A 71702-nucleotide genomic window follows, 5' to 3' on the forward strand; every position below is an offset into this window, starting at 1 on the left:
CATGATTGCAGGTGTATTGCTAACTGGACTGTAATCTCATTTTGAGTGTGACTAGGTCCTACTGGTTTCCCGCTGGTGCTCTTGATTGGGTTGTCAGAATGCAGCCAGCTGCTAGGTGACATGCAGAACACAAACCTGATTGCACTGGAAACCAGCGCTGACAAAAGCCGATGGAACGGGTTGGGTGTTAGAGAGATGTGACAAATGTTAAAGCTTCATGACGTCAGAGTTCTGACCCTGGTTTGATTTGAGTTTCACATGTTTTTATGAAATAAAAATCAGAGACTTCTGAGAAGGGATATATTGAGAAACAATGTAACAAACAGACCAGTGAAACAGAATGTTGAAGTTTCAACACTTTTTGAGCGTGTTGTTTTAAAGTGCTCAACTTTGCAAGTCCTCGACAGCACTACGATCATAACCATACATGATGATACGCAGACCACTAAATAAAAAAAAAAATCAAAATTGCATAAAGGACTGCAGATATATTCATCCAGTTGCATACTCACTCACTGCTACTCACCCTGGATCGATAACTATGTGAGCCATCAGTGCAGCCAAATTACCAGCCAAGACAGCAAGAATATTACAAAATATTACACTTTAAAACATACCACTCCAGCATTGTTCACTTGATTTGTAAATACAAAAATCAAAAAGTTTGCTGAAACACTGACCCCAACTTTACTGTGATAACACATTAGGTTTTGTTAACTTTTTTTTTATTGTCCCAGGTGGTTAAAAACAAACAAACAAACAAAAACAAAAAAAAAAAGAATAACCTTTGCACATGAATGCACTCAATGGTAAACTTTAGGCCAATTGAATTTTGTTTGTAAAAACAAGCATCCAAATGACATTGAACATGCATAACTCTGTAAAACAATAGCTGTGTTTAATCACTATTTCATTTTGACATTCAGTTCCAATATTTATTGACTCGTATTTATCAACTGTTATGGTCCTGTGACATTGGTTTGGCACATAAACCAGGGTGAGGAAAAATAGCTAAAACAAGAGCAAATGTTTATTGAAAATCTTTGGCACAAACCCTGGTATCCTGCATCCAAGTCATGTTGCAACTCCATCTACCACCCTGAACTTCACTCCCTTGGATATTTCACAGTCGTAAATAAATGGCACACAACTTCACTTGAAAAAATAAAAACACTACTCTGGGCTATAAACTGATAGTCCAAGAAGAAATTATAATTTTCAATAGATCTCTGATGTTACACTATTTAAACTGACTGGTGTCAAGCTCAAGCTGAGTTCCCAACAGCAGACTTTTGACAGATTCTTGTAAATAGAGTCAGAAATAGAAACAACTATCTGTCTTATGCATTCCTCCCCATTAAGAAATTACCAAGTCATTTCATATGACAAATATTTTAGTGCGACACTCTGATACTAAAGCACCCCAACCTTTCCTGGCACTTCACACAGCCCACTCACAGTCTGCTCATCAAGTCCACTACATACAGATATAAACAGTCACACACATCCTGCATCTATGCACCTTGACTTTCTGGCACCTTGCTGCACAGCAGGACGCCATCGCCTGTCTGTCAGTGCCTCCCCCATTAACATACCCAGTGCAGCAGTAGTATGACTCTATCAGCAGCTGGGCTGAGTCTGGCGAGCTTTGATCTCTCCCCCACTGAGTCGATCCACTGGAGCGTGACTACACCAGGTGGGAGACAGCCATGAAGTGCCAGCTCTGAATGGAAGTGGTCTGACTCATTTGTAAGTCTACATTTATGGATTATTGTTCTAAAATATCCAAAGACTGTTACAAGTTGAACTGATTTTCATTTTGTCTTTCACTTGACAAGATAGTTTCTTCCTTTCCTTTAAGTATGAATCGGGCTTATTAAATATGAGTGGGTACTGTAATTGTACTGCACTGTAACATTGTGATTATCCAGAGTTACCTCTTATTTTGCATTTCGACAGGTGTAAATATCATTCTAGGTGTTTGTAGGTTTCTTCCAGAAATACCAACCACAGATACTTAACCACTGGGTTAATGTATAAATGTATGAGTCATGTATACTTTAAATATTTCCACCAGTATATTACAGTGTCTATAACACCCCACCTTTCCAGCCTCATTCATTGCACCTCTCATAGCTAATCATTTTTCAATTTGTGCTCTTTGGCTTTTAAAGTATTTTCACAGGTCATGGGAATCTTAAGAGCTTTTAAGAGCTCTTAAGCCAACAGGCTTCTTTAGGTTTGTGGAGACATTTCACCTCTGATCCAAGAAGCTTCTTCAATAGAAAACAAATGGTGGAGAGTCTGAGATATCTGATGCACTATTGATAAAGTGAGCCTTTATTATTGGAGGTGAGCTTCCCTCCCTCCAAGACATCTACAGGAAGCGGTGCCTGAGGAAAGCGGGGAGGATCATCAAGGACTCCAGTCACCCCAGCCATAAACTGTTCAGACTGCTTCCATCAGGAAGGAGGTTCTGCAGCATCCGGTCCCGTACCAGCAGACTGAGAGACAGCTTCTTCCACCAGGCCATCAGACTGCTGAACACGTCATAGACACCTCAGCTTCACTACTGGAGCTTCAACATTATGTACTCCATACTGTACAGTAATGCCACTGTTTTGCACATGTCTCAACTCAGTATATTTTTATATATTTTATTTATTGTTTACTCTATTTAATTTGTAAAATATGTGTACACACACACACACACACACACACACACACACACACACACACACACACACGTAGAAAAATATTTAGTATACACATCCAGAAATGCATATACTATTATATATTGTACATATATTTATTAGTTTCAGATGTAGCCATTCTTGTATTTTGCTTGTTTACATTATTGTATTTTTGCACACCTCTGTTGCTTGTGAAGCTCGCACACAAGAATTTCACTCACATGTGCTGTACCAATGTACCTGCACATGTGATGTGACAATAAAAGTGATTTGATTTGATTTGATTTGGATGAGAGGTGAAATGTCTCCACAAACCTAAAGAAGTTAATTTGCTTTTTTTTTTCAAGCTGTCAAGATTTCAGTTCTTTATTATAATAATAATTATTACTATTATTGAATGAGTAAAAGATTTTGGCTGTGGCATCTAGAGTCTAGAAACTAAAACATGCAGTGGTTGTATAGCATTTTATATTTTGCACTTTAAAAAAACCTCACATATCACAGTGGCCTTTCGGCAGTGAGATCCTGCAATGAGGAGAAACCTGTCCAGGCTCTTTTCCATCCAGTGTAAGCCAAATGCTTACCCTAAGTGACCCTAATTAGCAACAAGTGGGTAAAGCCAATTGATTACTTAATTCTCGGTCATGAAGTGAGATTAGGGTGTCCACCTCTCATGCGGAGGACCCGCGACGTTTTGCCACCAGCTTGCATATGCATATCTGGGTTTCCCCATCTGTCCGTCTGGGTCACCTCCATGCCCAGCTCTTCGTGTCTGGATAATTAGCTGCCCAGCCCTCGCTGCCAGACTGTGCGTCCCATGGATTTATGATGGTGATGGCTGGCCAGGTCTCACAGGGGATTGTGTGTGTTTGTGTGTGGGTATGTGCCAACGAGGCCAAAGGGAGACATGGCTGTCCTACTAATGAGAGGACACAAGGTTATTTACGGCAGGCTGAACCAGTGTCATGGATATGGAGATAAGGCAACACCTGGGTAATAAATCATTAAGAATACATGTGAGTTTGGAGGTTGTTTAGTATTTAGTCCAAAAGCTGAAGTCATCACAGATGAGTGTGCTTTTCAGTATCACCCTCCTTCCTATACTTCAGTTACAAGGGTGAGAGAGGCTTCATCTTTATGATTCACTCATGCCTCTCTGGTTATTAAACAGAAAACATCATCTGTCATAAACAAACATCACAGCCATTTCTCCACATTATGTTCTACACTTTGTGCTTGCTTTTCTTTGAACAAGACTAAAACGCTGCCTCCACTCCTTCGCTGAAGTGACTCATCTTTTCTCTATTTTAAGTGCAGTATAGTGCAATTCGAAGATTAAAAAACCTGTCCATTGGCTGCAGATGGGTGTGGTAATAAATACATCTTGCTTTTTCAAACAGTTGTTTCAGTAACATTTATGTAAACACTTTTACTGCTTACATCAGAGGATCTACTGGTGCCCTTCTTGGTTATTTTTGCTGCTTTTTTGCTACAAATGGGAAATGGATAAATTCCAAGGACATTAGTGCTGTCTGCATGCAAGGGAAGCGTGAATGGTTAAAAGTGTAAACCAGTAGAAAAGACCACTTTACTCTTATCTGTGGGTTATGAAATGTACTCTGAAGGTTTTAAACCGTGCCCCCATAGACAACAATTTAATCGACCATCTACAAAAAGCCTGCTGTCTTCCAAAGAGCACTTAACCCTCTCCAGGCAGGCGTTGCAGATTTGCAACAGTTAAACACTAACAACCTGATTACCCCACATACATATTTTATGAGTTTTTTTTACTCAGAAGTACCACTGCAGGACTTGGTTGTGCATTAGCAACAAAAAGTTTAATTTGAGCCTGAGAGGGTTAAACTGTAGAAATGAAAAGATCTCTGTTAGAGATCACTCCTCCTCGAGTGTCTCTGTCCAGACAAGTCTGACCCGTCTGACCCTTTCAAGACTTGTTAAAAAATTTCCATCTTATGTGACATTGGAAAATGTCTGCGTCTTGTGCTGTTGTGTGTGGTTTCTTTTTTTTTTTTTCATAATATAAAAAATCATTTTAAATGAAGCTCTGACAAATTTTGTTGCCAGTGATTTGACCTTTGGATGGGCGCCTTCTATTAAAGTGGAGCACATGTCTGGCTGTGGATTGGCTGCACTTTTGACTCTGCCTTCTGATGACCTTAGTAACCGAAGCGCAGACCTTCATCTCAACTTCAGCTGTTTTCCTGCTAAGCCATAATTGTCCTCCAGTTCAAAAACAGACCTTTGACTCTTTGTGCTCTTGTCTTTTTTTAAATCCAGATGTTATGCAGTGGCTTTTTGTTTCATCGTTTTGTTCTCAAAGTATATGAGTCTTGTACCAGCAATAAAAATCACCTTGTCAGAGCTAAATAAATAACCAATGTACCTTATTGGCCATCTCTTCCTTTGGCTTAATAGTCATAGTTAATAGTTAATAGCTATAAGAGAATTAACTAACACTGCTGAGAGGACTAGTCACTGGGTATGGCTAAAAAGGGTTGACATCACTTGGGCAGCTAAAGCAGTCAGCTAACCGTGAGGAAAAAATAAATACCCTGCTCATCTCCCCTTTTCTGGGAGGCAGTGGGGAGGCAGAGTGTACAGCCTGATCCGGCGGGGAGGTGTGGGAAGCCATATCCCCACTTCCGGCTCTCCACTCTGCTCTCTCCCATCTTGTCCCCTTTTGTCTTACTTCTCTCCATCACCTTTTCTATCCCTTTGAAGAAGTGAGGCTCCATAAATGCTAAAGAGGTAAGTATTATTTCTCAGTTGCAGTGAATAGATAGAAAATAAACTGTAGAAAACTAAATAGGAGAAAGAAGAAGAGAATTTTACATAAACCAGTGACACACTCCAGGGCCTGATCAACCCTGGCAGGGCCTCCTTGGATGAGGGTGTCTAGTGATAATGGCCGAAACACCCGATGAATCCAGGGTCCACTACTGACGACTTTAAAATGATAATCTAGATCAGATCTCTAATCCCTAAACCTAACCAAGGAAGAAAAAATGGCAGATTAGCCTGGGTAAAAGACCGAAAGTTGAGGCACACAACGATGTGTGCTGCTGGTAAAGCTTCTGGGCTGCCTTTCCTCATATCAGCCATCCCTCAAGAGTCTCTCCATCTAAAGCAGGGGTGCCCAATCCCGGTCCTCGAGAGCTACTATCCTGCAGCTTTTAGATGCATCCCTACTCCAACACAGCTGAATCAAATGGTTTGATCTCTTCAGCATGTCATCATGTTTGGCAAATGCCTGATAACAAGCCATTCATTTGATTCAGGTGTGTGGGAACAAGGATGCATCTAAAAGCTGCAGGACGGTAGCTCTCGAGGACCGGGATTGGGCACCCCTGATCTAAAGCAATGCATTATCAGGGACTCTAACATCTAGTCCTTTTTACTGAATCATACTGTCATACTGTCATTAAGTCTACTTTACAGCATTCTTGGAACTATATCACCCTAATGCTTATCAAATCCTAATTCTCCATTTTTTGTTTTGTAACCCCTATAGACATGGTTACTAGTATTTTCTTGTTTTTTACCTTGTATTATTATTTCCGACACCCCTTGAACACACTTTGATTTTCCGTAGTTCAGTGAATGCAACAAAAGCACGTTGCTGCATTAAGCTAGGCAAAAGAGAGCAATTAACAAGCTACACAGTGAGTCTTTCGGTATAAAATAAGTGTTATAAAGTATTTTCAACAGTCTCTAACTTAAAGTTATGTACTTTTCAGAGGCCTTTATGTGTTTTACTCTTGACCAAAACCAGGCAGAGCGTGTATTTGTTTCTTGGGAATTCCGGTGAGTTACTAGAGATGATAAGTTAGCAGGAAAACTTATGCTAATTTTACATGTGGTAAACACTGCAACAGTGCGAATTCTGTATTGTCTAAAAAAAAGCTAAAACCAGTCGGAGTACTTGAATTGTGTGTGAAATGGAATGTCGTATTTAATTTTATTGTCTATTTGATTGGGCATCTTCACAAATGCGCAAAACTAATGCAGGATGCACTTTTCTTTTAGCCATAAATGTTGTCCAGTGCCTTTTCTGCACTTTGTCATTTCAGTTATAGGTTAATTCGTGTAAATAAGTTATTTAAAACTACTTACGTTACAAACATTTCATGATGTGATTACATATGCCTTAAAAAGGGGTATATAAATACAATTGATTGTAATGCTGTAAAGCAATACAAATGGAATTCATAGAGACAGAACAATGTTAAAACAACAGTGTACTTGATTTTGAAAACTTTATGAGATCTCATTTTATTTAGAAAAACTGTTAAGAACTATTTTGTTTATTGCTCTGTACTGTATGTGCAGACTGGTTTTTTGTGATCCTGGATCTGAAGTGGTTCTGGATATGGATGGCAAGCCAGACCCTGTGAAAACTCTTGGCGAATCCAAAAGCAGTGTGGCCAGCTGTTCTGGATGCAGGAGTAGAGCTACAGTCTGAATTACTTCAAATCGCAGGATTTCAGATAAGCAAGAGCAAAAACTGCTTACTTCATATGGATTGTTTCTCTGGGAAACCATTGAACTCCCAATATCCTGCTCATCAGGAGTCAGGTCTAAAGAGACTACTTATTTTATTTTATTTTGTTGTTATTTTCAAAAGAGCGCTCTTCTCTGTTGATCTTCTGTTAATTTTCTATGCTGTTTACATTGGGTTATTGCACCACTGTAACATTGTAATAAATCTGCCGGCTGTTCAACACTCAATTCTCTCAAATTTATTTTACTCCTCTCGAATCTAGTCTATAAGTTTAACCCTACTATACTAAGCAGGTGTTACAGTTTATTTCTTTGTTTTTATTTGTTTAGATTGCAGAAGAAGTGCTGTATGTGTTTGCATTAACAAGCAACAATGGAGTGGACTGGATTGATTTTGAGCTGTTGTACCAATCCTGAAGGTCATCCAGACTCTTTCAATGAATTCTAGCTACGCCCATGAATTCAAATGAATACATTAGATAGATTTAAATTAGCTGCTATATCAGCCTTCCAAAGCATTGTGGGCAATTAAAAAAGGGGGCATGACTTTTTTCACTACAATAGCCTCTGTTTCACCTCTGCAAGTCAAACACTGCTTGTAATTGACTTGTTGCTCAGATGTTTTAACACATTTTCTGAAAAGCACAATGCCGACTTGCTTTATGCTTTTGATTTGCCTGTGGGCATGGACGTATAGTGTTTTTTATGTGAAAAAATGACATTGACCTTGATGACATTCAGCTTATTTAGAAAGTAGGATCCAGTAATTTTGTTCTTGGCCTATATTACGAATCAAAACTCCAACTATCTGAGATTCTGCTGCTTTTCAAACTATCTATCTTTGTACACACAGTGCTAAACTGGCAAAATGCCTGTATAAATGAAATGCTGTGTGTGGAAACACATGATCTTGCAGAACTTCGTTCAAGCATCAATCATTTTGTTATTTAGCCTTGTCTGTGCGTGGAGACATAAGCTTGGCATATCATTCCAATTTAGAACTATCTGGCCTTTCAATTCACCCTCGTGTTTCTCATGCGAATATAAAAACTCTATCAGAATGTTGATTACTGTCCTAAGAGTAAACAAGTAGGAACTGTGCAAGGTTGACAGTAAAATACATTTTGAATGAATAAATGAACAATAAACCAGACTGTTTAAATTCGGAATAATTATAATTATGGGGGCGACTGTGGCTCAAGAGTTGGCAGTTCGTCTTGTAATCAGAAGGTTGCTGGTTTGAGCCCCGGCTCCAACAGTCTCGGTCGTTGTGTCCTTGGGCAAGACACGTTGCCTACTGGTGGTGGCACCAGTGTCCGGCAGCCTCGCCTCTGTCAGTGCGCCCCAGGCCAGCTGTGGCTACAATGTAACTTGCCATCACCAGTTTGTGAATGTGTGTGTGAATGGGTGGATGACTGAATGTGTAAAGCGCTTTGGGGTCCTTAGGGACTGGTAAAGCACTATACAAATACAAGCCATTTGCCATTTATGACCCTCTCAGTGCTGTATGTCAACCCAGCCACAGTGGGTTACACAAGGTTAGGGACCTAAACAGGTTTCCCTGTTTAGTTCTTGTCTATTATGTTCGCCTTGTGTCCTTGTCCTCTGCGTCCCTCTCGGTTTTCATGTGTGTGTCCTTGTGTCTTGTTTCCCTCTCTGTTCCCATGTTCCTCTCCTTGTGTTTCATTCTATGTTCACACCGTCTATCATGTTTATCCATGTTCCCCAGCTAGGGCTGTGCGATATGACCAAAATCTCATATCCCGATATAAGAATTCTATCGTCCGATAACGATATAAATCACAAAAATGTAACATTTTCTGTAAATTCTGTGAATCTCGGGCAGCTCGTCTTGCGGGAAGTGTTTCCAGCTGCGCGTCATGTGGCTGGAGTCGAGTGTTTTAACCGATGCATGAAACGATACATTTTTAGACATTAGTTGTAAAGGCCGCCGTTTTCTTTGTGAGTATTTATTACACGGCGTGCTGCGGGGAAAAGCCTGTTCTTTTTTTTCTTTTCTTTTTTGGCCTGTCCCGTTTGGTTCTTTTGCCATCAGAATTATTGTCTAAAGGCGAGGAAAGATGCCCAACGGATTTACTTTACCAAACTGACCATCCCAGCCTTGCCGTAATGGTCTATTTGATTCACCTTTTATTGTTTATTTTATTTATTTATTTTTTTATTTTCACTTGCTAGATACGGGACTGGAAAAATCTGTTCTAATGTTTGAGTCTAAGGTTTATTTTTTAACACCTGGCGGCTCTTTTTTACTTCTCATCTGTAAATAATCTGCTCTTTCACGTGATTCAGTTTAGTTTGAAAAGTCTCAACAGGATCTTGAGCTTTATTGTGAAAGGTTTATGTGGAACATAAACAAGCGGACACACGATGCTGTTACCGTCGTTGTTGCTAACCACAACGCATAAAAACAGGCGCTTGTCCATCCCTAGTGTGGTTATATAAAATATAAAAGAAAGAGAGAACTTTAAGAAATTAATATAGCCACTACAGTGACCATCAAAACAATGGAAAAATATTGCCGTAAACAGTTTATTTTGCGACACCACGAAACAAACGATAGCGTAAAATGAAACGATAGACATTTTTATATCTCATCCGATATATATCGTTATATCGAACAGCCCTACCCCCAGCCCATCATGTCTCTCTTGTCCTCCCTCTCTCCCTCTCTCGTCTGCCTTTCCTCCACTCCTGTGTGAGGCTCGTGTGTCTGTCTTGTGTTCCATCGTTTCCTGTTTTATTGTGACAGTCTCACCTTCCATGTTCAGTGTGTTCAGTTTTGCTTCTTCTCTCTCATTGTGCCTAATTGGTCTCAGCTGTGTTCTCCATGTGTTTCCTGTTCCCTCGTCATTCTTGGTGTATTTAAGCCCTCTGTTTCCCTCTGTCCAGTGTTGTGATCTCCCTCATGGCTGTGTGTTTCTCTGTGTGTCTCTTTGTGTGTTTAGTTTCCTGTAATTCCCCAGTTTAGTTTTGTAGTACTTTCCGTTCAGCCTATGAGTTACAGTGGGGCTTCTATCCTGCTTGCTTTACACAGCTGTTTCATGACAGGGGGTGGATTACACCAGAGATCAACTAGAAGCACCTTCTTACTTGAAATAGTGAAGAACCGGTTAATAGATGATGTCAGGCATTAGTATGAATATGGTGTTCACAGATGAGTTTGTGATCTGTAGTGAGAGTGGGGTGGAGGTATGTTCTAGAGAGAAGAAGAATGATATTCAGTAAATGCAAGAAGTAACACGTGTGTGAATTAAAGAAGTAGAGGCTATGAAAGATGACGGGTTTAAATATCTGGGTTCAACCATCCAAAGCACAGGCAATGGACAAGAGTGGCTGGTTTGGCTTGTAAAGCGAAGGAATAGTGAATATATTGGATGGAGCTGCCAGAGAAGAGGAAAAGAAGACTACAAAGAAGATGGATATAGTGAAGGAGGACATGCAGAAGGTTGGTGGGCCAGAATAGTGACAGAATGGTGGGAAGCAAATGATCCATTGATGTGGCCTATAATGACACAATGGACGCTTTTAAAAGTCCTATTGATGTTACAATTAAAAGCACTAAGTAAACATCAATGTCAGCATGTTCAGTTAAAATTGTGACTTATCCCACTGAACTCCAAGTTCCTCTAACGTGGGTTTTGTAGTTCCTTAAAAGATAACTGTTATTTCTTGGTGTCCAGTAGTACCTACAGTGTGGCGGGGAACCAACGCCACAGCATGTTTGGCATATTTCTCTGTTCTGACAGAACAAAAGTTGTTGTTTTTTTTGTTCTGGGATAAAAATAGCAGTTCATGACATTAATCAAATAGTTTCATACAAAGAAAAACATCTAAAGCTTCTAATCAAAGCCACAAGTATTTGTGCTGTAGTATCACGTCTTTCAAAAGTGCCCTTTCAAGCACAAAATCATGTCAAACACTACACGAAGAAAAAGCTGCATACCATCACTGAAATAACATAAGAGCCTAACATGTAACCCCTTTAGGTTGCACGAGGTTATTCCCTCAACATGCTCTGTCACATTTTTTTCAAAGCTCTTCAAGTTAAAGTAGGTGAGAGCAAAAAATGGATGTGATGCAGTGTTGGCAGGAATCAAGACACACTGCCTGAGGTCTCAGTTGAAACAGCCGTAGCCCTGTTTTCTATTCTCTTTGATACAATGGAGACCTGTGTTTAAAGAGAAAAGGGGAGAAAAAGTTAAGCTGGAATACAAACATCAGTATGAATATGACAAAGAGCCTCATTTCTGTAGCGCTTAATAGTCCTGTCTGCCATTTGTTAGCTCAGTTTTATATAGATAGCTTTTGAATGGCTCAGTAGGAAAATGCACTGTCAATGAATTACATCACATTATCTTAGCCACCTAGCTTTGTCATTCAGTTGATGGGGCTGTCGCCTGTGTTTGCCTGAGTAGCCCTGGCTGGTTGCCATGATGTCTTGTTGATGTGGCCAACTTCATCCCTTTTGCCAGTGAGCTGTGACTAATATGAAAACACATCTGACATCTGGCTTACTCAATCTGCTGGTTTTAAATAGATGCTGGCGTCAGTAAAGGATTCATTCGCTCTTTTCTTTCAGTGTGACGACATCTTCTCTGATCGGTGTCTGGGAGCTACGGAGTGAACGCTTTGCAGAGGGTGAGATGCCTACTTAAAGTAAACACATATGATGCTGTTCTGAGTGTTACTATGCCAATAACATGTACAGATATCATTTTTGTGACATTTCCATATTACTTTTAAGCCCAGAGGTTTTCCAGTTGTGGCATATAAAAGCAGAGACAAATTAATATAGTCTATAGTTATTTAAAATTTTACACTGTGGTGAGAATTTTTATTCTTCTTATTTTCTAAAAATAAAGCACAGCAGCATCCTGTAAGGTCAAGCTCAGCTTCAATCCAGGCAGATCAGCTGATTTCCACTGCCAGCCCACATCAGGCTGTGGCTGAGCTGTTACCCTTTCACACATCCTACTTGCAAATCTCATATAGGTGGGCGTAGTATTTAAGTATCTTTAGCCTTCTGATACTTCCCATCTTCAAGCTGCTTTACAACCCAGCTTCTCCTTAGTTGCTGCCTTATTCTGCAATCTTGCTGCTGCTTGTCCTAACCTATGCTTCCCACATACACAGTAGAGTAGGAAAGATCCACATGATGCCAAATATGTCCTTCTGTTCAGCTGGGTCATGGCAATAGCTTTGATACAAGCTATGTCCACTATGTGCTGTAAACTATTCCTTGCTCTTAGTGTCTAATTACGGCTCCAGTTGTACATCTTCTCTCTGCCTCTTTCCTGCTCTGGTTTCTCTCCATGACCCCAGGAGAAACAATGAATCGACTGTTCTGTATCCTTTTGTTCCACTTGCCTTTTCCCTTTTTTTTTCTTCTTTTTTTGCATAATTCGTTAGAGCAAATTCATCAGATGCTTCACATTTAACCTCGTCCTCAGGCTTTGTGACATTAGGGAAACCTTTTGTTTTCATTCCCCTAGTTATTTACACCAAGTCTACACTCTGTCTAGAAGTGCTATTGCTCAAAATAATGTTTAAGGGACAAGCTGAGGGGGAAAATGTGTACTTCCTGCTGTGACTGGGAAAAGAACTGGATATTATTTCATATTAATAGTCTATGTCTGGGCACATTATGGTGTTAACATTAACATTTACAGACCCACCCTGCTTATACAATCGCTTGAGGTTAAACGCAGGCACCACTCATGCAAGTCTGGTGTCATGTCCCTATAATCCACACAGATGAATATTTAATTGACCATTACCTGAAGCAACTGATAATTAGAGCACAGTCGCTGTATATTCCTGGCCTCAGGTTACTGCTCTGAGGTCGTCCTGCAGCGCCAGCTAAGGACAAAGCACCGGTTGGTGAGTGGGACAAATTGTTCTGTGGCTTCATTTAACAAATTCATGCTTCAGTCTGGAGAGCCAGCTGTGGTGCATTTAAGGACCCTTTTTCTCTAGACTGTGTAAAAGCAAAATGTGATGTGAGTACATTTGGCTTTATAACTTATGCATTCCAAAAATTGCCTCATATTTTACTTCGTGCTAAAAGAATATACACTATAGAAACTTTAGGGAGGGAACTCATAATCAAGGCCTTTCAACTACAGAGAACCGGTTTGCTTTTCATTTATACAGTCATGTTCTTTCAATATATTCTTACAAAAAAGTTTTTCATTGGATAACTGTGTTCATTATAGCAAAAGAGAATGAATACACTAACAGGTACCATGCACTTCTGTTGATGCAGCAGGCCCAATTAAATTGCCACATTTGGTAACCAAGGTGGAAATGTTCTCTCACATAATATGAGATGGCAAGCACTGGGGCATCGCTCAGGTTCATCAAAGCACTCTGTTTTAAATAGCTTTAAAAGTACAGAGAGACCTCAGTCACAACACAAGAAGAGCTCTAATTTAAGTTTAGATTGTGTAATAAATATGTAATACCCAGAACATTTACGTATTTATTATTTACTTTGAAGAAACTGATGTTATATTAATTCCTTTTCATATTCAGATGCTGTTTTTCTTCTTCAGTTTCACTTTACTGTGCTTGCTTCTGCATGGCAGAATGCTTTTATTTTTCATCTATGCTTAAACTCACTGATCATTACTAGGACACAATGTTCTTCCTTTTACTATGCTTATGTTTAAGCGGAAGTGGCACATTCCTCTATTCAAGGCACAGACTGTATGGGCAGAACATACAGTATATTTTTCAGTCTCTGGTGTCATAGTACAATAACATCTTCAAATGTCTCCACAGCCCCTCCAATCTGTCTTCTTGCCTGGAGTTACTGCTTGTCATTGTCTCCAAAATCAGCAAAAAACTTTTTGGTATTTGTTTGTTGCAAAAAAAAAGTGCCATCTACTTCTACAGAAATAACTCAAACTTAGATCATAACTTCTTCCACTCTGGAGGATCTACCTTTTATAGAAACTCAGCCGGCATCATTTTTCAAAGCATCGCTCAGTGAATGAAAAGGCTGAGTAGTACTCTGATTAAAATGAATGTGGAATGCTGCTGCACCATAGTATATAGAGTTACAGTTCAGATGTTTTTTTAGAACAACTTCACTAATATCAGTATTTTCTGATATATTGTTACATCTGTTGCTGACTCCTCGGGTTAAATTGTAGTTGAGCAGGATGACATGCTTCTGATTCCTCTTTCTAAACAAAGAGGAAAGATCAATCCAAAGTCCCCAAACCCAAGAAACAAATGAAATAATGGCTTTATTTTACCTGTACAACTGGTGATGTACATCGGCTATTATAAACTGCAAGGTCAGCCCTAAAGAGCGAAAGGGAAAAAGGGTTCAAGACACATACATCTGAGAAATGGGAGGTTTTGCATGTAAAGCCATGTGCACATCGCTCACGAGCTGTCCCCCATATTATATTGGATGTGATAACAGACAGGTAGTTATGTCCTGAATGAAACCAGAGCTCTAATATAAGAAAACCTACATGGGTATGCTAATTTATTCTTGGTGTTGTCACAATTAGTTATTGCCAGCAGATTAGACATGTGACCCTCCCATCCCTGGAAAGCTGACAAGAGCTGGATGGAACAACAACAACATAATGCTATAAGCTAACATTATGACAGCAAATGTTAGACTCGAATGTCCTAAAACTGCTAATACTCTGCTGCTAACTGCTAATAGTCAGATAATAGTTTGATTAGATTTTAATATCATATGAGAGTTTGTTTACTAAGTACGAGTCTACCCATGTAAGATCTATTTCAACAAAACTTTCAGTAAGAGCAGCGAACAGAAGCTAACCGCAGCTGATGGAGACAAAAACAGCAACGCATTCTTACAGAAAATTACAGATATCCTCAACAACTCACCTCATTATCACTGTCATCAATCAGAAATGAGCTATGTTTACTCCTTGGATAAATCTCTTGGAGTGCTCAGGTGGAGTAGAAAAGTCAATTTACCATTTTATCATCATCAACAATGTCACTGATAATACGCAGAGACGAGTCAATGTCAAAATGTAATAATAAAAAATGTAATAAAAATTCGTAAACAGTAACCGTGGGTCACTTATTCCAGTTCTTGTTCTAGCTGCTAGAACAAGAACAAATAATTCAAAATCCTTCAGTGTGAAAAAAGATATGAAGTCAACAATACTCTTGGCAACTGTGTTGCTAGAATCTAGCAACACAGATTCATACACATAAAATGGTAATGATAATGTTATCGCTTAAAAATACAGCAGATCTCTGTCGTACGACCTTTACCACCACTAAGCATTAAGACTAAAACTAGGAGGGAACAGCTTGGCTGGTTATGTAGATAAGCATCTGAGTAATCAACACTGTATATCTTTGAAATCTGCACAACAAACATAATGAATTAAAAAAAAATACTAGACTGTATTTCTAAATGAATGACATTCACCAATGAAAAAATATGCTGTTTTTAAATCAAGATCTACAGTGTGTCTATTTGGTTCCTGTTTTCTCTCTATCAAACATACAAACACACATACAGACACACGCACACACATACAAACATGTGCAGACACATTTATACACCAGTTCATTTTGGGGTTTTAGTCTGGCTTCTCAGTCATGTAAGTCATATTCCACCATATTTTGCTAATATTCCTTATTTCTTTTTATTTTTGAATACCATGCAAACAAACGAGACTGGACTCTGAATATACTTTAATCTCCTCCTGGAGGAAAAATTGAATGCATGTGCTTGATTTTTTAAGGATTAAAAGATGAAAACAAAAGTGTTAGAATAACTTAATGCATGGTAAGATGTAACACCAAAACCAACAATGGGGACAAAACTAGTATTAGGCAGGATTGTTTGATTCATATATGTATTCACTCATACATGCATATAGCCCAAGCAATGGCTGCTATGTGCCTCAAATGAAAGAAAAGCTGAAGAAAGCACAAAAAGGAAGAGGGGGTGGTGGAGGAGTGAGAGAAGAATTGATGCGGATAGAAGAGAAAGAAGTCAGTGTAGGGATCTTTCATCATAATCCTGTTACTGTTGAATAATTTAAGTATCTCCTTGCAGACATTAATTTCCTATCATCTACTTTGCTTCTAATTCACTGGGAGAATTAATGAGGATTGACATGGCTGCTCTTTCTTGTGCAGTGAAAGCCAACATGGAGCAGTTGATAAGCGGGATGTGCTGCTGGAACAATGGGCAGCTGGTTATAGCCTAATCATTTATTTTACACTTCAACCGAGCTTTCATTAGCTTCCAAAAAAAGCAGGGCATGAAAATATAAGGAGTACTGTTAATTATGTACATTAGTATTGATTATCAAAATTCTGAAAGTAGTAAAATACAATGGTGTCCTATTTTTTTTTTTAAGTTAATTTACTTTAAGTTGAATCAAGCATATACCATCATCTTTAGTGTGAATTATCTTCTAAAGGTCACCTCTAAGCAGTGTAGACATGTCGAGGACAAAGCCATGCGACTGATAGGCCATCTGTTTCGAAGATTGATAGCTCTCTGCTGCTATCAATGATACGCCTATGTGCCTCTTAGCATTCTGTACATCTCCATTGTTTTTCGTCAAGGACATTGGGGGTATACAACACCATATAAAATGCCATTTCTGAATAATAGAAAGAGAGATGCAATAGAAGGAATGGAAGAAATAAAGGTAGGGCACTCTGAAGAAATACACCACTGTCAACAATGTTACCACAATGGGTTTTGAAATACAGCACAGCACAGATCTCATTGTTTTAGGCAGTAAGGAGAGGAACATCGCCGGTGAGAGTGGGGGGGTGCAGCTTCAAAGATCTGTCATGTTCCAGGCTGACTTTAATGGGTGAACAGGAGAACTGGGCTGCAGTGACATTCACAGAAACCTGGGGGATGTTTAAAGAAAAGATTAAAAAAAAAACTAGAGATGTCAGTTTCTACGTGTGGAACGGTGAAGAGAAATTACCTTAATTTTTAGGTGAATTTTGATTTTTGTGAACAAACACGCTCCCTGGCTGTTCCCTACCTTTGTTTGTTTCGACTGCTCTTTTCTACAAGTAGACATCTCATTATTGTCAAATGCAGTGAAACCTGAGACAGTTTCTGGCACGTCTATCCTTTCCTGCTTTAGCTGGGCACATTTCTTGCACTTTTTCAAATAATTCAAATCCTTCAGTGTGAAAAAAGATATGAAGTCAACAATACTCTTGGCAACTGTGATACCAATTTAATTGAAATGTCAGCTGAGAGACAGGGACTCCAAATCTGAAGAATCTCTCTGTTTTGTCTCTTTTGTGTCCTCATCCCTTCTCCTTCTCTTATTTCTCATCTATCTTTCTCTTCGTACCGCTCTGAGTTACAACATAATCTTTCTGCCATATCAGAGGACAGGAGGGTCAGCCATGCATCAGGTGATGTTCTCAATGCTGCACTCGTTTGACCCATCACCCCAACAATAGAGGCTGACCCTGAGCCGCTCTTCCAATTAATCACCTAACCTTGGCTTCACGCAAGTGGCTGCCCTTCCTTTGCCTTCCTCCCCCATCTTTCAGTCCCATCCTCCAATTCGAGTTGACCCAAGGCGGCAGAGAAAACCTCTGCTGCTTCTCCTGCCTACGAGGGTCGAAGACAGTCGTCCACCATTCCGCATGACTGCCAGTATAAATCTGACGGAAGTAATTACCCATCACCCTCTGGGGGCCATGAGCAGGCTTCCCACCCCCTCTTCATCTTCAACATAGTTCAACCTTATTATATTCAGCTGGGAGAAGAATTGTGGTGCACGAGCGGAGACAGTCGTATTTAGAGTTAATTGCCTCTGGCAGGTGAGGACATCAGTTCCACCATGTGCCCAGGCAGATGGCTCACTGGAGGCAGGTTCAATCAACTAATTGTAAAGTACTGATAGGGCTTTGGGGGGGATGTTGACCTAGAGCTGTGGTTGAGGGACACAAGAGATACTGAAAGACTAAAGGCCTGCACAGAGTCGAATTTGTTTCGTATAACTCCAAATTTTCTGTAAGCACCAAATCCTCCTTTTAGACATCTGAGGAACTCTAAACATCACCTATAATGTGTCTGAAAACTTTTTGGAATTCAAAACACAAGCACACAGATATGCATAGACACATACACGTACAAAGCAAGGCCCCATTCAAGCGCATGTCCTTGCAGCTGCTTTGAGCTGTGGCCTTTATTGCTGAGGGAATTGGAGGAGATGTAAATAAAGTTGTAGGCTGAGGTGAAATTACTTTGCTGGCAATAACAAAACAGAAGAAATCCAATACAGAGTGGGGCCAAAGAAAGAGAGGAGTCAGAAGTGTTGGTCAAAAGGCACCAATCATTGTCTACAACTTTTAGACGCCTGACTTACCCTTACTCTTTTCATATCTTTCTTTCTTCTTCTTTCAGCTGTCTCCTTTGGGAGTAATCACAGCAGATCGCCTGCCTTCATCTCACCCTTTCCCGAGCATCCTTTTCTGTCAACTTATTGTACTTTTCGTATATTAACTGAAACACTAATGTTTCTATCTTGTGATGTTTTATTTATTTGTCCTTATCCACCGTCTCTGTTTCAAATGGTGAAGCCGCTAGAAGTGATGATAGAAAATAGGTCACGGCCAGACATTTAGAAAAGATACAAAACAAGATGGAGTGCAGGAAGAGGAGTAGGAAGAGAGGGGTGAGGTGAGATGGATGGAGTGTGCAGAGAGCAGAAGAAGAGGGATGGCAGGTCAGGTATGCCCATGGGGCTTGTGTCAGTGAAAAATCGTCACATTAGCATTGATTCATTTAAATAATATGGATCACTTGGCAGATATAATGTTGCTACAGGAATATTAAATCCTCAGCTGCATTTAAATAAAGTTGCCTTTGCAAATAACATCACACTTGGGATAATGTTAAGAAGGCTTAATTAACTATGCGCTGTTGCATGCTTAACCTGCCATGCCAGCAGACCCAGTCAATATTTCATAACTAGTAAATTATTTAGGAGTTTATAAAATAATACTTTTTAGTCTTAAACCGTGCTTTACCTTTTATGTTCCGTGATGCATTAACATTTGACCTTGAAGTATGAATTTTGAATTACAGCTTATAATAGCAAATCATAGACTTCTGCATGCTAGGGCAGCAATTTTCACAAGGATTACAGTATTGTGCAGAGGTCTTCAGATACCACACATTTTTTTTAATATTTTGCCATGAAAATGGCAACTAAGAGCAGTACATAAGAAAACGTAAAGGCTTGGTGTATCAGAAATTGAAGAGCTTGTCTCCCAAGGTGGATAATAATTTTTGCAGGGAAATACTTTGGATTTAGCACAATTGATTTAACCAAGAAGAAATTATATGCACCGACTGCTGTAGAGTTGTGTCTGTGGTGCATAGCAACACAACTAACTTGTTCAGCCACCTGAAAACACAACACACACTGTGATATAATTAATGCATGAAGGCCAAGAAAAACAATGCAATGGTTGCTAACGTGAGTCATCCAACATCAGCTCAGATGCCCATAAAACCAAGGCTGTACAGCACATCAGTGTATCCATCCAGCTCACAAAGATGCACTGAAATCATCAACCAATCCAAATCCATCTGGCCAAAGACACATTTCCATTAAACACGTGTGTGTAACAAATGCTTCAGGAAAATACAAAGGAGCATACTGGACAAAAGATATGTTATTTTGTGAGTAAAAACCCTCCCCACGAAAATCTGCACTTATGCAAAACATTGGAAGGGAAAAGAGTATTTGTTCTATTCAGATCAATCATCATGTATGTTATGAAGTAGTATAAAAGATTTTATATTATTTGGCTACAAATATTAATCCACAAAGATTAACTACCATTATGTATGTATGAATGTAATTCTCTTTCTCTTCACACACACACACACACACACACACACATACATATATATATATATATATATACACACACTAATTAGATGAATCTAATAATTATTCACAGTAGCTTCTTACGTTTATTACATGGCACAGCTTAGTCAGGTGTCCAACCACATTTGACACATCCTTATTTACATAATGCAAACCTGATTCTGAAAAATAAGGTATCTGAGTAAAAATGAATGCAAAGTTTTGCCAGTGTCATAAACATATATATTTTACTAGAACATAGAAAAAATGCTTGATGTTTAAATACAATAAAATACAATACAACTTTATTTATATCACACATTTAAAAACCAGAGGTATGTCAAAGTGCTTCACAGAACCAATTAAGAGCAATAACAGATACAAATACAAATATACTGACAGGTGGGAGACATAACTAAGCAATAATACACCAGGCACAGTAGGCACAAGCCAAAAGGCTGAAGGTTAAATCATTATAAACATTAATCAGAGCAAAAAGATAAATTACAGTACACTTACAAATGCGTGCTCGAAGAAGCCGGGAAGGCTAGGCTAAATAAATAAGTTTTTAATCGAGATTTATAAGATTGGATTGAATCAGACACGCGAATAGCTTGAGGGAGATTATTGCTGAGGTAGGGTGCAACAGAGGCAAATGCTCTGGAGTAATAGACTCAAACCTACCAGTCCCAGTTAAAAGACGCGCAGCAGCATTTTGAACAAGCTGCAGTTTGTGAATAAGTGAGACAAAGTGAGACAATGTAGCATTTAAAGAAAAATATGAGCTTATCTTGACTTTGATGGCAGCAACAATCTTCAGGTTGGGAGACAGCGTAAACCTTTTGGAACTTCTTGGGTTTACACAAAGACATTAATGAAAAGACATTGTGTTTAAAGATAGGGTTGTACATGGGCACTCAATTACACGAGAAACTATTTTGTAAGATGTAACTCTTTTGGTGCCAGATAGTAATAAATAACTCATCATTGCTGTTCTACTAATTGGTTTGTTAAAACAAACGTCCAGCCAATAATAAACATAATCAGTCTTTAAGTGAAAAAGTCAGTATGGTTATCAGCCTATCCCTTACCTTTTTCCTCTTCTTGGCCGTCTGTTTTCGTCTGTCAGGGAACTCTTTTGTATAATTATCACATACTTATTATATTACACGGCATGAAAATCAATTTAACATTTGTTTTCTATCATGTCTCATTACTTTCAGCAACATGACTCACTTGTCAAACATCAACACAATTACAAATCCCTGCATCACTCCATAAAATTAGAAAAGCCGCATGGTCTTTTGAGCATGAAGCTGACCAGTATAGTTTAAGGCAGGTGGTCACGGATGGCATCATGCTTAAGTGGTAAAAGACACAATAAACTGCAGTGTTGTTTGAAATGCAATCCTTGGTTGCAACTTCCAATGTGAAGCGATACACTGACTTTGCTGATGGTTTGGTAACGTTTTGATAAATGTGTTGAAAGAAGGGGGTTTTTTCAGCGTCAGTGTTTTCAAATCAAAATATTTTCAAAGACGTTGCCAAAAAAAAGAAAAGATTTTTGACACATGATGGCAGCAACTTTTTCTTGGGGAATGTCCTTTTGTTTACAACGGGTAATGTTCAGGCATCAGTTTAGATGGAACATGTACTGTAATGCCTCTATGCTGCTTGCAGCCCTGCCTTCTCACTGACAGGATATCCATCATAAAATGTGATAGTCTTTCATTACTCCGCTCCCCAACACCACCACGCTTCTCACAGATTACACATTCGATCCACTTGGATCTCTCTATTTGTCATGTGTGAAGTGTTGTGCTGTGGATTGCCCCCCCTTTTTTTTTTTGTCATGATGCAGTTGATGAACGCCACAGGGGGGGCTGCTAAACCTTACCTTGGCAAAGACATAAGAGCTGAAAACAGGAAGACATGACTGAAACCTTGCCTTGACTTTGATGGGTCACTACAGGAGCAAAACAGCAATGAGTGGCTGTGGTTCAGCTACAGAAACAGCAAGTGAGAGTTTGAGGGATGAGCTTAGGTGGCATTATACTCATCTGCACAACGACAGCTCTAGTGGATTGGATTTGTCTCTTTTCCAGCCATAACTCATTCTGCCCATGCAGGCACCGAGTCACAGTAGATGGAGAAAACGAGTGTCGTTTCAGTGGGTTATTGAAATGTTTTTGTTCTCTTATTTTCGTGCAAATGAATTCAGTTTATATTTGAGTGCGATGCTTTTAGCTCAAGCTGCACGATGAATGTGTCAAATGAAGTGTGTTACACAAGCTCCTTGGCCTTGGGAGAACTGTGCCGCTTTCACTGAGCAATCTTTTGTGTGGGTGTGTTTGTGTTTGTGTGCATTCGTGAATGAGTATGGTCTCTGAGTGTTTCCACATCCAGTATATAATGTGCACAAGCATTAGTGGGCAAGGAATAGGGATTCAAACTGCTTCCACAGAGGTGAGAGTATTGAAAGTTGGGTTGCCACAACAACCGTGATTGCAACTATAAATCATGTTAATGGTGCCTCTCATTGTGTCTAAATCTTGATCAAATTCATGTACTGAAAAGATGATGGGGCGATGCCCAGAGTGCTGCCTAAACTGTCGGCAAAGAAGGAATGATGACAGAAGGTTCCAGTGCCAGCCGTATTTTCTTCACTGCTGTAATGGCTTTATCTTTAAAAGCTGCCCGTCACTGCTGAGGTGTTCAGAGGCAAGATGAAATGCAAATGAAATGGTTTATAGGTGCTTTCTTTGTTGCCAGTAACTGTAACAGAAGAAACAGAGTCTGTGCTTGAGATTCAAAGTGTCCTGAGACTAAGGAGAAGTGTGCAAACAAAGTGGATATAGATATGTACATACATGCTTTATATTTACAGAGAGCAAAAATACTGCAGTCTATTGTCACATGTGGACAATAGTATGTGTGAGGCGACTTTTGCAGGGTGAAAACACAAGCAAAGGCAATAATGAGTTTTGAAACACAAGCCAAGATCTTGATCTTAAAAAGTACATTTGAAATTTAAAAAAGACAAAAAAATTTCAACTGAATTAAAAGCTGTGAGCACCATGTGACATGGTTAATAGTCAATATCTACAAGGGGATTTAATATCTTGATGAAAAATTAAGTTGGTCTATTGGCAAAATATGTGGCTACACTTTATACATTCAGTCAACCAACTGATTTCTCATTCATGACAATCTCAAAGCACTAATGCAGCTTGCAGCTTTTGTACCGTTGCAAACATCTTCAAGGCATTCTTGCTATGTGCAAAAGGAGACTTCTATTAGTTTGTGTTATTTGTAGAGCCAGTTGCTGCTACCGGCAATATTGCAATATTAAAGGCATTTCAACATTTAATACAGAACGCAGAAGTGTCCTTTATGCAGACGATGTGTTATTATTCCTTCAGGATCTTTATTCTCCTCTGCCACAGTCATTTAGGGTTATTGATTCATTTTCCAAAGTTTCCAGCTACTCAATAAACTAGTTAAAGTCTACCATTTTACCACTTTGACTGAATGAGGGGGTTGTGGCTGACAGTGTTATCTTCGGATAGGAAACATTAAATATATACCCATTAACTGTTGAACTTTACTCCGCTGCTTAAATAAATACAAGATGATTTGAAACCATTCCTAATCCTTCCTAAAATCAATTATCTATTTTCAGTGATCCCTACTTTTCCTAACACTTCCTGGTTTAAATCCATTAATTCATCTTTGTCAAAAAATTTATTGGAAAAATACAGAAAACTGATGGTCGACCAAGCTGCTTTCACTGCTCTGAGTTCAGTTATCTTCACTTTGTGTAGAAGCAGAGATGAGCAGTGATTATTCCACAGTGCACGTGCGCAAACAGCCAGGAAAAGCTGTTGGCCTCTCAGCTTGACAAGCTCAAGCCATTATTAATGGAAAATAGACTCGCCCGTGTAAGTGAGACATGCTAAAAACGTCAGAAGAATTGGAGTTAAGTGGAGGCAAGTCTGCTTCCAGAGATAACAGCCAAGTATGACCACAAGATGGCAGCAATTTAAACCATGGATCCAAATATGCAAGAAGCCTCATTACAGATTGCTGTTGGAGAGAGGAATCACTTTCATTTCAGGTCCTTTTTAATGTCTATTTGTAGATTCCAGTGGCAGAACACCACTGACATAAATGTATACATTCAGAATCATATCTGCTTCAAAATCTGAAAAGCATAAGTGACACATGCTACATAAATGCAAGCTATTATATCTATAAACAGTTACCATAGCTGGGAGTTCAAAAGCTTTAAAAAGCAACATATCATATATATTGTTTTTTATGCAATACAACAGCATCCCTTAACCCTCACGCCACAAGGCTGCAGTACAAAGCATTCCACTAACAGAGACTCCCTTTGAGCTAATTAGAAATAATTAGAATTATTATGTCATCTTAAGATTCAGTGTATCCAATTGTTATTGTTTTCTGACAAACCATAAAGCAATTTCTTTTCTTTCTTTCTTTTTTTTTTTGCGCTTTTGCTGATCAGTAATTAAGCTTTGACAGGTCAGCCATGCTGTGTGTGTCCCTCTACTTGTTTGGCCCAAATAATGAAATATTAACTCAAGCACTGTTTTTGTGTTCAGTACGTTCATGTAGCCTTTATAAAAGCAATTATTCATCTATCAGAATGATGCATCATCAGTCTGTTACGGAGATAAAAAGTAATTATCTTTAAATTTCCATTTTAAAAAATTAACCCAATGTCATGGTCCTGGGTCGGTGACCCAGCGCTTTAAGTTTATTATTATCATTTTCCAATTTATTATCATGATGATTTTCGTTTGAGTTCTACGTGTTATATTCGGTCTGCCTCTGAGTCTGCATCTGTATCTCTGTCTGTCTATGGTGTCACCCCGTCTGTTTCTGAATCTGTCTGTTTAGTTCAATGTCTTGCCACAACTTCTGAAAAACCACATGCCATTTCTCCTCTTTAGTAGCTGGATTTGGAAGATAACTATGCATAGCCACATGAAAAGGACAGAAACAGAGACAGGTTGTATGCTGGGGGGGATTATTTTCTGATTTTGTGAATGAATACCTCAATAGCATCAGCCATTATGTGTCGTAGCTAAGACAATACTTGCAAGCACAGGAAGAACATGCAAACTCTACAAATGAACTTCTCTGGCAGCTGGCAGATTTACAGTTTTCTTGCTGGAGGTCCTGAAATACTTTAAAGTGCCTTTATAAACTATCATTGAGGACAGTGATCATTGAGAGAAGGGAAAAGTTTGAACATATCCTCGTAAAGGTTAGCCCCCTGATTTCAACACAATACATTCCACTTGTAGAGCAGATTGAAGCCAGAGACACTGCACAACCAACAAAGCCTAAGGGTGTTTGCAGTGAAGGTCTGGGACAGCAGACCACAGTAAGATACAAAGCATCTAGTATCTTCCTATTTGGGGGTCATCCACAGCATAATTTTTAACAAATTACTAAATAGGATAATTTTGTGTGACTGCATGCATCTCTGTAGCTATACACATAAGAAAGCTTTAAAATGAAATGTTAGCAGGAGTTTGTTGCACACAAGTCTCTTTGTATTCATGTGAAGCTAGCTAAAATAAAACTCCCACTTAGCAATTGAATGTAGTATCAGTTTTATTTCACACTGAATGTGATGAAGCTCAGAGCCTTAAAAATGTGAAACTGTTCAAATGCTCTGGCTCTGGACTACAAGTACTCCACTAAATGAGATTTTAGAAAAGAAAAGAATGGTGAGATAGATGGAAAGAAAAAGTACGTATTAGGTTTAAAGAGGTAAGTGCTCACATTCTGAAGTAACTTTTTCCACAAGCTAAGGACCACAGAGGAGAATACTTCAGGGCTAGTTGTCATTTATTTACTGAGCACAGTGAAGGAGGAGGCCCATAAATCAGAACGAGGCAGTTAACATGGGTTGGTGCTCCGATAGTGGCCGTCTAAAGGGCAACACTGATGATTTAAACTTGGATTCGCTCTTATTCCTGATGATATTTTTTCAAGTGTCTTCTTATTCCTATTGAATTTAAAATTTCTTTTAAATGTATGTCAGTTTGGATAAGTGCCCTACTTATATTATGTGATGTGATTTGTTGGAGCCCCCCAAGTAAGTCAAGGTCTCAAACAATCCATTTTAGCTCCTTTCCCAACCTCCGAGCCAACTTTTTCTGATTGTCTGCCCCTCACAAACAAAAGATTTGCACAGCATGTAAGTGGGGATTTTGGGTTCACAGAGCTCTGTGTCTGAGATGGCCATATTATAGATAACTGTTCTCGTTACATCATACAAAGCCAAGAGCATCAAGAGTAAAGCTATCTGAAATCAAGCATTTAGAGCAGTCGAAAGCCTGAGCTTTTCACTGACCTCGTTATGTGAAACTTTTGCCATGTTTGAAATGAGCATTCATCTTCATAACATTACGTGTCACAGATGAATAAGGAATCCTAAGATGATCCCTGTAACCACATCCAAAAATATTCAAATTGTTGACTGATTTTGAGTTCGCCTTGTCTTGCAGGCACTGACGAGATTTCTTTTTCTAATTTGTCATTTAAGCACTTCATACAGCTACAAGATAAGCTTTGCAGCCATATGCAAATGTGTTTTCAATAATTACATGGCTTTCTTGTATGGGATTTTCTCACAATGAATAGGTTCACATAAGGCTTCCATTTGGCTGCGTTTTATCACCATAGAAACTGTGTTTAGCTGCTAGGCCATGTAAGTCTTTTGTTTTTACAACATCAGCTAATTGTTTTCACAAGGATAACACCATAAGTGATATGATGTTTCCAATTTACTGTCTGCTTGTATGATAACATTATATGTCTGGAGCCTCAATCTGCTATCACACGTCTTCCTCTGCAATTATCCTAGAGGTGTGTTGTATCAAATGACTTTACTTCCATTTGGCCATTATGGATATTTTCAGACATGCAGCTCAACCAAAGCTCTTGGAAATCAAATACTGGAGCCTGAGGTGATAGGAAGGAGAAGTGAATCAAAACAGCTCAAATTCTAAATAATTTCTGCCCTCATTGAGAGCATATATTGATAGGCAATGATGTGTGTGTTAATTTGACCAGAGCTGTTTCCCCATGGCCAGACCAAGAGGCACCCGCAGTGAGAGTAGGGAAGAAGAAAGGGAGAGAGCTATGAACAAGGCGTGAAAAACAGTGGGTGGGGGTAGAGATAGCTCAGGATACAGAGAGAAATTCAGCAGCCGGGAAATGGATGAGAACGCAGATAAGGGGAAAATGAAACTGTGCAAGACATCAAGGGAGTGAGTGAAGGAACGGGTGGAAAAAGGTGTTTGAATAACAGAATGGGTGAAGTGTGGAGAGACGGGGTAGGAGTAGCTGGGATGAGATGAGATGAGTCTGTCTGGACTCGAGAGATGGATTAGTGTGTCTCCTGCTACCTGTGCGGGGGTCAGTGTTAAACTGCAAGGGCCAGATAAGGGCTTGGCAATAGCTTGAGTGTGGGCAAGAATTGACTGGTTACCTCATTGATTTAACTGGGAGAGACCACAGAGCGATGAGCAGAGTTCATACTAATACAGCTGTTTATCAATGTGTCAGGGCCTATGCGGAGCCCACCGAGGCCCGTGTGTGTGACCATATCAGCTGAGCTAATGGTGCTCGTTTCAACAGAAACTGACAAGTACTAGAGTCATCAGACACTACAGTGAGAGCTCAACTTTGTTTTCTATTTTTTATCCCGGATCTTGGAATGACATCTTTGAATGACATTCCAAAACCCAGATATTTATTTGTTTCTTGATAACATATTTTGAAGTGCGCAGATGTGTTATATAATAGTTATTCAAATACACATGTAGTCTGCACATAACATGCATGTTTTTTTGACATGTATTACAAATGCATCAGGGAAATTTGGTAAATATCCAAACATCTTAAAGACAGCAGTTATTCTGGTATAAAATTACTTTGAAGTTCAGATTTTTGATTTTTCTTTTCTTTTCTTTTTTGCCTGTCCTGTTTGGATCTTTAGCCATCAGAATTGTTGTCTGAAGGCCAAGAAAGATGCCAAGTGGATTTACTTTACCAAGTGGATCTTCATGGCCTTGCTATATTGGTCCATTTGATTGACCTTTATTATAATTATGTATTTATTTTATTTTCGTTTTTTAAAGACGGGACAGACATGACTGGGGAATAGGACAGGGAGAAAGAATGAAAGAAAGAGAGGGAGGGAAAGAAAGAAAGAAAGAAAGAAAGAAAGAAAAATAGAGGGGAGAAGAGATGGTGAGAAAGGGGGGAAAAAAAGAAAGAAAAACAAACAAAACACCTGGATCACCTGTATGGAGATAAAAAACCAGAAGAGAAAACAAACAACAAAGAGCAACATAATAAAAACAACACCATCACAATAAACTAGCTAACAATAGATAACAGTAGATACTTTTTTAATTTCACCTGTTGAGAATGAAAAAAGAAAACAAGCAGAAGAAAACGAGAGCAATAGAATAAACAACATCACAATGATATATGGGAATATAACTGTAAATACTAAATATTAAACATTATTGTGCAGCACGTAAGATCGACAGCACACAGTGTGCTTTGAGGTAGGAGCCAAAAAAGGGCGTCGTTTGTGTGTGTGAGCACCCGTGTGTACACCTGTGAGCATGAACGCGCTTGTTTTTTTTTTGTTTTTTTTAAAAGGTTCCTTCATGTAATAATCTGCTAGAGGGTGTGGGGGGGCCACAGCCCCGTCCTCCAGGGCATGAAGCAGGTATGGAGGAGATCAAAACTCCAGACATCCAGAGGCCCCCAGAACACAAGAGACCAATGAAGACCAACAGAGGGGCAGCGGCGCCACTGTCCCAGAAAGAGCTGACGAGAGTCCCAGATGAGGGCTCACTCAGCAGCCGCGGAGCAGAAGCCAGGGGGAGTTGCAGTGACGCGCCCGTGAGCTCCGCTGGCAGCCAGCTGTGCCTGAGTGACCGAGCCCCAGGCCAAGAGGCCGAGGGCACCCCACCCACGAAGTGGCCCGAGCGAGCCCCAGGCTCCAGGCCCCGATAAGCAGCCACCAAGGAGTGAGCCAGTGTGTACCTGGACGCCCATCCCCAGACACAAAGAACCACCAACGCACCGATGTCTGAGGGCGTCTGCCACTGGCAGAGGAAGTGGTGGTAGGGGGAGATAGGCCTCCATACCTTGGAGTACCTGAGATGTCCCCAGAGAGGTGGCGCCTGACACCCAACCTGACATATGGACACAGACAAACAGGCACACACAGATACAAACATCCATTCCCACCCTCATGCTCTCATATGCAATTACTCAACACTCACCTAACGTGGAGACAGACATAGAGAGACACTGTACACACGATCACACTCCCCAAGTGTACTCTAAGCCCCGGTTCTAGGTACCCTTGCCCCGGGAGGGGGAAACTGCACCCAGACCCAGGTGGTGTTACCCTTTTTCCTGGGATGGGGAGAAGCAGACCGCCCCGACTCCGCAGCAGCAGGGAGGCCCCACATTCCAGACCCCAGTCAGACGGCTAACTTCTCCTTCTAGCCCCCCCGCTCCAGCAGGCCGCAGAGAACGGGGGTGTGTGAAGACTCCAAACCTCCCTCCGCCCGCTCATATGTAGTGTTGATGCATGTGTGTTCTAAGGTGCCTTTAAAACCCAGGAGGGCATGGAGCTACCTGCCAGAGAGCAGCAGGTAAGCGCATAGCCCCTCCTGCTAGCCCTCAATGTCTACGTGTATTTAAAATTGAGAGTTGGGCAACGACGCCAGGGGTGAGGTGTACACCCTGATGGTAATTTGGATTCCGTGTAGCGTGCCCACCCCCAAGATCCTATATGTATGTGTTATGAGAGTGTGAGTAATGTGAATGTCTAAGTTGTGAGATAAAATTGAGGCACAGGAAGCCAGAAGGGGACAGGGGGGATGCCTCCCCTGCACCCCGGTGACACATCTTTACCCCAAGGCCCTGCATGTGTGGGTGATTGTGGTGGAGCTGGAAGAGGGAGGCAGCTGGAGATGGGGAGGGAAGGAAGGGAGGGGCAGACCCCAGATTTTTGATTGTAAATTATCCTGTGGAGCTACTCTGCAGAGGGGATGAAGCCTATCACATGGGTCATGGAGCAAGATGCAGGCTATGCCCTGGACAGGCGGCAGGGACAACAATTTGTTTTCCACCAACGACCAATTTAGAGTCACTAGTTCATCTAATAGGCATGTCTTTGAACTTTGGGAGGAAACTGGAGTAAACGGAAGGAACTCATGCAGCTATGGGGAGAACATGCAAACTCAACACCAAAGGCCCCAGCTGGCCAGTGGATTTAAACCCAGGAACCTCTTACTGTGAGATGGCAGGGCTAAGCACTACACCACGTGCTGACTCAAAATCAAAATAGTCAAAATATGTTGCATTCTGTAAGTCTGGAAAATATTCTGATGTCCGTGGTTTTATAAATATTTGGAATTAAACAGCTGTGTGCTGGAGTCTAGCTTGCATCCTGGCTTAATGTTTGCTATTCGTGTAGCATAAACAATGTAACTATACAGCAGTATCTCAATATATCAAACAAGCAAAAGAGCTGCATGACATATTGGCAACAGATTGGCTTCCAGTTGATGTAAAAACCTACTAGTAAGTTTTCTACTATTAGAAACATTCTTTAGTTAGCTAGTTGGATTACTTTTACTGCTCAACCGCACTGTTGCTTCACAGCAAGAAGGTCCAGGATTCAAATTCAGCACGTGGTCCTTTGCATGCTCTCTCTGTGTCTGCATGGGTTCTCTCTGGCCCACCGTCCAGACACCCAGTTACCAGAGATAGGTTAATTGGTGATTGTAAATTGCTTGTAGGTTTGAATGTGTGTGTGGATAGTTGTGTGTCTCTGTTAGCCTTGCTAAAGTCCAGGATTTACTGTTTGTCTTGTCCTATGGCAGCTGAAGTGGAAGAAGATGGATGGATGGATGGATGGATGGATGAAACTCTACGTCTATTTCGCTTTGTGGGAATACCTCCATTTGCTTGTCAAAATCGAGATAAGACACACTGCCTAACACTCTAATATCGGTACACTACATAAGAAGCTGTAGCCGAGATATGGTTAGGTTCTTTTACCATTAGAAAAAGGAAGGAGAGATAAATGTAAGCCTGGAAATGAACTGAATTCCATTTCCTACTTTATCGCCTTCTGTATATACAAACGTATAACAATCTGAATTATCTATAAAGTTAAAATCGAATCCAGAGGAAGAAGCCATAATGAAAAATGGCTCTAGGACATGTGTGCAAGACTTTGCATGCACAGACAGTAAACACACTAAAACAGAGGGCTATTCTCAGCAGGGCGAAGCCTTTTATTTCTTGTTCCAGGACTTGTCCCATTCTGACATTTGTTTTGAGGGCGGTGGTGTCGGTGCAGGGCAGGTGGTGGGTGGTTGATGCTTGGAGAGGAACAGCCCAGGGTAGGATGTCTATAATTACATATTGATTTCTTGGGGGCTGCTGTTCTGCTAGTGTTGTGAAAGTGCAGAATAAATCACTCGGCCTCTATGATAGCTGAGTATTTATTCTCTTTAATTCTGTTTATGGTGATCTTGATTCATGCCCTCCAACCCTAGACATGCCTCAGTGCGGCTGCCCACTTCATGTCAGAGACAGATGATGGTACATGGCTGTGAGTTTGTGTCTGTCCTTATGTGTTTTTATGTGCAAGTGTATGGAAGTCTTACAGACTAGTGGCTGGTTTATGCATTAACAAGTGAGCGTGCTGATGGCCTTAAAAAATGAAGACCCTTAGGGTTAAATGATGATGAAAGTCAGTGATCCTTATCTCAGCCTGAGAGAAACTTGGATGCTTACTCTTTTTAGTAAAACAGTGTCTGAATCATAATACTGTGTTTATCCCTCATCCTACATATTGGGGTGCATTTAGACCACAGCATTATATTTTTGTCATATCTCAGATTTTTTTCTATCATTCCAGTTCTGGCTTTTTGTTTGTTTGTATGACTTTGTCAGTCAATTTGTTCCTAATGGAACAAAACACCGTTGTTTTTTTTATTTCTGCTTTTATTGGTGCTTTTTAAAACTGCAAATGTTTTGGGTCCCAGTGGACTTCAGGGAAAAGCACCAAATTAAACCTATGCAGTTTAAATAAATGGAAGTGTTTATTCAGTTAATGTTTGCCGTGAGACATAATTAATGTCACGCAGTATCAAGAGGGATAGGGCTACTCTGTCAGTCATTTTAAAAATGAAACGTCTCCACCCTTCTGGAAGGGAAAATTCCCTTTCGGCTGACTCAGGATCTCATCTCTGCTTTTTGCAGATGATGTTCTTTTGCCCTCATCAGGTGATGACTTCCAATTTACACTGGCAAGGTTTGCAGCTGAGTGTGAAGCAGCTGGAACTAGAAAAATTTGCATTTCCTGCGAAAATGCAGTGTGGATGCTTAAAGCTGAAGCTGTATGCAAAAAGTAGCTGAAAAAGCTGAAAAGTTGCAGAAATTGTAAAAACTTTGCAGAAGCAAAAGAAGTTTGCTAAAATGGAATAACTTAGCAGAACTGCAATATCTTAGAGGAAACATAATACTTGGCAGAGATACAATAGCATAGCAGAATTTAGCAGAAATATTGTAACTTACCAGAAACATGATAACTTCTCAAAAATACAAGAATTTAGGAGAAATAGTATAAGATAACAGAAAGAATATATTTAGCCAAAAATACTTAAACATTACAGAAACACTATGATTTAGAAAAATAGTACAACAGAGCAGAAATATTGTGATTTACCAGAGACACTGTGATGAACTATGAATATTGTAATTTTAAATTAAGACTATGTTTTAGCACAAATATTATAATTTGGCAGAAATACTATAATTTAGCAGAAATACTATATTAAGCACAAATCCTATAAAAAGCAGAAATGGTATGATTAAGCATAAATACTACATTTAGTAGAAATACTTTGTTTTAGCACAAATCCCATAAAAAGCAGAAATACTGTACTATGATTTAGTAGAAAGACTATAATTAATCAGAAATACTAAATTTAGCAGAAATACTATATTAAGCACAAATCCTATGAAAAGCAGAAATAGTATGATTAAGCATAAATACTACATTTAGCAGAAATACTATATTAAGCACAAATCTTATAAAAAGCAGAAATACTATATTAAGCACAAATCCTATAAAAGCAGAAATAGTATATTAAGCACAAATCTTATAAAATAGCAGAAATAGTGTGATTTAGCACAATAGTAATAAGTTAAACAGAAAAATTGGAAAAGCAAAATGGACAGCTGAAAAAATGATGAACATGCTGAGGTTCCCTCAAATATACTTGTTAAATGACAAAAATCTGCAAAAAAATTTATGACTGCCACACAATTACAAATATGTACACATGAGGAAACACACATGCACAGAGAGACACACACACAAGATCCAATTCAGTCAACCAGTCTAAATATATTGAATTTGAATCTTACAATGGGATCATCCCATTAAAAGGCTTTCTCTCTCTCTATCTCTCTGTCACACACACACACACACACACACACACACACACACACACACACACACACACACACACACACACACAGGGAGAGAGAAGTAAGTTTCTAGGTCAGCCTGGGAGCTGGTGAATTTGAATCCACCAATCAGAGAGGCTGTGCACTTTTCCCCACCAAAACAGGTGCATCTGTTTACACACGCAGCAGCACAGAGAGACACAGGATTTTTGCAGTCTATTTCTCATAGTGACGACTCCCCTCAAATAAATGACCGTAATTTCCTAACTGTAGGGGCTAGAACGGTCATTCTTACACCGTTTTGTTCAGAAGAGATGGGGGAATCTTCAAGTGTTGACAATTTAATATTAAAATATGAATTTTTAGAGATATATGACATGGATGACTTGTTGACTTAGAAGCCACGAATTCCCCAATATGCAAATTTGAATGCCTGAGACCACATATGTGATTGGCTGGCTGGGAAGCCGTGCAGGCCCTGATTTGTGGATTTGAATTCCTCAGCCCTCAGATATGATTGGCTGGCTTAGAAGCCACGAAGGCCCCAATATGCAAATTTGAATGCCTCAGGACACTTATTTGATTGGCTGGGAAACTGTGCAGGCCCTGATTTGAAAATTTGAATGTCTCAGTCCTCACAGAGGATTGGCTACCTGCGGACCTGGCAGAAATATATAGAAATACTATTATTAAGCATAAATACTACATTTAGTAGAAATACTATGTTTTAGCACAAATACTATAAAAAGAAGAAAAACTATAATTTAGCAGAAATACTATATTAAGCACAAATCCTATAAAAAGCAGAAATACTATAATTTAGAACAAATAGTATAAAAAGCAGAAATACTATAATTTAGCAGAAATACTATGTTAGGCACAAATCCTATAAAAAGCAGAAATACTATAATTTAGCAGAAATACTATGTTAGGCACAAATCCTATAAAAAGCAGAAATACTATAATTTAGCAGAAATACTATATTAGGCATAAATCCTATGAAAAGCAGAAATAGTATGATTTAGCAGAAATACTGTATTTAGCACAAGTACCGAAAAGTACCAGAAATACTATGATTTAGCAGAATAGTAATAACTTATTGAAACACAAATGCACAGAGGGACACACAAACACAGGCTCTAATCCAGTCAACCAGTCTAACTATGTTCAATTTAAATCCTACAATGACATGCTGCCAAATAAGGGCAGGGTCCTCTCTCTCCCACTAAACACACACACACACACACACACACACACACACACACACAGGGAGAGAGGACTAAGTTTCTAGGTCAGCCTGGGAGCTGCTGAATTTGAATCCACCAATCAGAGAGGCTGTTTACATTTTCCCGCCAAAACAGGTGCATCTTTTTACACACGCAGCACAGAGACATAGACCTGCTTTTTTCAGTTTATTTCACATAGTGAGGATTCCCCTCAAACAAATGACCATAATTTCCTAACCATAGGGGCTAGAGCGTCATTCTTACACCGTTTTGTTCAGAAGAGATGGGGGAATCTTCAAGTGTTGACAATTTATCATTAAAATATGAATTTTTAGAGATATATGACATGGATGACTTGTTGACTTAGAAGCCACGAATTCCCCAATATGCAAATTTGAATACCTGGAGCCCACATACATGATTGGCTGGCTGGGAAGCTGTGCAGGCCCTGATTTGTGGATTTGAATTCCTCAGCCCTCAGATATGATTGGCTGGCTTAGAAGCCATGAAGGCCCCAATATGCAAATTTGAATGCCTCAGGACACATATATGATTGGCTGGGAAACCGTGCAGGCCCTGATTTGAAAATTTGAATGTCTAAGTCCTCACAGAGGATTGGCTGCCTGGGGACCTGGCAGAAATATATAGAAATACTATGATTAAGCATAAATACTACATTTAGTAGAAATACTATGTTTTAGCACAAATACTATAAAAAGCAGAAATACTATAATTTAGCAGAAATACTATATTAAGCACAAATCCTATAAAAAGCAGAAATAGGATGATTAAGCATAAACACTACATTTAGTAGAAATACTATGTTTGAGCAAAAATCCTATAAAAAGCAGAAATACTATATTAGGCACAAATCCCATAAAAAGCAGAAATAGTATGATTAAGCATAAATACTACATTTAGTAGAAATACTATGTTTTAGCACAAATAGTATAAAAAGCAGAAATACTGTAATTTAGCAGAAATACTATATTAGGCACAAATCTTATAAAATAGCAGAAATAGTATGATTTAGCACAATAGTAATCAGTTAAACAGAAAAATTGGAAAAGCAAAATGGACAGCTGAAAAAATGCTGAACATGCTGAGGGTCCCTCAAATATACTTGTTAAATGAAAAAATCAGCAAAAAAATGCACAGGGAGAGAGAAGTAAGTTTCTAGGTCAGCCTGGGAGCTGCTGAATTTGAATCCACCAATCAGAGAGCCTGTGTACTTTTTCCCGCCAAAACATGTGCCTCTTTTTACACACGCAGCACAGAGAGGCACAGGATTATTGCAGCCTATTTCTCATAGTGAGGACTCCCCTCAAACAAATGACCATAATTCCCAAACCGTAGGGGCTAGAGCGGTCATTCTTACACCGTTTTGTTCAGAAGAGATGGGGGAATCTTCCAGTGTTTACAATTTATCATTAAAATATGAATTATTAAAGATATTTGACTTCTAATGCACCATAACTGAGTAGAGCGAAGCAAAAACTGCCTTGACTTGCCCTCAAACAACGCTTTGTAACTCGAAATCTATTTGGAGTATCGATATCATTCTTTCACCGTAAGAGACAGCAGGCTTTGGTGAACAGTCATGGAAATTTTCAGGTCTCTGTGGAAATCCAAAAAAAAATTATGACGAGAGAAAAAAGTGGTTCATTTCCAGAGTTTTAAATCTGAAGAAATCTGAGCGAAGGACGAATTTCCTACCCTCAAACAAGTCCAACTCATTTCAGAACGGTAATAGGTGAGAAAGAAATTCTTGAATTGTGAGCGTCAGGGGTGTCTGAAGATATTCGGGGACAAGCCTCATGTCTTAAAGTCGCTTCGTTAAGGAGATATGACAATTCGAATATGCCTCTCATTACAGAAATCCAGCGATGATTTTGAACAAGCTCTCCATTGACTTTATATGGAGAGTTTTGAGACCTTGTGTTGGTCTGAGGAGATTTGCAAAAATTCTATAAATCCCACAACAATGATAGTGACATTTTCTGAAAGCCAGCAAAAATACCTACGTTTTGATGTATAATTTGTGGAAGTTGAGTGAAAATTGAGCAAGTAGCAAGAAGTTGTTCGGACATGAAGTGAAAATTGCAAAACCTTCAGTGGCACACTGGAAGCCAAGAGCATAGCAACCATAACAACGCATGTATTTTGTGAAAAATCACAATTTTGCAACTCAAAACTTTAAGAGGCATAAAAGTAAAACAGTAAAACATTTGAAAAAGCTGAATCATACCTGAATAGCCCAATAATTTGTGAACATTTTAAAGTTTGAATGGTTGTTCTAGGTGAAAATATGAGGAAGTAGTTAAGTTTCAAAAACAAGCAAATTTTAGCAGAATTGCAGAAGTTTCCCATTCATTTCAATGGGACAAATTAAAGGAAAAAAGCTTAATATTTTAAAAAGTATAATAGTTAAAAATAGCAAAAATCATAGCGTAAATTAGCAGAAATAGCAGAATAGTTTAAAATTTGAACGGTGAAAATCGGCTGAAAATTGTGGAAGTAGTTAAGTGCCAAAAAGTGTACGGAAGCAACTAGAATAATAATAATAACTAGAAAAATTTGCATTTCCTGCGAAAATGCAGTGTGGATGCTTAAAGCTGAAGCTGTATGCAAAAAGTAGCTGAAAAAGCTGAAAAGTTGCAGAAATTGTAAAAACTTTGCAGAAGCAAAAGAAGTTTGCTAAAATGGAATAACTTAGCAGAACTGCAATATCTTAGAGGAAACATAATACTTGGCAGAAATACAATAGCATAGCAGAATTTAGCAGAAATATTGTAACTTACCAGAAACATGATAACTTCTCAAAAATACAAGAATTTAGGAGAAATAGTATAAGATAACAGAAAGAATATATTTAGCCAAAAATACTTAAACATTACAGAAACACTATGATTTAGAAAAATAGTACAACAGAGCAGAAATATTGTGATTTACCAGAGACACTGTGATGAACTATGAATATTGTAATTTTAAATTGAGACTATGTTTTAGCACAAATATTATAATTTGGCAGAAATACTATAATTTAGCAGAAATACTATATTAAGCACAAATCCTATAAAAAGCAGAAATACTGTACTATGATTTAGTAGAAAAACTATAATTAATCAGAAATACTAAATTTAGCAGAAATACTATATTAAGCACAAATCCTATAAAAGCAGAAATAGCATATTAAGCACAAATCTTATAAAATAGCAGAAATAGTATGATTTAGCACAATAGTAATAAGTTAAACAGAAAAATTGGAAAAGCAAAATGGACAGCTGAAAAAATGCTGAACATGCTGAGGGTCCCTCAAATATACTTGTTAAATGACAAAAATCTGCAAAAAAATTTATTACAGCCACACAATCACAAATATGTACACATGAGGAAACACACATGCACAGAGAGACCCACACACAAGATCCAATTCAGTCAACCAGTCTAAATATATTGAATTTAAATCTTAGAATGAGATCATCCCATTAAAAGCCTTTCTCTCTCTCTCTCTCTCTCTCTCTCTCTCTCTCTCTCTCTCTCTGTCACACACACACACACACACACACACACACACACACACACACACACACACACACACAGGGAGAGAGAAGTAAGTTTCTAGGTCAGCCTGGGAGCTGCTGAATTTGAATCCACCAATCAGAGAGCCTGTGTACTTTTTCCCGCCAAAACAGGTGCATCTTTTTACACACGCAGCAGAGAGAGGCACAGGATTATTGCAGCCTATTTCTCATAGTGAGGACTCCCCTCAAACAAATGACCATAATTTCCAAACCGTAGGGGCTAGAACGGTCATTCTTACACCGTTTTGTTCAGAAGAGATGGGGGAATCTTCAAGTGTTGACAATTTAATATTAAAATATGAATTTTTAGAGATATATGACATGGATGACTTGTTGACTTAGAAGCCACGAATTCCCCAATATGCAAATTTGAATGCCTGAGACCACATATGTGATTGGCTGGCTGGGAAGCCGTGCAGGCCCTGATTTGTGGGTTTGAATTCCTCAGCCCTCAGATATGATTGGCTGGCTTAGAAGCCACGAAGGCCCCAATATGCAAATTTGAATGCCTCAGGACACTTATCTGATTGGCTGGGAAACTGTGCAGGCCCTGATTTGAAAATTTGAATGTCTCAGTCCTCACAGAGGATTGGCTGCCTGGGGACCTGGCAGAAATATATAGAAATACTATTATTAAGCATAAATACTACATTTAGTAGAAATACTATGTTTTAGCACAAATATTATAAAAAGAAGAAAAACTATAATTTAGCAGAAATACTATATTAAGCACAAATCCTATAAAAAGCAGAAATACTATAATTTAGAACAAATAGTATAAAAAGCAGAAATACTATAATTTAGCAGAAATACTATGTTAAGCACAAATCCTATAAAAAGCAGAAATACTATAATTTAGCAGAAATACTATGTTAGGCACAAATCCTATAAAAAGCAGAAATACTATAATTTAGCAGAAATACTATATTAGGCATAAATCCTATGAAAAGCAGAAATAGTATGATTTAGCAGAAATACTGTATTTAGCACAAGTACCGAAAAGTACCAGAAATACTATGATTTAGCAGAATAGTAATAACTTATTGAAACACAAATGCACAGAGGGACACACAAACACAGGCTCTAATCCAGTCAACCAGTCTAACTATGTTCAATTTAAATCCTACAATGACATGCTGTCAAATAAGGGCAGGGTCCTCTCTCTCCCACTAAACACACACACAAACACACACACACACACACACACAGGGAGAGAGGACTAAGTTTCTAGGTCAGCCTGGGAGCTGCTGAATTTGAATCCACCAATCAGAGAGGCTGTTTACGTTTTCCCGCCAAAAAAGGTGCATCTTTTTACACACGCAGCACAGAGACATAGACCTGCTTCTTTCAGTTTATTTCACATAGTGAGGATTCCCCTCAAACAAATGACCATAATTTCCTAACCATAGGGGCTAGAGCGGTCATTCTTACACCGTTTTGTTCAGAAGAGATGGGGGAATCTTCAAGTGTTGACAATTTATCATTAAAATATGAATTTTTAGAGATATATGACATGGATGACTTGTTCACTTAGAAGCCACGAATTCCCCAATATGCAAATTTAAATACCTGGAGCCCACATACATGATTGGCTGGCTGGGAAGCTGTGCAGGCCCTGATTTGTGGATTTGAATTCCTCAGCCCTCAGATATGATTGGCTGGCTTAGAAGCCATGAAGGCCCCAATATGCAAATTTGAATGCCTCAGGACACATATATGATTGGCTGGGAAGCCGTGCAGGCCCTGATTTGAAAATTTGAATTTCTCAGTCCTCACAGAGGATTGGCTGCCTGGGGACCTGGCAGATATATATAGAAATACTATGATTAAGCATAAATACTACATTTAGTAGAAATACTATGTTTTAGCACAAATACTATAAAAAGCAGAAATATTATAATTTAGCACAAATAGTATAAAAAGCAGAAATATTATAATTTAGCACAAATAGTATAAAAAGCAGAAATATTATAATTTAGCACAAATAGTATAAAAAGCAGAAATACTACATTTAGTAGAAATACTATGTTTTAGCACAAATAGTATAAAAAGCAGAAATATTATAATTTAGCACAAATAGTATAAAAAGCAGAAATATTATAATTTAGCACAAATAGTATAAAAAGCAGAAATATTATAATTTAGCACAAATAGTATAAAAAGCAGAAATACTACATTTAGTAGAAATACTATGTTTTAGCACAAATAGTATAAAAAGCAGAAATATTATAATTTAGCACAAATAGTATAAAAAGCAGAAATATTATAATTTAGCACAAATAGTATAAAAAGCAGAAATATTATAATTTAGCACAAATAGTATAAAAAGCAGAAATATTATAATTTAGCACAAATAGTATAAAAAGCAGAAATATTATAATTTAGCACAAATAGTATAAAAAGCAGAAATACTACATTTAGTAGAAATACTATGTTTTAGCACAAATAGTATAAAAAGCAGAAATATTATAATTTAGCACAAATAGTATAAAAAGCAGAAATATTATAATTTAGCACAAATAGTATAAAAAGCAGAAATACTACATTTAGTAGAAATACTATGTTTTAGCACAAATAGTATAATAAAGCAGAAATACTATAATTTAGCAGAAATACTGTATTTAGCACAAGTACCAAAAAGTACCAGAAATACTATGATTTAGCAGAATAGCAATAACTTACAAAATTACAAATATGGAGGCATATTGAAACAGAAATGCAGAGAGGGACACACAAACACAGGCTCTAATCCAGTCAATCAGTCTAACTATATTCAATTTAAATCCTACAATGACATGCTGCCAAATAAGGGCAGGGTCCTCTCTCTCCCACTAAACACACACACACACACACACACACACACACACACACACACACAGACAGACACAGAGGGAGAGAGCTGCCGAATTTAAATCCACCAATCAGAGTGGCTGTTTACGTTTTCCCGCCAAAACAGGTGCATCTTTTTACACACGCAGCAGCACAGAGAGGCACAGGATTATTGCAGCCTATTTCTCATAGTGAGGACTCCCCTCAAACAAATGACCATAATTTCCTAACCGTAGGGGCTAGAGCGGTCATTCTTACACTGTTTGGTTCAGAAGAGATGGGGGAATCTTCCAGTGTTAACAATTTATCATTAAAATGTGAATTTTTAGAGATATATGACATGGATGACTTGTTGACTTAGAAGCCACGAATTCCCCAATATGCAAATATGAATGCCTGAGACCACATATATGATTGGCTGGCTGGGAAGCTGTGCAGGCCCTGATTTGTGGATTTGAATTCCTCAGCCCTCAGATATGATTGGCTGGCTTAGAAGCCATGAAGGCCCCAATATGCAAATTTGAATGCCTCAGGACACATATATGATTGGCTGGGAAGCCGTGCAGGCCTTGATTTGAAAATTTGAATTTCTCAGTCCTCACAGAGGATTGGCTGCCTGGGGACCTGGCAGAAATATATAGAAATACTATGATTAAGCATAAATACTACATTTAGTAGAAATACTATGTTTTAGCACAAATACTATAAAAAGCAGAAATACTATAATTTAGCAGAAATACTATATTAAGCACAAATCCTATAAAAAGCAGAAATAGGATGATTAAGCATAAACACTACATTTAGTAGAAATACTATGTTTGAGCAAAAATCCTATAAAAAGCAGAAATACTATATTAGGCACAAATCCCATAAAAAGCAGAAATAGTATGATTAAGCATAAATACTACATTTAGTAGAAATACTATGTTTTAGCACAAATAGTATAAAAAGCAGAAATATTGTAATTTAGCAGAAATACTATATTAGGCACAAATCTTATAAAATAGCAGAAATAGTATTATTTAGCACAATAGTAATAAGTTAAACAGAAAAATTGGAAAAGCAAAATGGACAGCTGAAAAAATGCTGAACATGCTGAGGGTCCCTCAAATATACTTGTTAAATGAAAAAATCAGCAAAAAAATGCACAGGGAGAGAGAAGTAAGTTTCTAGGTCAGCCTGGGAGCTGCTGAATTTGAATCCACCAATCAGAGAGCCTGTGTACTTTTTCCCGCCAAAACATGTGCCTCTTTTTACACACGCAGCACAGAGAGGCACAGGATTATTGCAGCCTATTTCTCATAGTGAGGACTCCCCTCAAACAAATGACCATAATTTCCAAACCGTAGGGGCTAGAGCGGTCATTCTTACACCGTTTTGTTCAGAAGAGATGGGGGAATCTTCCAGTGTTTACAATTTATCATTAAAATATGAATTATTAAAGATATTTGACTTGTAATGCACCATAACTGAGTAGAGCGAAGCAAAAACTGCCTTGACTTGCCCTCAAACAACGCTTTCTAACTCGAAATCTATTTGGAGTATCGATATCATTCTTTCACCGTAAGAGACAGCAGGCTTTGGTGAACAATCATGGAAATTTTCAGGTCTCTGTGGAAATCCAACAAAAAGTTATGACGAGAGAAAAAAGTGGTTCATTTCCACAGTTTGAAATCTGAAGAAATCTGAGCGAAGGACGAATTTCCTACCCTCAAACAAGTCCAACTCATTTCAGAACGGTAATAGGTGAGAAAGAAATTCTTGAATTGTGAGCGTCAGGGGTGTCTGAAGATATTCGGGGACAAGCCTCATGTCTTAACTTTGCTTCGTTAAGGAGATATGACGATTCGAATATGCCTCTCATTACAGAAATCCAGCGGTGATTTTGAACAAGCTCTCCATTCACTTTATATGGAGAGTTTTCTGACCTTGTGTTAGTCTGAGGAGATTTGCAAAAATTCTATAAATCCCACAACAATGATGGTGACATTTTCTGAAAGCCAGCAAAAATACCTACGTTTTGATGTATAATTTGTGGAAGTTGAGTGAAAATTGAGCAAGTAGCAGGAAGTTGTTCGGACATGAAGTGAAAATTGCAAAACCTTCAGTGGCACACTGGAAGCCAAGAGCATAGCAACCATAACAACACATGTATTTTGTGAAAAATCACAATTTTGCAACTCAAAACTTTAAGAGGCATAAAAGTAAAACAGTAGAAGATTTGAAAAAGCTGAATCATACCTGAATAGCCAAATAATTTGTGAACATTTTAAAATTTGAATGGTTGTTCTAGGTGAAAATATGAGGAAGTAGTTAAGTTTCAAAAACAGGCAAAATTTAGCAGAATTGCAGAAGTTTCCCATTCATTTCAATGGGACAAATTAAAGGAAAAAAGCTTAATATTTTAAAAAGTATAATAGTTAAAAATAGCAAAAATCGTAGCGTAAATTAGCAGAAATAGCAGAATAGTTTAAAATTTGAACGGTGAAAATCGGCTGAAAATTGTGGAAGTAGTTAAGTGCCAAAAAGTGTACGGAAGCAACTAGAATAATAACTAGAAAAATTTGCATTTCCTGCGAAAATGCAGTGTGGATGCTTAAAGCTGAAGCTGTATGCAAAAAGTTGCAGAAATTGTAAAAACTTTGCAGAAGCAAAAGAAGTTTGCTAAAATGGAATAACTTAGCAGAACTGCAATATCTTAGAGGAAACATAATACTTGGCAGAAATACAATAGCATAGCAGAATTTAGCAGAAATATTGTAACTTACCAGAAACATAACTTCTCAAAAATACAAGAATTTAGGAGAAATAGTATAAGATAACAGAAAGAATATATTTAGCCAAAAATACTTAAACATTACAGAAACACTATGATTTAGAAAAATAGTACAACAGAGCAGAAATATTGTGATTTACCAGAGACACTGTGATGAACTATGAATATTGTAATTTTAAATTAAGACTATGTTTTAGCACAAATATTATAATTTGGCAGAAATACTATAATTTAGCAGAAATACTATATTAAGCACAAATCCCATAAAAAGCAGAAATACTGTACTATGATTTAGTAGAAAAACTATAATTATTCAGAAATACTACATTTAGCAGAAATACTATATTAAGCACAAATCCTATGAAAAGCAGAAATAGTATGATTAAGCATAAATACTACATTTAGCAGAAATAGTATATTAAGCACAAATCTTATAAAAAGCAGAAATACTATATTAAGCACAAATCCTATAAAAGCAGAAATAGTATATTAAGCACAAATCTTATAAAATAGCAGAAATAGTATGATTTAGCACAATAGTAATAAGTTAAACAGAAAAATTGGAAAAGCAAAATGGACAGCTGAAAAAATGCTGAACATGCTGAGGTTCCCTCAAATATACTAGTTAAATGACAAAAATCTGCAAAAAAATTTATGACAGCCACACAATTACAAATATGCACACATGAGGAAACACACATGCACAGAGAGACCCACACACAAGATCCAATTCAGTCAAACAGTCTAAATATATTGAATTTGAATCTTACAATGAGATCATCCCATTAAAAGCCTTTCTCTCTCTCTCTCTCTCTCTCTCTCTGTCACACACACACACAAACACACACACAAACACACACACGCACACACACACGCACACACAAACACACAGACAGACACAGAGGGAGAGAGCTGCCGAATTTAAATCCACCAATCCGAGTGGCTGTTTACGTTTTCCCGCCAAAAAAGGTGCATCTTTTTACACACGCAGCACAGAGAGGCACAGGATTATTGCAGTCTATTTCTCATAGTGACGACTCCCCTCAAACAAATGACCATAATTTCCTAACCGTAGGGGCTAGAGCGGTCATTCTTACACCGTTTTGTTCAGAAGAGATGGGGGAATCTTCCAGTGTTAACAATTTATCATTAAAATGTGAATTTTTAGAGATATACGACATGGATGACTTGTTGACTTAGAAGCCACGAATTCCCCCAATATGCAAATTTGAATGCCTGAGGCCACATATATGATTGGCTGCCTGGGAAGCCGTGCAGGCCCTGATTTGTGGATTTGAATTCCTCAGCCCTCAGATATGATTGGCTGGCTTAGAAGCCATGAAGGCCCCAATATGCAAATTTGAATGCCTCAGGACACATATATGATTGGCTGGGAAACCGTGCAGGCCCTGATTTGAAAATTTGAATGTCTAAGTCCTCACAGAGGATTGGCTGCCTGGGGACCTGGCAGAAATATATAGAAATACTATGATTAAGCATAAATACTACATTTAGTAGAAATACTATGTTTTAGCACAAATACTATAAAAAGCAGAAATACTATAATTTAGCAGAAATACTATATTAAGCACAAATCCTATAAAAAGCAGAAATAGCATGATTAAGCATAAACACTACATTTAGTAGAAATACTATGTTTGAGCAAAAATCCTATAAAAAGCAGAAATACTATATTAGGCACAAATCCCATAAAAAGCAGAAATAGTATGATTAAGCATAAATACTACATTTAGTAGAAATACTATGTTTTAGCACAAATAGTATAAAAAGCAGAAATACTGTAATTTAGCAGAAATACTATATTAGGCACAAATCTTATAAAATAGCAGAAATAGTATGATTTAGCACAATAGTAATAAGTTAAACAGAAAAATTGGAAAAGCAAAATGGACAGCTGAAAAAATGCTGAACATGCTGAGGGTCCCTCAAATATACTTGTTAAATGAAAAAATCAGCAAAAAAATGCACAGGGAGAGAGAAGTAAGTTTCTAGGTCAGCCTGGGAGCTGCTGAATTTGAATCCACCAATCAGAGAGCCTGTGTACTTTTTCCCGCCAAAACATGTGCCTCTTTTTACACACGCAGCACAGAGAGGCACAGGATTATTGCAGCCTATTTCTCATAGTGAGGACTCCCCTCAAACAAATGACCATAATTTCCAAACCGTAGGGGCTAGAGCGGTCATTCTTACACCGTTTTGTTCAGAAGAGATGGGGGAATCTTCCAGTGTTTACAATTTATCATTAAAATATGAATTATTAAAGATATTTGACTTCTAATGCACCATAACTGAGTAGAGCGAAGCAAAAACTGCCTTGACTTGCCCTCAAACAACGCTTTGTGACTTGAAATCTATTTGGAGTATCGATATCATTCTTTCACCGTAAGAGACAGCAGGCTTTGGTGAACAATCATGGAAATTTTCAGGTCTCTGTGGAAATCCAACAAAAAGTTATGACGAGAGAAAAAAGTGGTTCATTTCCACAGTTTGAAATCTGAAGAAATCTGAGCGAAGGATGAATTTCCTACCCTCAAACAAGTCCAACTCATTTCAGAACGGTAATAGGTGAGAAAGAAATTCTTGAATTGTGAGCGTCAGGGGTGTCTGAAGATATTCGGGGACAAGCCTCATGTCTTAACTTTGCTTCGTTAAGGAGATATGACGATTCGAATATGCCTCTCATTACAGAAATCCAGCGGTGATTTTGAACAAGCTCTCCATTCACTTTATATGGAGAGTTTTCTGACATTGTGTTGGTCTGAGGAGATTTGCGAAAATTCTATAAATCCCACAACAATGATAGTGACATTTCCTGAAAGCCAGCAAAAATACCTACGTTTTGATGTATAATTTGTGGAAGTTGAGTGAAAATTGAGCAAGTAGCAAACAGTTGTTCGGACATGAAGAGAAGACTGCAAAACCTTCAGTGACACACTGGAAGCCAAGAGCATAGCAACCATAACAACGCATGTATTTTGTGAAAAATCACAATTTTGCAACTCAAAACTTTAAGAGGCATAAAAGTAAAACAGTAGAAGATTTGAAAAAGCTGAATCATACCTGAATAGCCCAATAATTTGTGAACATTTTAAAATTTGAATGGTTGTTCTAGGTGAAAATATGAGGAAGTAGTTAAGTTTCAAAAACAAGCAAATTTTAGCAGAATTGCAGAAGTTTCCCATTCATTTCAATGGGACAAATTAAAGGAAAAAAGCTTAATATTTTAAAAAGTATAATAGCAAAAAATACCAAAAGTCATAGCGCACATTAGCAGAAATAGCAGAATAGTTTAAAATTTGAACGGTGAAAATCGGCTGAAAATTGTGGAAGTAGTTAAGTGCCAAAAAGTGTACGGAAGCAACTAGAATAATAACTAGAAAAATTTGCATTTCCTGCGAAAATGCAGTGTGGATGCTTAAAGCTGAAGCTGTATGCAAAAAGTAGCTGAAAAAGCTGAAAAGTTGCAGAAATTGTAAAAACTTTGCAGAAGCAAAAGAAGTTTGCTAAAATGGAATAACTTAGCAGAACTGCAATATCTTAGAGGAAACATAATACTTGGCAGAAATACAATAGCATAGCAGAATTTAGCAGAAATATTGTAACTTACCAGAAACATGATAACTTCTCAAAAATACAAGAATTTAGGAGAAATAGTATAAGATAACAGAAAGAATATATTTAGCCAAAAATACTTAAACATTACAGAAACACTATGATTTAGAAAAATAGTACAACAGAGCAGAAATATTGTGATTTACCAGAGACACTGTGATGAACTATGAATATTGTAATTTTAAATTAAGACTATGTTTTAGCACAAATATTATAATTTGGCAGAAATACTATAATTTAGCAGAAATACTATATTAAGCACAAATCCTATAAAAAGCAGAAATGGTATGATTAAGCATAAATACTACATTTAGTAGAAATACTTTGTTTTAGCACAAATCCCATAAAAAGCAGAAATACTGTACTATGATTTAGTAGAAAGACTATAATTAATCAGAAATACTACATTTAGCAGAAATACTATATTAGGTACAAATCCTATAAAAAGCAGAAATACTATATTAGGCACAAATCCTATAAAAAGGAGAAATACTATATTAGGCACAAATAGTATAAAAAGCAGAAATACTATAATTTAGCAGAAATACTATGTTAGGCACAAATCCTATAAAAAGAATAAATACTATAATTTAGCAGAAATACTATATTAGGCACAAATCTTATGAAAAGCAGAAATAGTATGATTAAGCAGAAATACTGTATTTAGCACAAGTACCGAAAAGTACCAGAAATACTATGATTTAGCAGAATAGTAATAACTTACAAAATTACAAATATGGAGGCATATTGAAACAGAAATGCACAGAGGGACACACAAACACAGGCTCTAATCCAGTCAACCAGTCTAACTATATTCAATTTAAATCCTACAATGACATGCTGCCAAATAAGGGCAGGGTCCTCCCTCTCCCACTAAACACACACACACACACACACACACACACACACACACACACACACACACACACACACACACACACACACACACACACACACACACACAGACAGACACAGAGGGAGAGAGCTGCCGAATTTAAATCCACCAATCAGAGTGGCTGTTTACGTTTTCCCGCCAAAACAGGTGCATCTTTTTACACACGCAGCACAGAGAGGCACAGGATTATTGCAGCCTATTTCTCATAGTGAGGACTCCCCACAAACAAATGACCATAATTTCCTAACCGTAGGGGCTAGAACGGTCATTCTTAAACCGTTTTGTTCAGAAGAGATGGGGGAATCTTCCAGTGTTAACAATTTATCATTAAAATGTGAATTTTTAGAGATATATGACATGGATGACTTGTTGACTTAGAAGCCACGAATTCCCCAATATGCAAATTTGAATGCCTGAGGCCACATATATGATTGGCTGCCTGGGAAGCCGTGCAGGCCCTGATTTGTGGATTTGAATTCCTCAGCCCTCAGATATGATTGGCTGGCTTAGAAGCCATGAAAGCCCCAATATGCAAATTTGAATGCCTCAGGACACATATATGATTGGCTGGGAAACCGTGCAGGCCCTGATTTGAAAATTTGAATGTCTAAGTCCTCACAGAGGATTGGCTGCCTGGGCACCTGGCAGAAATATATAGAAATACTATGATTAAGCATAAATACTACATTTAGTAGAAATACTATGTTTTAGCACAAATACTATAAAAAGCAGAAATACTATAATTTAGCAGAAATACTATATTAAGCACAAATCCTATAAAAAGCAGAAATAGGATGATTAAGCATAAACACTACATTTAGTAGAAATACTATGTTTGAGCAAAAATCCTATAAAAAGCAGAAATACTATATTAGGCACAAATCCCATAAAAAGCAGAAATAGTATGATTAAGCATAAATACTACATTTAGTAGAAATACTATGTTTTAGCACAAATAGTATAAAAAGCAGAAATACTGTAATTTAGCAGAAATACTATATTAGGCACAAATCTTATAAAATAGCAGAAATAGTATGATTTAGCACAATAGTAATAAGTTAAACAGAAAAATTGGAAAAGCAAAATGGACAGCTGAAAAAATGCTGAACATGCTGAGGGTCCCTCAAATATACTTGTTAAATGAAAAAATCAGCATAAAAATGCACAGGGAGAGAGAAGTAAGTTTCTAGGTCAGCCTGGGAGCTGCTGAATTTGAATCCACCAATCAGAGAGCCTGTGTACTTTTTCCCGCCAAAACAGGTGCATCTTTTTACACACGCAGCAGAGAGAGGCACAGGATTATTGCAGCCTATTTCTCATAGTGAGGACTCCCCTCAAACAAATGACCATAATTTCCTAACCGTAGGGGCTAGAGCGGTCATTCTTACACCGTTTTGTTCAGAAGAGATGGGGGAATCTTCCAGTGTTAACAATTTATCATTAAAATTTGAATTTTTAGAGATATACGACATGGATGACTTGTTGACTTAGAAGCCACGAATTCCCCCAATATGCAAATTTGAATGCCTGAGGCCACATATATGATTGGCTGCCTGGGAAGCCGTGCAGGCCCTGATTTGTGGATTTGAATTCCTCAGCCCTCAGATATGATTGGCTGGCTTAGAAGCCATGAAGGCCCCAATATGCAAATTTGAATGCCTCAGGACACATATATGATTGGCTGGGAAACCGTGCAGGCCCTGATTTGAAAATTTGAATGTCTAAGTCCTCACAGAGGATTGGCTGCCTGGGGACCTGGCAGAAATATATAGAAATACTATGATTAAGCATAAATACTACATTTAGTAGAAATACTATGTTTTAGCACAAATACTATAAAAAGCAGAAATACTATAATTTAGCAGAAATACTATATTAAGCACAAATCCTATAAAAAGCAGAAATACTATATTAAGCACAAATTCTATAAAAAGCAGAAATACTATATTAAGCACAAATTCTATAAAAAGCAGAAATACTATATTAAGCACAAATCCTATTAAAAGCAGAAATACTATATTAAGCACAAATCTTATGAAATAGCAGAAACAGTATGATTTAGCACAATAGTAATAAGTTAAACAGAAAAATTGGAAAAGCAAAATGGACAGCTGAAAAAATGCTGAACATGCTGAGGGTCCCTCAAATATACTTGTTAAATGAAAAAATCAGCAAAAAAATGCACAGGGAGAGAGAAGTAAGTTTCTAGGTCAGCCTGGGAGCTGCTGAATTTGAATCCACCAATCAGAGAGCCTGTGTACTTTTTCCCGCCAAAACAGGTGCATCTTTTTACACACGCAGCAGAGAGAGGCACAGGATTATTGCAGTCTATTTCTCATAGTGAGGACTCCCCTCAAACAAATGACCATAATTTCCAAACCGTAGGGGCTAGAGCGGTCATTCTTACACCGTTTTGTTCAGAAGAGATGGGGGAATCTTCCAGTGTTAACAATTTATCATTAAAATGTGAATTTTTAGAGATATACGACATGGATGACTTGTTGACTTAGAAGCCACGAATTCCCCCAATATGCAAATTTGAATGCCTGAGGCCACATATATGATTGGCTGCCTGGGAAGCCGTGCAGGCCCTGATTTGTGGATTTGAATTCCTCAGCCCTCAGATATGATTGGCTGGCTTAGAAGCCATGAAGGCCCCAATATGCAAATTTGAATGCCTCAGGACACATATATGATTGGCTGGGAAACCGTGCAGGCCCTGATTTGAAAATTTGAATGTCTCAGTCCTCACAGAGGATTGGCTGCCTGGGGACCTGGCAGAAATATATAGAAATACTATGATTAAGCATAAATACTACATTTAGTAGAAATACTATGTTTTAGCACAAATACTATAAAAAGCAGAAATACTATAATTTAGCAGAAATACTATATTAGGCACAAATCCTATAAAAAGCAGAAATAGTATGATTAAGCATAAATACTACATTTAGTAGAAATACTATGTTTTAGCACAAATAGTATAAAAAGCAGAAATATTATAATTTAGCACAAATAGTATAAAAAGCAGAAATATTATAATTTAGCACAAATAGTATAAAAAGCAGAAATACTATAATTTAGTAGAAATACTATATTAAGCACAAATCCTATAAAAAGCAGAAATACTATATTAGGCACAAATCCTATAAAAAGCAGAAATACTATATTAGGCACAAATCCTATAAAAAGCAGAAATACTATGTTAGGCACAAATCCTATCAAAAGCAGAAATACTATATTTAGCAGAAATACTATATTATGCACAAATCCTATGAAAAGCAGAAATAGTATGATTTAGCAGAATAGTAATAACTTACAAAATTACAAATATGGAGGCATATTGGAACACAAATGCACAGAGGGACACACAAACACAGGCTCTAATCCAGTCAACCAGTCTAACTATATTCAATTTAAATCCTACAATGACATGCTGCCAAATAAGGGCAGGGTCCTCTCTCTCCCACTAAACACACACACACACACACACACACACACACAGAGGGAGAGAGCTGCCGAATTTAAATCCACCAATCAGAGTGGCTGTTTACGTTTTCCCGCCAAAACAGGTGCATCTTTTTACACACGCAGGACAGAGAGGCACAGGATTATTGCAGCCTATTTCTCATAGTGAGGACTCCCCTCAAACAAATGACCATAATTTCCTAACCGTAGGGGCTAGAGCGGTCATTCTTACACCGTTTTGTTCAGAAGAGATGGGGGAATCTTCCAGTGTTAACAATTTATCATTAAAATATGAATTATTAAAGATATTTGACTTCTAATGCACCATAACTGAGCAGAGCGAAGCAAAAACTGCCTTGACTTGCCCTCAAACAACGCTTTCTAACTCTAAATCTATTTGGAGTATCGATATCATTCTTTCACCGTAAGAGACAGCAGGCTTTGGTGAACAGTCATAGAAATTTTCAGGTCTCTGTGGAAATCCAACAAAAAGTTATGACGAGAGAAAAAAGTGGTTCATTTCCACAGTTTGAAATCTGAAGAAATCTGAGCGACGGACAAATTTCCTACCCTCAAACAAGTCCAACTCATTTCAGAACGGTAATAGGTGAGAAAGAAATTCTTGAATTGTGAGCGTCAGGGGTGTCTGAAGATATTCGGGGACAAGCCTCATGTCTTAAAGTCGCTTCGTTAAGGAGATATGACGATTCGAATATGCCTCTCATTACAGAAATCCAGCGATGATTTTGAACAAGCTCTCCATTGACTTTATATGGAGAGTTTTGAGACCTTGTGTTGGTCTGAGGAGATTTGCCAAAATTCTATAAATCCCACAACAATGATAGTGACATTTTCTGAAAGCCAGCAAAAATACCTACGTTTTGATGTATAATTTGTGGAAGTTGAGTGAAAATTCAGCAAGTAGCAAGAAGTTGTTCGGACATGAAGTGAAAATTGCAAAACCTTCAGTGACACACTGGAAGCCAAGAGCATAGCAACCATAACAACGCATGTATTTTGTGAAAAATCACAATTTTGCAACTGAAAACTTTAAGAGGCATAAAAGTAAAACGGTAAAAGATTTGAAAAAGCTGAATCATACATGAATAGCCCAATAATTTGTGAACATTTTAAAGTTTGAATGGTTTTTCTAGGCGAAAGTATGAGGAAGTAGTTAAGTTTCAAAAACAAGCAAAATTTAGCAGAATTTTGGAAGTTTTCCATTCATTTCAATGGGACAAATTAAAGGAAAAAAGTGGAATATTTTAAAAAGTATAATAGCAAAAAATAGCAAAAATCATAGCGATCATTAGCAGAAATAGCAGAATAGTTTAAAATTTGAACGGTGAAAATCGGCTGAAAATTGTGGAAGTAGTTAAGTGCCAAAAAGTGTACGGAAGCAACTGGAATAATAAAGTTTAAAGAATAAAGAGAAACAGGAACTCAATAGTGTGGATGCTTAAAGCATCCACACAACTAGAAAAATTTGCATTTCCTGCGAAAATGCAGTGTGGATGCTTAAAGCTGAAGCTGTATGCAAAAAGTAGTTGAAAAAGCTGAAAAGTTGCAGAAATTGTAAAAACTTTGCAGAAGCAAAGGAACATTGCTAAGATGTAATAATTTAGCAGAACTGCAATATCTTAGAGGAAACATAATACTTGGCAGAAATACAATAGCATAGCAGAACTTAGCAGAAATATTGTAACTTACCAGAAACATAACTTCTCAAAAATACAAGAATTTAGGAGAAATAGTATAAGATAACAGAAAGAATATATTTAGCCAAAAATACTTAAACATTACAGAAACACTATGATTTAGAAAAATAATACAACATAGCAGAAATACTGTGATATACAGGAGACACTGTGATGAACTATGAATATTGTAATTTTAAATTAATACTATGTTTTAGCACAAATACTATAATTTGACAGAAATACTATCATTTGGCAGAAATACTATGTTTCAGCACAAATACTCTGGTTTAGCACAAATATTATAACATAGCAGAAATATAATTATATAGCAGAAATGCTATATTTAGAAAGAAAAATATAATATAGTAGAAATAGTATGATTTAGCAGAAATACAGTATTTAGCACATGTACCAAAAAGTAGCAGTAATACTATCATTTAGCAGAAATACTATGATTGAGCAGAAGTACTAAGATGTAGTAAAAGTACTTTGATTTAACAGAATTACAATTATGGAGGAGTAATACTTTAAAATGGGAGAAATAGCCTAAAGGGAAGAGTATTTGTGCCATGGAGTGTTAACAAGAATGTGAGGTCCATATTAGAAAAGCTGGTAAAATCATAAAAGTTTGCAGAATTGTAATAAATGATGAATATGAATTACTGGTCTGTGACAGTGTATTAATTTGTAGGGAAAAAAACATGTTGACCAAGGTGGAATCGAACCCACGATCTTTGGCTTGCAGACCCGTGTCATTACCAACTGCGCCACTGGGAAAGAGAGCAGCCGCTTTGGAAAAACAGGGTGATGAGTAGTCAGAATTAGATCGCGGTGAGAGGCGACAAACGCCGTTTTTTGGAGTTACAAAACGTTGTGTAACTCAAAAACTAGGTGGACTAGAAGCATAATTCTTGTACTGGGTGAATCAGCGGACTTTGGTGTACTTTGACTGCGATTTTCATTGCTCTATGTACATCCGTCGCTGAGATATGACGAGAGAGGAAACGGAAAACCTCAGATATGATTGGCTGGCTGAAAGGCCGTGCAGGCCCTGATATGTGATATGTGTCTGAGTCCTAACAGAGGATTGGCTGCCTGGCAGAAATATATAGAAATAGTATGATTAAGCATAAATACTACATTTAGCAGAAATACTATATTAAGCACAAATCCTATAAAAAGCAGAACTAGTATATTAAGCACAAATCCTATTAAAAGCAGAAATAGTATGATTTAGCACAATAGTAATAAGTTAAACAGAAAAATTGGAAAAGCAAAATGGACAGCTGAAAAAATGCTGAACATGCTGAGGGTCCCTCAAATATACTTGTTAAATGAAAAAAAATCAGCAAAAAAATCTATAACAGCCACACAATCACAAATATGTACACATAAGGAAACACACATGCACAGAGAGACACACACACAAGATCCAATTCAGTCACCCAGTCTAAATATATTGAATTTGAATCTTAGAATGAGATCATCCCATTAAAAGGCTTTCTCTCTCTCTCTCTTTCTCTCTCTCTCTGTCACACACACACACACACACACACACACACACACACACACACACACACACACACACACACACACGGAGAGAGAAGTAAGTTTCTAGGTCAGCCTGGGAGCAGCTGAATTTGAATCCACCAATCAGAGAGCCTGTGCACTCTTTCCCGCCAAAACAGGTGCATCTGTTTACACACGCAGCACAGAGAGAGGCACAGGATTTTTGCAGCCTATTTCTCATAGTGAGGACTCCCCTCAAACAAATGACCATAATTTCCTAACCGTAGGGGCTAGAAGGGTCATTCTTACACCGTTTTGTTCAGAAGAGATGGGGGAATCTTCAAGTGTTGACAATTTATCATTAAAATATGAATTTTTAGAGATATATGACATGGATGACTTGTTGACTTAGAAGCCACGAATTCCCCAATATGCAAATTTGAATACCTGGAGCCCACATACATGATTGGCTGGCTGGGAAGCTGTGCAGGCCCTGATTTGTGGATTTGAATTCCTCAGCCCTCAGATATGATTGGCTGGCTTAGAAGCCATGAAGGCCCCAATATGCAAATTTGAATGCCTCAGGACACATATATGATTGGCTGGGAAACCGTGCAGGCCCTGATTTGAAAATTTGAATGTCTCAGTCCTCACAGAGGATTGGCTGCCTGGGGACCTGGCAGAAATATATAGAAATACTATGATTAAGCATAAATACTACATTTAGTAGAAATACTATGTTTTAACACAAATACTATAAAAAGCAGAAATACTATATTAGGTACAAATCCTATAAAAAGCAGAAATACTATATTAGGCACAAATCCTATAAAAAGCAGAAATACTATATTAGGCACAAATAGTATAAAAAGCAGAAATACTATAATTTAGCAGAAATACTATGTTAGGCACAAATCCTATAAAAAGAATAAATACTATAATTTAGCAGAAATACTATATTAGGCACAAATCTTATGAAAAGCAGAAATAGTATGATTTAGCAGAAATACTGTATTTAGCACAAGTACCGAAAAGTACCAGAAATACTATGATTTAGCAGAATAGTAATAACTTACAAAATTACAAATATGGAGGCATATTGAAACAGAAATGCACAGAGGGACACACAAACACAGGCTCTAATCCAGTCAACCAGTCTAACTATATTCAATTTAAATCCTACAATGACATGCGGCCAAATAAGGGCAGGGTCCTCTCTCTCCCACTAAACACACACACACACACACACACACACACACACACACACACACAGAGGGAGAGAGCTGCCGAATTTAAATCCACCAATCAGAGTGGCCGTTTACATTTTCCCGCCAAAACAGGTGCATCTTTTTACACACGCAGCACAGAGAGGCACAGGATTATTGCAGCCTATTTCTCATAGTGAGGACTCCCCTCAAACAAATGACCATAATTTCCTAACCGTAGGGGCTAGAGCGGTCATTCTTACACCGTTTTGTTCAGAAGAGATGGGGGAATCTTCAAGTGTTAACAATTTATCATTAAAATATGAATTATTAAAGATATTTGACTTGTAATTCACCATAACTGAGTAGAGCGAAGCAAAAACTGCCTTGACTTGCCCTCAAACAACGCTTTGTAACTCGAAATCTATTTGGAGTATCGATATCATTCTTTCACCGTAAGAGACAGCAGGCTTTGGTGAACAATCATGGAAATTTTCAGGTCTCTGTGGAAATCCAACAAAAAGTTATGACGAGAGAAAAAAGTGGTTCATTTCCAGAGTTTGAAATCTGAAGAAATCTGAGCGAGGGACAAATTTCCTACCCTCAAACAAACATAATTCATGGCCAAATGGTAATAGGTGAGAAAACAATTCTTGAATTGTGAGCGTCAGGAGTGTCTGAAGATATACCAGGACAAGCCTCATGTCTTAACTTTGCTTCGTTAAGGAGATATGACGATTCGAATATGCCTCTCATTACAGAAATCCAGCGATGATTTTGAACAAACTCTCCATTGACTTTGTATGGAGAGTTTTCTGACCTTGTGTTGGTCTGAGGAGATTTGCCAAAATTCTATAAATCCCACAACAATGATAGTGACATTTTCTGAAAGCCAGCAAAAATACCTACGTTTTGATGTATAATTTGTGGAAGTTGAGTGAAAATTGAGCAAGTAGCAAGAAGTTGTTCGGACATGAAGTGAAAATTGCAAAAGCTTCAGTGACACACTGGAAGCCAAGAGCATAGCAACCATAACAACGCATGTATTTTGTGAAAAATCACAATTGTGCAACTGAAAACTTTAAGAGGCATAAAAGTAAAATGGTAAAAGATTTGAAAAAGCTGAATCATACCTGAATAGCCCAATAATTTGTGAACATTTTAAAGTTTGAATGGTTGTTCTAGGTGAAAGTATGAGGAAGTAGTTAAGTTTCAAAAACAAGCAAAATTTAGCAGAATTTTGGAAGTTTCCCATTCATTTCAATGGGACAAATTAAAGGAAAAAAGTGGAATATTTTAAAAAGTATAATAGCAAAAAATAGCAAAAATCATAGCGATCATTAGCAGAAATAGCAGAATAGTTTAAAATTTGAACGGTGAAAATCGGCTGAAAATTGTGGAAGTAGTTAAGTGCCAAAAAGTGTACGGAAGCAACTGGAATAATAAAGTATAAAGAATAAAGAGAAACAGGAACTCAATAGTGTGGATGCTTAAAGCATCCACACAATAATAAAGAACTAGAAAGCGAAAATTTCTGAAGAAATTTTAAGTGTGCCTATGCCGCCGCTAATCAGTATAGTTTGCCATTCAAACGGCTACAGAGAGCAAAACTCACCGGAGCAGCCATTCTCCACCATGAACTATGGTAAAACCAAACACCGCTCGCGCCTCACAGATGACAGCTTACAGTTTTGTGTAAAGATGAGGTGACTTTGTACAGCCCCAATTTGTAGACGCTGTGCGCAGAGGTTCATAAGCAGACCCGACAATGTTTGCATGAACACACTTTGAAGCATTACGTTATGGACCACTTTTCACACATAGTTGCTGTACCCACACAGCCGGCTGTAGCTTTTCATCTCATAGCCCGACACATACAAAAAAAAAAAAAAAAAAAACACAAAAGCAGAGAGAGCACAGACTTTACACCTGAGAGGCGTGATTGCAGATGCCGCTGAGGTGGGTCCACCTCCCCTGCAGCGGCACTGCAGACCACGCCCTGCCACACACATCAAACACGTAAAATAAATATTTATGCACTTTTCATTCACTTTTTGTTTTTTGTTATTTTTACACAGTGTTCTGAATGATTAACAATGGTCTACAGCCAATCTTGTGTATTATTATACAAACTTTGGTTGTAAGATTCAGATAACTATTTAATAAAAGCTAAATATTTTATATGAGAGTAAGAAAGAAAAGTATATCTTTGTCTCATACTCTCATCAGACAATACATGAACCTCTCAATAAACAAAATATTTGCTCGGCTTAAATGACAAACCGCTATTTTACACAGTGGAACACTTATTTTTAAACAAAACCAATGCAGTTCGCCACTGACAGTGCTTACCTTTGCACATCACAGTAAACACTGAACCAAGATGGCGCCCACGCGAACGAGAAATCTGAACTACGGTGTCCTGCAGAGGACAAATGGTCAAAATTGCTAAAATTTACAACATATATGCAGCTCAACAGCGACACCTTGTGACTTATTCCAGTCACTACCTTACATATACATAACGTCTTACCTGACATTCAGTTCACCGGACACTCATACTGAATCACCAGCCCATATAAATGAAAAATAACACGACAGCGTGAGCGGGCCTGGGTGTCAGCCAGCCCAGCCTGGGTGTCAGCCAGCCCGACCTGGGTGTCAGCCAAGCCGCGCTAGCCAGCTAGCCGGCTAGCTGCCATGCGGCGGTGAAACGTGAGCGTGAGCCGGCCTGGGTATCAGTCAGCCCGGCCTAGGTGTCAGCCAAGCCGCCCTAGCCAGCTAGCTGCCATGCGGCGCTAGCAGTAACATCGTGAGAGATATGGGACTTCTTGATAAAATATGGGACTTCTTGATAAAACGAGCAGATATTTGAAGTTTACACCCCTACATTCTCGCCTGAAAATAGGGGAGGCTGTCATAAAGTTCAACATCAGTAACTTAGCGCGCACAGCTGTATAGAAACTCCGTGGTGCTAGCTAGCACGCAGTACAGTTATTGTAACTGTCAGCACAACGAAAATAAACTACACCTAAACTCGGTTTATATCTGACCCAAATAGAGTGCAGTTAATAACGTCTTACCTGAAATTCAGTTCACCAGCCGCCTGCTTCTCCTGCATTGGGTTTCCCTTATCCACGATTGAGCTCCGCGTTAGCCACCACCGGTCGATCGGTGTTTCTTTCCCCGCATACGAGGGGAAGAGACATATACCGGTGGCTAACGCGGAGCTAGCTAGCCACCGGTATATGAACAACTCAGTTATTTTTTTTCCACATCGACCAGCATCATCGGCCCATATAAACGAAAAATAAGTCCAGCTAAGACAAAGACTGTTTGCGGAGCGATCGGGGGTGAAAGGAGTTAGAGACGCCTCACTGAAAGCCAAGCCTGGGTGCTTTTGAGCGAAGCGGCGCTAGCTAGCCGAGCTAGCTAGCCGGCTAGCAGCAACATCGTGAGAAATCTGTTGCTAATATGGGATGTTTTGACAAAACGAGCAGATATTTGACGTTTACACACCTACATTCTCACCTGAAAATATCTTAAAAGTTTACTTTGTGACCTAGAAACACAAATAAGAGGAATATATTAAACCAAGTGGCAGCCGCCATTGTTTGACTGGTAGAGGCGTGCTTTGAATTGTGGGATATGCAGTTTTCCACCAAGCGTACACCATTGCCGTTACCGTAACTATTCAATGCTTCGTGCAACCTTAAGAATTCCAATGGTTCCTGAAAGCACCAACGCTGTGCGCGCCGTTCGTATTGTTGTCATTATGGTAATCCAAATACGGGGACATACCACTAGAGTGAGCCAACACACCACAAATTAAGTGAGTGAGCAAACACACCACAAAGTAAGTAAAGTTTCACTTTCGTTCGTTCCCATTCATTTGAATGGGCAAAAACTTGCATTAAAATATTCATATTTAAAAAACTATAGAAGTAATAAACACCAAAAGTCATAGCAACTCATTCCAGCTCCAGCCGCACACAATGATATATCATATGTGAACCTTGTCTCAAAACTGTGGGGCGAGTTAAGGTCCAAAATTTCAGGCGGAAAAAGAATAATAATAATAACTAGAAAAATTTGCATTTCCTGCGAAAATGCAGTGTGGATGCTTAAAGCTGAAGCTGTATGCAAAAAGTAGCTGAAAAAGCTGAAAAGTTGCAGAAATTGTAAAAACTTTGCAGAAGCAAAAGAAGTTTGCTAAAATGGAATAACTTAGCAGAACTGCAATATCTTAGAGGAAACATAATACTTGGCAGAAATACAATAGCATAGCAGAATTTAGCAGAAATATTGTAACTTACCAGAAATATGATAACTTCTCAAAAATACAAGAATTTAGGAGAAATAGTATAAGATAACAGAAAGAATATATTTAGCCAAAAATACTTAAACATTACAGAAACACTATGATTTAGAAAAATAGTACAACAGAGCAGAAATATTGTGATTTACCAGAGACACTGTGATGAACTATGAATATTGTAATTTTAAATTAAGACTGTTTTAGCACAAATATAATTTGGCAGAAATACTATAATTTAGCAGAAATACTATATTAAGCACAAATCCTATAAAAAGCAGAAATGGTATGATTAAGCATAAATACTACATTTAGTAGAAATACTTTGTTTTAGCACAAATCCCATAAAAAGCAGAAATACTGTACTATGATTTAGTAGAAAAACTATAATTAATCAGAAATACTAAATTTAGCAGAAATACTATATTAAGCACAAATCTTATAAAAAGCAGAAATACTATATTAAGCACAAATCCTATAAAAGCAGAAATACTATATTAAGCACAAATCTTATAAAATAGCAGAAATAGTGTGATTTAGCACAATAGTAATAAGTTAAACAGAAAAATTGGAAAAGCAAAATGGACAGCTGAAAAAATGCTGAACATGCTGAGGTTCCCTCAAATATACTTGTTAAATGACAAAAATCTGCAAAAAAATTTATGACAGCCACACAATTACAAATATGTACACATGAGGAAACACACATGCACAGAGAGACACACACACAAGATCCAATTCAGTCAACCAGTCTAAATATATTGAATTTGAATCTTACAATGGGATCATCCCATTAAAAGGCTTTCTCTCTCTCTCTCTCTCTCTCTCTCTGTCACACACACACACAAACACACACACACACACACACACACACACACACACACACACACACACACACACACACACACACACACACACAGGGAGAGAGAAGTAAGTTTCTAGGTCAGCCTGGGAGCTGCTGAATTTGAATCCACCAATCAGAGTGGCTGTTTATGTTTTCCCGCCAAAACAGGTGCATCTTTTTACACACGCGGCACAGAGAGGCACAGGATTATTGCAGTCTATTTCTCATAGTGAGGACTCCCCTCAAACAAATGACCATAATTTCCTAACTGTAGGGGCTAGAACGGTCATTCTTACACCGTTTTGATCAGAAGAGATGGGGGAATCTTCAAGTGTTGACAATTTATCATGAAAATGTGAATTTTTAGAGATATATGACATGGATGACTTGTTGACTTAGAAGCCATGAAGGCCCCAATATGCAAATTTGAATGACTCAGGACCAATATATGATTGGCTGGGAAGCCGTGCAGGCCCTGATTTGAAAATTTGAATGTCTGAGTCCTCACAGAGGATTGGCTGCCTGGGGACCTGGCAGAAATATATAGAAATAGTATGATTAAGCATAAATCCTATAAAAAGCAGAAATAGTATATTAAGCACAAATCCTATAAAAAGCAGAAATAGTATATTAAGCACAAATCCTATTAAAAGCAGAAATACTATATTAAGCAGAAATCTTATGAAATAGCAGAAATAGTATGATTTAGCACAATAGTAATAAGTTAAACAGAAAAATTGGAAAAGCAAAATGGACAGCTGAAAAAATGCTGAACATGCTGAAGGTCCCTCAACTATACTTGTTAAATGAAAAAAATCAGCAAAAAAATCTAAAACAGCCACACAATCACAAATATGTACACATAAGGAAACACACATGCACAGAGAGACACACACACAAGATCAAATTCAGTCACCCAGTCTAAATATATTGAATTTGAATCTTACAATGAGATCATCCCATTAAAAGGCTTTCTCTCTCTCTCTCTCTCTCTCTCTCTCTCTCTCTCTCTCTCTCTCCCTGTCACACACAGACACACACACACACACACACACACACACACACACACACACACACACACACACAGGGAGAGAGAAGTAAGTTTCTAGGTCAGCCTGGGAGCTGGTGAATTTGAATCCACCAATCAGAGAGCCTGTGTACTTTTTCCCGCCAAAACAGGTGCATCCTTTTTACACACGCAGCACAGAGAGAGGCACAGGATTATTGCAGCCTATTTCTCATAGTGAGGACTCCCCTCAAACAAATGACCATAATTTCCTAACCGTAGGGGCTAGAGCGGTCATTTTTACACCGTTTTGTTCAGAAGAGATGGGGGAATCTTCCAGTGTTAACAATTTATCATTAAAATGTGAATTTTTAGAGATATACGACATGGATGACTTGTTGACTTAGAAGCCACGAATTCCCCCAATATGCAAATTTGAATGCCTGAGGCCACATATATGATTGGCTGGCTGGGAAGCCGTGCAGGCCCTGATTTGTGGATTTGAATTCCTCAGCCCTCAGATATGATTGGCTGGCTTAGAAGCCATGAAGGCCCCAATATGCAAATTTGAATGCCTCAGGACACATATATGATTGGCTGGGAAACTGTGCAGGCCCTGATTTGAAAATTTGAATGTCTAAGTCCTCACAGAGGATTGGCTGCCTGGGGACCTGGCAGAAATATATAGAAATACTATGATTAAGCATAAATACTACATTTAGTAGAAATACTATGTTTTAGCACAAATACTATAAAAAGCAGAAATACTATAATTTAGCAGAAATACTATATTAAGCACAAATCCTATAAAAAGCAGAAATACTATATTAAGCACAAATTCTATAAAAAGCAGAAATACTATATTAAGCACAAATTCTATAAAAAGCAGAAATACTATATTAAGCACAAATCCTATTAAAAGCAGAAATACTATATTAAGCACAATTCTTATAAAATAGCAGAAACAGTATGATTTAGCACAATAGTAATAAGTTAAACAGAAAAATTGGAAAAGCAAAATGGACAGCTGAAAAAATGCTGAACATGCTGAGGGTCCCTCAAATATACTTGTTAAATGAAAAAATCAGCAAAAAAATGCACAGGGAGAGAGAAGTAAGTTTCTAGGTCAGCCTGGGAGCTGCTGAATTTGAATCCACCAATCAGAGAGCCTGTGTACTTTTTCCCGCCAAAACATGTGCCTCTTTTTACACACGCAGCACAGAGAGGCACAGGATTATTGCAGCCTATTTCTCATAGTGAGGACTCCCCTCAAACAAATGACCATAATTTCCAAACCGTAGGGGCTAGAGCGGTCATTCTTACACCGTTTTGTTCAGAAGAGATGGGGGAATCTTCCAGTGTTTACAATTTATCATTAAAATATGAATTATTAAAGATATTTGACTTCTAATGCACCATAACTGAGTAGAGCGAAGCAAAAACTGCCTTGACTTGCCCTCAAACAACGCTTTGTGACTTGAAATCTATTTGGAGTATCGATATCATTCTTTCACCGTAAGAGACAGCAGGCTTTGGTGAACAATCATGGAAATTTTCAGGTCTCTGTGGAAATCCAACAAAAAGTTATGACGAGAGAAAAAAGTGGTTCATTTCCACAGTTTGAAATCTGAAGAAATCTGAGCGAAGGACGAATTTCCTACCCTCAAACAAGTCCAACTCATTTCAGAACGGTAATAGGTGAGAAAGAAATTCTTGAATTGTGAGCGTCAGGGGTGTCTGAAGATATTCGGGGACAAGCCTCATGTCTTAACTTTGCTTCGTTAAGGAGATATGACGATTCGAATATGCCTCTCATTACAGAAATCCAGCGGTGATTTTGAACAAGCTCTCCATTCACTTTATATGGAGAGTTTTCTGACATTGTGTTGGTCTGAGGAGATTTGCGAAAATTCTATAAATCCCACAACAATAATAGTGACATTTCCTGAAAGCCAGCAAAAATACCTACGTTTTGATGTATAATTTGTGGAAGTTGAGTGAAAATTGAGCAAGTAGCAAACAGTTGTTCGGACATGAAGAGAAGACTGCAAAAGCTTCAGTGTCGCACTGGAAGCCAAGAGCATAGCAACCATAACAACGCATGTATTTTGTGAAAAATCACAATTTTGCAACTCAAAACTTTAAGAGGCATAAAAGTAAAACAGTAAAACATTTGAAAAAGCTGAATCATACCTGAATAGCCCAATAATTTGTGAACATTTTAAAATTTGAATGGTTGTTCTAGGTGAAAGTATGAGGAAGTAGTTAAGTTTCAAAAACAAGCAAAATTTAGCAGAATTGCAGAAGTTTCCCATTCATTTCAATGGGACAAATTAAAGGAAAAAAGCTTAATATTTTAAAAAGTATAATAGCAAAAAATACCAAAAGTCATAGCGCACATTAGCAGAAATAGCAGAATAGTTTAAAATTTGAACGGTGAAAATCGGCTGAAAATTGTGGAAGTAGTTAAGTGCCAAAAAGTGTACGGAAGCAACTAGAATAATAATAATAAAGAATAAAGAGAAACAGGAACTCAATAGTGTGGATGCTTAAAGCATCCACACAATAATAATAAATCCGAGCAATAGTAATAAGTGTGCCTTCGCATAGGCACACTTAATAAAGAGAAACAGGAACTCAATAGTGTGGATGCTTAAGCATCCACACAATAATAATAATAAAGAATAAAGAGAAACAGGAACTCAATAGTGTGGATGCTTAAAGCATCCACACAATAATAATAAAGAATAATAAGTGTGCCTTCGCATAGGCACACTTAATAAAGAGAAACAGGAACTCAATAGTGTGGATGCTTAAAGCATCCACACAATTAGCATCTCTCAAGCCATCCTCTGAGGTCCTCTGAAAGTATGGAGTACCCACTCCAGGTCAGGTATGAGTTGCTGCCCCAGGTGGATGTGTATAAGTACCTTAAGGTCTTGTTCATGGGTGAGGGGAGAGTAGAGCTGGACACTGACAGACAGATGTTGTACTGCTGTGGTGACGAGAGAGCTGAGCTCGAAAGCAAAGCTGTTGAGTTACAGGTCAGTCTGCTCTCACCTGTGGTTGTGAGTTGTAGGTAGTGACTGAAATAATAAGAATGAGAACACAAGCAGCAGAAATAAGTTTCCTCCGAAGGATGTCTTAGTAGAGCAGCTACTCCTCTTCATCAAAAGGTGTCAGCTGCAGCTGACCAGAATTCCTCCTGGACACCTCGTAGGTGTTTCTGGTATGACCTTCCACAGAGAAGGCTTTTTGGGCAGACTCAGAACACGCTGGAGAGATCTCTAGGTTACCTGATGTTGTGTATGGAGCAGGGCGATATGACCAAAAATATTTATCAAAATTTGCGATAACGATATAACTGACGATATAATTGACACTAGACAAAATACTTTACAACTCCACAATTTTATTAGTGCAAAAAAAACATCAATGTATTTCCACTTAAACAAGCAGCTGTTTATAAAGTTATATAAAAATGTAACAGTACAAATGCAAATTCCTTGCTGGCAGTTTAACCAAAAGGCATTTCCAGTGGAAACTGGCTGACATATCCTCAGCATAACCATGTATAATATCCGCAAAAATTAAAAATAGTATATATACACACACAATACGGTAATATTATGTTGAAGCACAGTACGTATCACTCCGCGAGGTGCCTGCCTACGATAGCCGTAATGCTCCGACAATCCATCAAGCGGTGCGGGTTCCTAGCTTAGCAAAGTCGTACTGAAACATTTGAAAGATTTTCGAGCGCCGTGTACATAAACTCGTTTCGAGGTCAGTAAACACAACCAGAATTCATACATAAGGCACACGGGATTATAAGGGGCACTGTCGATTTTCAGAAAAATCAAAGGATTGATTTTAAGTGTGCTGTATTTTACAAAACACACAGTAATAACGACGGCCCGCTAGCATGCGCTACCAAAAATAGTGCTTTGTTGTGTATCTGACGGACGAAAGCTAAACCAGTGCCACACCACTGAAGTTGCAGCATTTTTACAAACCAGTTCTGGTTCATCTGTTTCATTCAATGATCCGCTTTCGCCCTTCTCACTCTCCGTCGCCGCCATGCTTTTTCCGCCATGTGCGTATGAAAACAAAGGCTCTGCCCATATTCTATCGCAGTATGATATGGCCCAGTCCTAGCTGTGTATACATTTAATATTGCTTTGTTTCTGATTTGTTTCATTACATAAATACGACATAAATAATGTTTAAATGAAATTACTGAAAAAATAGTTGATACCTGAATTAAAGGCTAGCAAACAGGCTTTTAAGTAACAATGGATAAAAGCTACAAGTTATAATCAAGTAAAATTTACAAAATGTGCAAATAATTTTGTAACTAAGCAATAATTATAATAATATTTTTCTCTATTGGTTGACATTAATTGCACAAACAATAATAATAATCTGAGAAAACATATGTTTTGATATCATAGTTGGTTCTCGCAGTAAATTATTTTTTGCGTCCCCGGGGACTCATTAGTAGTTTGTGTATGTCAAATATGTCGATAGGATGAGAGTTACACAATGATATGAGAAGAGCAGTAAAATTTATAGTAGTAAAATAATTTGGCATGGTGCAATGGCAAGCTGTGGTATTCATTGTCACTGTTAGGTTAGCTCGAGGGCAGCAATCATCAAACTGAAATTAAGCTGATGATGCTTTCACTGTCACTGGCCAAATTCCACTTTTATACAGCTAGGGGTTTGGAAAGCAAGCATGACAATGTAATAGCTAATATAGTGTACAGACAGTTAATCACATGCTAGTCTACTACAGCAGCAAAAGATATATATGAATATATATAATGAGATCCTGTAAAAGAGAGTATTACATTAAAAGGTTAGAACACAATAAAGATAACACAAGAGATATATGGAATGTATTAAACAGAATAATCAAAAATGAATCAAGGAATAATGATTACCCTGGGTACTTTATAGAAGGGACAAGAAGTATTAATAACATGGAGGAGATAGTAAATGGCTTTAATGAATTCTTCGTAAACATAGGGCCAAAACTGGCAGAAGAAATAAAGGTTGATGGAATAGAAAGGGACACTGGTGAAAATATTGAAAGGAATAGTAGCTCAATGTTTTTAAGAGCAGTGGAAGAGAAAGAGATTTATGACATGGTTAGAGGACTTAAGAACAAAACCAGTACAGACTGGAATGATATTGATATGGTAACGGTAAAGACAGTTATTGATGGTATCGTAAAACCATTAAAATATATATTCAACTTGTCGTTTCAAAAAGGAGTTTTTCCACAAAAAATGAAAGTTGCTAAAGTTATTCCCATTTACAAAACCGGTGAAAGACATAATTTTACAAACTATAGACCAGTGTCAATACTCTCCCAGTTCTCTAAGATACTGGAAAAACTCTTCATAAAAAGATTTGACAGTTTTGTGGAAAAATATGAATTAATGACAGATAGTCAGTATGGGTTCAGAAACAACAGATCAACAGCTTTGGCACTGATAGATCTAATGGAAAAGATAACGGAATGTATGGATAATAAGAGGTATGCGCTCGGAGTTTTCTTAGATCTAAAGAAGGCGTTTGATACTGTTAATTATGAAATTCTATTAAAAAAACTGGAAAAGTACGGGTTCAGGGGAGTGGTTTTGGAATGGTTAAAAAGCTATGTAGGGAATAGGCAACAATATGTACAAATAAATGAATATAAATCTAATTTGATGGATATAGCTTGTGGAGTACCTCAAGGTTCAGTACTGGGTCCAAAAATGTTTATTATGTACTTAAATGATATCTGCAGAGTATCGGAGATTTTAAAGTTTGTAATATTTGCAGATGACACAAATATACTGTGTGCAGGTGGGGAATTGCCACAGGTTTTGGAAATGATCACACAGGAATTAACAATATTAAAGAAGTGGTTTGATATAAATAAATTATCATTGAATCTCGATAAAACCAAATTTATGTTGTTTGGAAACCAAAAGAAAAACATCGAAGTAGAAATATGTGTTGACAATGTATATTTAGAAAGAGTAAATGAAATAAAATTTCTTGGGGTGATCATTGACCACAAGCTCTGTTGGAAGCCACACATTACTTATGTTCGGGGGAAATTGGCACGGGGCATTGCCGTCCTGGGAAAAGCAAAGCATATGTTGGATCAGAAAGCACTGCACATTTTATACTGTGCTTTACTACTGCCATATATGAGCTACTGTGTAGAGGTCTGGGGAAACACATACAAAAGTAACACACAAACAATAACTATAATACAGAAAAGGGCCATTAGATTAATAAATAATGTAGGGTACAGGGACCATACAAATGCACTCTTTGTCAAAATGCAAGCTATTAAATTCCAAGACTTGGTGAAGCTTAAAACAGCGCAAATAATGTATAAAGTAAGAAATAAATTGCTTCCCAAAGAAATCTGTAAATTGTTCATAGAAAGAGAAGGTGGGTATAACTTAAGAGGGAAATGGAATTTAAAAATACAAAGTGCTAGAACAACTTTAAGAACTATGTCAATCTCAATTGCAGGAGTTAAATTATGGAACAGTCTAACAGAAGAAATAAAAGACAGTCAAAACATAAAACAGTTTAAAGTAAAATATAAAAACCTAATTTTAAATAAGTATAAGAATGAAGAAAACGGGGTTAACCCAGGACGGTAATGTTGCTGGAAATGGTGTTGCGGTTCTTTTTTGGTTGTTTTTTTGTTTTGTTTTGGTTTGTTGTTTTTCCATAACTTGTGTATCTGCAAATATACACATTCTGTATTTTTCATATGAAAGAAACTATACTGTGGTGGGGCTTGCTAATTTCTTGTTTTTGATTTATGTATGTTATGTTTTGTTTTACTTCATATGTTTATATGTTTCATATGTTGTTTGTTTAATTTAAGACAAAAAAAAATTAAATGAATGAGAGGTAAAACTTGAGGGGGTAGGGACAAATAAGTAAATACTTCAGCCTACTCCTTTTCAAACAAATAATGGAATGATATTTTGTAATCATTGTGAAGGCACATGTTTGAAATGTTTGAAATAAAAATGAACTGAACTGAACTGAATATATATTTGTGTAAAATGCATTTCTTCGCCCTTTGTCTCTCTTTTCTATGGAAAAGTTTGAAACACATCTATCTTGAAAGTGTAGATGGAGGCAAATATTTCAGGGGACCAATGCAAAAAGAAGTTATTTAACGGTGGTATCTTTAAATTGTGCACATAGAAGTCTGGAAAAAATATTCAATTGAAACTATCAACAAGTAAAGTGAAAGTGTGGAGAAAAGAGTTTGAGAGAGAGAAAAGAACTGGTTAACTGCCTTCGGAGCTCTTCAGCTTGCTGTCATACAGGATGTCTGACTATGGGCCTATGATACGCTGAATTGAACAAGAATTAAAGGGAGAGATAGAACCAGAGAGCTGGGAGAAGCCTGACAGGGGTATGAACACGAGTGAACACAGAAATGGTAAGGCAGGAAGGAAGGAAGAGTGAAGGAGTGAACGCTATATTGCCAGTAGGCATTGGCATTTAAGATTTATTATGGGCAACCGTGCCTGTTTCAACACGGAGAAACTCAGCTGTCACCCTGATATATGACAGCAATATTTCCCTCTAAATTCTGATGGCCTACAGTAATTTGGTATTTAGTAAGTGATGTTTAACAATCCTTTTTCTTTTTCTCCCTCCTGCTCTTTGTAATCTACACAATGACATGCAACTTTTAGCAGGTACTGTAAATAAGCAAGATAAAGACTATCTGGGTTTATTTGTATTGGGGGAGATATCGTTGTTGGCTCCACAAACTCTGTTATTTAATATGAAACGACATCAGGTTGCAAAGGCAGGTGCATTAGAAACTGGCTTTCAGGGATTTAAAAGAACATCTACAACGAGACTTGACAGTCATGCTGCTTGTTCAGATAGGTGGCATGATTTAAACAATCTATGAAACCTGAGCTGCTGTTCACAGAAACGTGTGTAGTGTCTAACAAGGGGATTTCATGCATCTGTTAGACGCTACGTCAGATTCTGTGCACAGTAGCTCTAGATTGTGCACAAAAACATACAGTCCAATGAGGGGATTTCGTATATTTCACACATCTGTTAGATTTAACCCTTTAAACCCTAACCTAATTTACCCTTTAAACCAGGGGTGGACAACTCCAGGCCTTAAGGGCCGGTGTCCTGCAGGTTTTAGATGTATCCTTGATCCAACACAGCTGAATTAAATGGATAAATTACCTCCTCCACATGTCTTGCGGTCAGTGTTGGGGAGTAACGGAATACATGTACCGCCGTTATGTATTTAAAATACAAAATATGAGTAACTGTATTCCGTTACAGTTACCGTTTAAAAAGGTGGTATTTAGAATACAGGTACTTTGTTGAAACAAAGGGATTACACGGCGGTATTTTCCTGTTTCATATTGTCGCGGGTCAGGACTGTTTGGGTTTTGTTTGACAGCTATGTTCTGTTGTTCCAGGCGGCAGCGTTATGGTTGCCATGGTTACAGGGTGACACGCCCTCTCTCTCTCTCTGCGACTGTGTTTCCTGGGTGAGAGAGTTCCTTTTTGTTGTTGTTGTGCTAAGCTAATAGGCAGAATGCTACAGGCATAGCCCTAAAGAATGTAGCCTCATGGGCAGTGTAGTCCGTGCTGCAGGGAGAATGGACTGCCATACCTGTTATGTGTCTGTCAGCGCGAGGAGGAAGAAAAAGGAGAGTGGAAAAGTACGAGTTGTCATTGAGCAGAAACGGGAGCTGGAAGCATGAAAATATAATAATAACCACTGCAGCCAATCTGTAGTGGAATACATTTTAAAAGTAACCTTCCCAACACTGCTTGTGGTTCTCCAGAGGCCTGGTAATGAACTAATGATTTGATTCAGGTGTGTTGACCCAGGCTGAGATCTAAAACCTGTAGGACACTGGCTCTTGAGGCCTGGAGTTGTCCACCCCTGCTTTAAACGTTAACCCTTTAGACCCTCACCCGCGACGGGTGAGGGTCTAAAGGGTT

The 71702-nt window shown here is 37.9% G+C and overlaps 1 long non-coding RNA gene across 1 annotated transcript; it reads left to right on the top strand.

The window, feature by feature from the left end:
- Positions 1 to 6320: 6320 nt before the first annotated feature.
- On the top strand, positions 6321 to 32552 carry LOC146668646 (uncharacterized). Its single transcript, XR_014912172.1, has 4 exons — positions 6321 to 6376; positions 6452 to 6518; positions 11815 to 11873; positions 28838 to 32552. It is a non-coding gene; the product is annotated as an uncharacterized LOC146668646 (long non-coding RNA).
- The last annotated feature ends 39150 nt before the right edge of the window (positions 32553 to 71702 follow it).

This window comes from Rhamphochromis longiceps, linkage group LG6, assembly GCF_057381845.1.
Source record: "Rhamphochromis longiceps isolate RC_006_pf linkage group LG6, R_longiceps_female_GT1.1, whole genome shotgun sequence".
NCBI classification, from domain to species: Eukaryota; Metazoa; Chordata; class Actinopteri; order Cichliformes; family Cichlidae; genus Rhamphochromis; species Rhamphochromis longiceps.